The 56112-nt window shown below is 37.6% G+C and overlaps 1 protein-coding gene across 1 annotated transcript; it reads left to right on the top strand.

Annotated features, from left to right (window-relative positions):
• Positions 1-21101: 21101 nt before the first annotated feature.
• COL28A1 (collagen, type XXVIII, alpha 1) lies at positions 21102-53578 on the top strand (the record flags this gene model as incomplete). Its single annotated transcript, XM_009084700.1, has 35 exons — positions 21102-21183; positions 22132-22309; positions 23290-23858; positions 25526-25546; positions 27043-27102; positions 28265-28318; positions 28609-28653; positions 29446-29472; positions 29747-29791; positions 30391-30435; positions 31088-31141; positions 32444-32512; positions 33178-33246; positions 34958-35026; positions 37140-37208; positions 37635-37703; positions 37795-37863; positions 38826-38894; positions 39987-40058; positions 40230-40298; positions 40961-41032; positions 41260-41328; positions 41725-41793; positions 43524-43592; positions 44377-44445; positions 45108-45176; positions 46555-46623; positions 47307-47375; positions 48215-48295; positions 48933-48968; positions 49584-49620; positions 49749-50306; positions 50956-51182; positions 51779-51869; positions 53390-53578. Coding segments are annotated over exons 1-35 (3508 nt in total), but the record flags the coding sequence as incomplete, so codon positions are not given.
• Between the last annotated feature and the right edge of the window lie 2534 nt (positions 53579-56112).

Raw genomic sequence — 56112 nt, 5'->3', positions numbered from 1 at the left:
AGGGGGGGGCTGGGGAGAGAACATGTGGAGCATAGGCTTTTGCAAGGTTGTGATTTATGCAGGTTCAGGGCTGTTTGGTGTAGTGGTACGACACAGCACCGGGGTCAAGCCACAAGAAACACTGGGGGCAGATCAGAATATTCAATTAGCTTCCTGGCACCTCTGAATCACAAAGAGAGGATAAGATCTCTCCATCACAAGATCCAGAGCTGCCGGGGGAGGGGGAGACATGCCCTCTTCAAATCTCCCTCCTCCCTCCCACCCTCTCTCCTTTCACTGTAGGGGAACAGTGCTTGAAACATTCCTTTCTGCACGGAAGGACTTTTCCTATTGTTGTTTTCTTTGTGTTTCAGTGTTGCCAACTTACTGGAATTCTTGTCGTGGTTTCACAGCAAGGATCAGGCTGACCGAACGGAACCAGCTGCGTTTGTGTATGGGGCCGCTGCTGCTTTAATCCCCCAACAAGGCCGATGGGGAGGGAAGGAAGAAATCCTCAGAGGGGAACAAGCAGATGTGCGCTGTACAGATGGGTGCCTGTAAAGCCAACACACATTCTGACCGTACTTAATTAGGAGAGGAATTGTTTAAAGCAATTCACACCCCAGCAATACATAGACTCAGCAAACACTGCTTAGGAGCTGCAATCCAAGATTGGAAGCTACATGCAGTCTTCTGTCACTGTATGTTTGAGGTGACCTGGATACAAGCTTTAGAAAGCACCTACCTATGTTTCACTCCCACACAGCTGGCAGCCAGGTGTGCTACTGCCCCATTCACCATCACCATTTCTACTCTTCCTATAGGGTGGTGGGACAGAGATGGAGATGCTGTTGATAGTGAGGGGAAGCCCTGTACTGAGACAGTGGGTCAAGCCCTCCTCACCCATTATTCCTTGCACTTAGAAGACAAAAATTTTCGTTCAGAGACAAATGAACTCCTCCACCCAGATGCTTCACTGCTGAAGAATGATAGCAGCTAAGGAGCCAGCACAGGACAATGCTGTTCTCTGTCTACTTCATCTAAAATTTTCTCCTCTCACTTTACCATGGCATCTCATCATCCAACTAAAGGGACCCTGTCCTGCTGGTCACTATTAAATGGGACTTAATCGAGACTAGAGCTGAAAGATCAGTATCAAAACACCTCCGAACTTTCCCATAACTACATCCAAAATTGCCTGTGCGGGTGTAATGCATCTGTCAGCTTCCTTCTGACTAAAATGTCAGCTGATTGTGTCTACCTGAACTAAACCTAGGGATTTTTAGTTTATCATTGCATGTTTAAGAAGATGCAGGCTACATCGGTTAGAAGGTTGGGGGAGAAAACATAGGCAATGCAGGTGTCTATTGAACTCTGCCTTTAGTTCGAAATTCAGTTTGGGATGTCTTTGCTTGCCTGGTTTTTGCTGTAAGCAAGCAATCAGAAAAGTTGTTAAAGGAGTAATTTAGAGCTAACAACTATGTTGCTTACATATTAAAGATACATGCTAAGCAAGGAAGTTAAAAATTAAAAGACTTCAGTTTTGACCAAAGTTCAGTCTAAACTGGTGTCCAAACTCATGCAATTCTTAACAGACAGATAGAAGCATGAGTGTTGATGTATGACTAGATACAGATACAATGCTGATGGTTAAAAATTAAAAAAAAAAAAAAAAAAAAGAAGAAAAAAGAAGAAAAAATATACATTCACTAAAAGAAACTGTGGGTCAGACCTGCACCTGCAAATTTGTCTCTTCTGAACTTCCTGGAGCCAGGACAATTTACAGAGGCTGAGGATCTGCTCAGGGCGTTATCCAATAAAGCTGTAATTGCCACTGGCATTCAGTAATCTTGTGGTCAGTCTGTCCTTGGATAAACCCAGGTGTTCCCACACAGGAAACATTTTCAGTTACATGCTGTGTTTCCAATTTCACATTCAAGTTCCATCATTAAATCCTATGCCTTTGTCATTGCAAGCTTTTTTGTTACTTTTGTGTAAACATACTAAAGCAAGGCTACATTTTAAAGACTCTGAAGACTTGCTCAGTTTTTGAGAGAACACTGGTAATGACAAGTCGTACAAATCTAAACTCCAACCTGTCTCACTGCCTGGGTAACAATACAAGTACCCAACAGCAGCAATTAATTCTTCAGATTGCATTCATCTTTGCTGTTCTACAGCATAAAGTGTCCCATTTCTTTAACTGAACCTTAGTTTTGCAGCAAGCAACTATTTGCATGTATGTGTGTTAGAGGCTTCCTTTCTTAACAGTCTATTAGTGGCAGGAGGGTATCTTTAGAGGTGCTACACCTGAGGCATTTCCTTCACCTAAGGCCCACTTCAGTTTGCACCAAAGCAAACAGACCTCAGGGAGAGCAGACTTAGCTGTTTTCATAGGGATCCACAGTAGCAATATGTATTTGGACTTAATCTCTCCAAATACGTGTGCTGTGAGCAGACATTTCTGTAAATAGGAAGGTCATGTTTTAGGGAACTGAGTTGCATCTTGCATAAAGAACCAGCATTGATTTCAACTATGCAACACATGAAAAAGAAAAAGAAAAAATAGTCAATATCACTAAGTTTCTCATATAAGCTGCATCACATTTCACAGTATCTAAAACAATGAAAATTATTTGCCAGGCAGGTATTTTCTTCCAAGGATTGAAAGAGCAAACAAAACCCACCTAATCTCAAACTAAGAAAAAGAGAGTCTAAATTGATATGGTTCCCGAACATCTAATGCATATTCATAACTCGAGCACAGATTTCTTGAAGACTGGATCAAAGGTGGGTCCCTAGACCACATGAATGTGAGAAACATTAAACTGAGGAAATGTGAATTGGTCCAGAACAGAAATCAGAGTCAGGATTGCACAATGCAGCTGGCATTGCCGCAAAAGGTTTCCTCAAGGTCTTCTGGTTAGTGACACATTACAGCTTCTCTCTTTCAACCTGGAATTATATTACTGCATCCTGGAACAAGAAGCAGTGTATGAGAACCATATGTTTTTTTGGTAACTGCCATGGAACAAGTGAGAGACAGTCAGTAAATGAGCTTCCAAACACTGCTGGTGTATTTCACCTGCAGAACTGGCCCTGTGATAGAGCTTAACAGCAACTGCATAGAGATGGGAAAGTTTATTTACCTGAAAGGCAGAAAAGAAAGTGGAGAAAGATTAAACAGCATCCAGTTGTCCTCTCTACCCTTTGATCAGCACTGTCTGGTTCAGCCTGGAAGTCCCTGTGCCCCATCTTGGAGATACAGTGACAAAGTAAGGGCAAGTATGCTTTAACCCGGCTACATCTCTGATTACCAAAGTTCTTGGTACTTGCCTTACTGCAAACAGATTTCTTTGGCACTTTCTCTGTCTCTGAGGAACAAAGTTCCTCATTTTTGCTCCAGTTCACTGTCCCATCAGTGCCTATTAGGTCCTGCAAGGAAGTAACAGATGGAATTTGTACTTGAAAAGAAATGAGAGGTAAAGAGGCATTTTCCAAATAACTTATGTTCTAAAAACATTTTAGGGTACTAATATGGGAAATAGGATAGGCTGGAATGACTCTAAACCCCCTTTACAAAAGCAGATTGAGCTACGCTGAGAAAAATCAAAGACCTGTCTTCTTGGTGCGTTTCCAGACATACTTTGTTACCAAGCCTGGGCAACACTGAAAAACCACAAAGGCACATCCCAAGAGTGCTCACCAGGTAGAAAATAATTACTCTATGAATATCTATCCTGGGTTTCACTGCAGTCCATATCAAGCAAAAACAATAGAAACATTAGCATTTCCACTGTTTATTTAGGTGTACTGCATGATAATATTCTCATTTAAGGTTATGCATCTCAACACAATATTCCATAAAGGAGAGAAACAGATGTCTTTTCAAATATATCTTCACTTCTGAAGCCAGTAACTCTGTAGCAGTATATTTACACAAGGATCCACTGTTTTTCATAGGATGCAAACTCATTCAATATACCAGCAGACTTCTCTTAGGTAATCAATGAAAATAAAATGGTGAAAGCAAGTCCCTGCCTCATGTACTGCAGAAATGTAATAGCAAATAGAACAGGAAAGAAGGAAATACAGTTTACCATGTCAAGGAACACTACTCTAGCTCTGCCTAGGCCATGGCCTTTTTTTAATATGAGAAGTCACACTTAAAACTTCTGACACATTCATTACTTTCTGATTTAGGACACCTGGGCCTCTTTAGCAAAACCTGAAATACTCATTGTTGTAACTAAAGTAGATGAGAGCCATTGATTCTGTTCATCAATTTCCTATGCATAAACTAGATGAATCTCTCAGGCACTTTACAGATAAGAACTAGAAAAAAATCTGAGAGGAATTCAGTAAGCTGATTCTCAGTGAAAAGTAAGTAGTATAAAAGCATGAGGAAACAGTCTATCATCTATCTCAGCTATTGTTATAAATAAACACAAGCATGATGCTATAAGAGATGACACTGAGTGAACATAGTGTGAGGCAAGATTATTAGTCTATTACTAGTCTATTACTATCTATCATTCAAGCTAGAATGTCCCACAACTTTATTTCTCTGACTTCCCACAGTTAGTTAAAAAACTTCAATACCAAACAAGCAAAAGTACCTTCCATGTGTCATATGTTAAATTATCAATTTTCATTGGTGTACATGCCTGTTAATAACAGATGTGAGATCTGTTCAGGACAAACACCTTTGTAAGTGGGACTCTCACATACTAAGAACTGTTAGGTCTCATTCCTGCAACAACCAGGATGAAATGCATGAAAGATCACAAAGGCAGTCACTCAAAGCACCTGAGAAAAGATAAATAATAAGCCTTCAGATCAGCAGTATTAATTAGAATTCCAGACCAAACTCAGGGTAATAACAGTAAACAAATGAGGACATAGTTTAGCAGTAGAGGGATTGCAGATGACAGATTCTCACAGTTTTGATATGTATTACAGAACATCAGCGATAAACCATTGCCCACTTAAAAGAAAATGCTGAAAAGATGGTCTAACTCTGAATTTTGTGAACAAGTCTCCATGATTATTGAAAAAGAGGACTAGATATTGAAACACAATCTTTCTGAGAACAAAGCTACTCAGTCTATGACCAAAGTATAGCTCCCCTGCAACACCCTGTGCATGCCAACCATTGATTCATTTAGAGAGATATCTATAGCATAAATATATTTTTATGTTAAATTAAATGGAAAAATATGAAGAAAATGATAGCTCAAGATAAGCCACATTTTAGCAATCCTTAACTGATTGCTAAGGAGCAATACTCAAAATATTTGCTTTGAAAAGAGCACCTGATTCAGCCAACCTGCAAAACTACTTTGACAAGAAGAGACCAAACTCATGAATGCATGAGGTCAAAAGGATTACAATAATTAAAAAAACCCAACCTCTCTCCTCCTTGGGGGACTTGTTCACAGGAATGAGATATAGGACAGTTCAGTGAGCACAAACTTTAGTAAGTAGGGTGACTGGCTTGAGTAGTCCACCCTTCCCCCTTTATCCACTTTCCCTCTGAGCTGCAGCATTCCCATTCACACTCCCTTTTGTCCCCTCAGTCAAACAGGTCCAGGAGAGTGCTGGCCACAGTGCCCACTTCACAGCACAGTCCCACACACACACAATAGAGCTGCAAATAGCAGTGCAGGCACACCACCCTCAGACTGACTGTACTGCTCATGCCAACATCTCAACAGATTGTACCTTACTACCCAGGAGGAACAGAATAGCACACCTGGAGAAGCTAGATCCACCTGAGCTACCATGAGGAGAGTACATAATGTTCTTTTCATAGTCACTTCACAGAATACAAAATTGAGAGGTGGAAGTTTGCCATCAAAAAACCTCTTGATGGTGTGATTTGTGTTTTGCAATTCAGCTAACTGAATTCTTTCTTGGTCTCAGCAATCACTCTTGTGTTCAGAAGCTATTATTGTATAATCCAGTTCCAAAATTTAAGATTTTTCCTGATTAGGATACTTCTAAAGCCTTTGGCAAAGTAAAGAGTACCTCCTGCTGGTTTACTGTTTTGAATACATGGTGATCAGCATTATGCAGGATGAGATCTTAAATTAAAAGCACCATGAAAGTAATTTCCTGCTAAGAGAAGTAACTTTCAGAAATTTCAGATACTCAACACTTGAGTTTCTAGTCCACATACTATAAGCTGAAGGGCATAGTCAAGGAATTGGAACACATTCTTTACTCATTTTGCTTAAATTTTCCCTGGAACAGTAGCTTGTGAGTTCCAAAAATATGTATGAGGACAGAGTTAAGCAATATCCTCATTGTAATTACTACTGTTTTAAAAGGCTTTGGAGGGCTTGTTAATTGTTTTTTTTATTTTCTTCTTTAAGATAAACAATTGTGTTTAAGTGTCATTGTAAGCCAGAACCACAAGCTATTAAAAGGAAATAGGAAGTTACATACCACATTCCCCCAGATATTTAAACTTCTTTTTTTCCTTAAGATTGATTGTTTAATGCTTAGCCTCCTAGAAAAACTGGAGCTATGTCACTTTGTGTCAGGCACTTTAAGAGATACTAATGAAAATGCCCTAGGTCCCCATAATCCTCTGTGGCTGATTAGGTACAGTAGAATTTGTTTCATTAATTTGAAGACCATTAGCTTGAACCCTCATATTGACCTGAAAGTAATGTTTTATTCATATTGTAGTGTTGTAGTCAAAACTCCAGAAATAATTAAAAGGACAAGCCTCAAACCTTAGACCTTTGATTTATGAAGTTGGATACCCAGTTAATTATTGCATGATGGAAAAACGGGAGTAGGGACTCAGCAGTCCTGACATATTACTATTGCCATCTACCTGTGAAAGGCTGATGGGTGATCAAGTGTATACCAATAAGCATGTCTTCAATTCCCAAAACGTTCAGATTATTTCCACAGGTCATAGTTAAAAAGCTTTCTTCTGAATTTACAAAAAAATAAAAATAAAAATTAGACATTAGATAAAATTCAAGATCCATTAGAATTTGGAGGCAGAAGTCCAAAGTTCAGTATTTTCAGCCAAATTTCATCAGCAGTCAGTGAACAGCTGCCCATAGTCATTGCTAAATGGAATACAAGATGCCTGAATCTACTGCAGGAAGAAAAGGGGATATTCTTCAAGAAAAGATGACAAAAGCCCATGCCTGACCTCAGAAATTAGGTTTCTAGTTGTTCTAGATACAAGCAGGAACTCATTGCAGTCAATAGCCAGTATTTCCAGTCAACCTTTGAGACAATCAGTCCCCTGAATTTTTATTAGCTATTGTTTCTTAGTGGTCTTCAAGGTTTGTTACCTTTCGAGTGTAATGGAGTGATTCAACCTGAAGAGCAAAGGCATATGTATATGAATGGTGAAGTTCTCATTTAAAAAGCTATCATCCCACAGGCAGATAATGATACTAAGAAGTACTGAAGTAAAGACTAATGAATAGAAACTCTGCTGCTCCCTGTTTACGTTTTCCGGCAGAACTGTATCTCTCTCTTAATATCTAGAAATCAAAGAAACCTAGTGACAATTCGAGACAAAGATTTGCATTGTCAGCAATCAACACAGGCATCCCACACCATCCTTGTAATATGATTTAGTCATATCTGTTCCTTTATGTACCTCATTGCCAATAGTCACTGTTGATTCCACCTTGCTTGGGCTTTGACAAATCTCATGAGTGTAACATTACCTTCAGATGAGCTTTTTATTCATATTTTAAATCAAGTCAGATAAGTGTGCTTCAATAAAATTTACAGAACACATTCAAAATACATGAAAATTCTCAAGTTTTACTGTCATCCAACTTTTCCAAATGTTGTCAGACTACAACTGTTCCAAATACTGAAGCACTGACAACAATCAGCAGAGATTCAAATTATATATGATGTTAGTGCCAGCACTCTTTCATGTCTGCACCAAAACCTTCTTGATGAAAGAGAACAGTAAACCCAAATCTTGCAACAGCACCAAGAACCATTTACTGTTCTCTTAATGGGCATTATGCTCTTTCCTTTGCTTATTTCTGTTGCTATACCTGCACTTATCCCAGTATGGACCACATTCTTCTAAATTGCCATTTCCTTTTTCCTTCCTTCCTGATATATTTAAGTCTTCCTAATATTTCCTTGCAGGCATTAATCTGCTTCTTTAAAGATTACGTTACAGAAGACAGCAAAGAGGAATACAAACAAAAAGAATGCAATCAATTTGTGCAGTAGTTCTTACTACTCTTCTTATAGCAAAAAAAATTATTTATGTAAACTGACATATCAATCAAGTTGCAGTATGACATATGAGGTCAGATTCATAACTAGGAAACTGCTGGTTTGAACTAACTTACCAGTATAAAACCCCCTGTACAAACTGAGTATGGCTTAGAGTAACCAGATCAGATGTTTGTCCAGGGCACAACTAGAGTGCGTACCAGGAAGAGATGAAGGTACAACACTATACCCTCTATATTTTCCTAGTTCGGAGTGATCCCTGGACAACTATGCATGAGATAGAGCAGTTCATTGACTACTTACTATGGCTGTGATGTTTAAATCCCCATAAACCAGGATTAGGAAAGGACAAAAGGTACTTTAAAGCCACCTGTCATCATCTCACGCTCATCCTGAGTTAAACACAGTGAAAGACTAGGGATTTGTGGGCAGTTTTCCATTTTAGTTTGACCTTTAGGTTTTAACAGTATAAGGTTACATTAGAAGAAAGCTATTCATAATATCATTCTCTATGGGATTCAGTTAAGGGCTAGAATATAAGAATAAAGGATTTCCCATATTCTAGAATACCAAAAAGAACCAGTATTATTTTTGAAATGACAAAACCTGCCTTCAGTCATATGCTGCAGGAGATGCCTTTCTTTGTCCCATAGCAAAAGGTAGTTTCTGATGGGTCACAATCCCAAAATAAGGCTAAAGAATCTATCATCCCTGCTCATGTTTCACTCTTTCTAAATATAGAAGACATAAGGATATTTCAAATAATGCTTTTCATTAAAACTTACTATGTAGGAGCCTAATCATATTTTCATGTTGTTCCAGCCAATTAAGTATTCAATCTAATTGAACCTTTGGGTGCCACTATCAAATGAGCATGTAAAGTTATTCTCATAATTGTTTTATTACTAAAGCCTGAATAATAGCTGCACTGGAACCCAGTATTGACAGTACTTTTATGTTGTGTAGATACTAATTTAAACTTTGATTTTTATGTATGGACATGCATAGATTCTAAATACAAAATTTAAATGCTATCTCTTGATGTGGAAAGCACAGTAATATATTAACTGATACTTGCAATGTACTTACATGGATTTATGATAAAACCATTCTGCTACCATAGCAATTGCTGGCTAGCTAAGTTCCATCTATTGCTTTCAAAATTTCAAAAGTCAACACTACATTAGCAGTGTCTAAAAATCAAGTATGCATTTATAGGGTAGGAAAATCCAGTCCACACAGTAAGATTTAATTCTTGTATCAAATCAATAACAGAAAACTAGTCTCCAAGATACAAAATATTGATCCGATTTACAGGGGCTCTGGGAGTCAAGGACCCTTTTCCCCTTCTTTCCTCTTGTTGCCTCTCTTCCATGGCATTTCCATACCTGGCTGTTGATCAGGGCTTAACTGTAAGCAGACCTTACTATGTGCATTATGGCTACAGACAACCCAGGAACACAACTATATTTCATGCAGTGTAATTGAAAATACCTTCATTGGGTTCGAGCCATTTTGTATTTGCAAAGAACAAGAGGAGACAAGTATGATATTGACCCCAGCATACAAGTTTAAACATACCAGTAAATTTTAAAGAAAAGTGCATAGAACTAATCCAGTATAATTGTAGATGATTTGGGGAGAGGAGTAAGGAAGAAACAAAGTGAGTGCATCTTCCAGTGTCTCCAACACAGCCCACTCTCCCAGATGTGCTCAGTCTGAACACACTCTATATACCACAGAGACTCTCTTGTCAGATACCCAAACAGAAGCTTTGTGCTTGATTTAAACACCTACAGGAATACTGCATTTGTTAGATTTCTGATATATTGCTGATACACATGCTTGCAATAGCACAAAATCAGTTGAGAGTAGGCACTGAGCCTTCTGTACAAAAGAGTTCAATATTTTTAGGGAATTCATCACACACTATTGCTCTTGTAGCATCCACGTAACTCATTGCTCATTTCAGAATCCAGTCACATAAGGGAGAGGCCAAAAATAAATTCAAATATCTATAAACAATTTGAATAGACTAAATGTTGGTTTGGTGGATTTACCATACAAGATAATAAAATATTTCCTTTTAGTTCTAATGCCGTTTTGATCTTTATGTCTACATTCCCCTATTTGCCAGCCAAAGCAGAGATCTTTGCTACTGTCACTTGTTTTCTTAAAATGAAATAATTATTTTTTAAAAAACACCAATGGTGAGTAGGATAAAAGGTAATGTTTTCTAGGGATCATTATTGTTTACATTTTCAGACTACGTAAGTTTGCATCTCTAATAGCTTGTTGAATTTAGTTTTGATTAATTTAAACTAGCTGGCAGAATCCTCTCTGATTTTGGTTTGCAATTGCTTTAATATTTAGTTTACACAATTTTCCACAGAAGATGAATGACAAAAAGGAATCAACAGAATCTTTTCTATCAGCTCAAGTGCAACATCTAAAAAGAGCTCAGTTTCACATATGCATTTGAAGAAACGAGCCCTATTTTCCTTGAATTTGCGTCTGTGTTGTGACATGCTAGAAGCTGACTCAAGTTCTGCAGCTAGAGTCTGCTCCTTTTCTCAGCAAATTTCTTCAGGTGAAAAAGTGGGAGATAGTTGGAAGGAAGCCTGGTTCTTTTAATCTTATCTAAGCACTCCTGAAAGGAGTTGCAGCTGAAGATAAGAGATGCCGAGTCACATACCTTTTCTGCCTTAGAGTTCTTATTCTGTATGGGGAATGTTCCCATTTCTGTAACACCGATTTTAAGCTACTGCAATTTCAGCATCTTTACAGGAGATACTCCTGATATTTATAAATATGAAGAGAACCAGGCATAGTCATAGCATTTACCTGTGACAGTAAAATTAGGGTTACCATCTACTGCCCCTGCAGTGCCAAGTGAAAAAAAAAAAGGAAGCTATGCCTGGCCTTTGAAGTGATCTTTACTTCAGCTGCCCATGGCTACAAGGGTTTAAGGGGAGGGGGAGAAATTTTTCCTCATCTCTGAGGTGACATTTAACAGACCTACAAAACAGATATCAACTGTGAAGACCTATTCAGGAAGGCCTATGGCATGAATGACATCTAAAAGCAATGCTCTCAGTACACTTCATGTCTCATTCTTTGACAAAGGACTTCTTCCTTCTTGACTTTATCTTCCTCCTGATAGTAATCATTACCAACAGGGTTGAGATGGACCAAATACCTAACACAGTGAAGACCATAGGAAAGAAACACACGATACTCAAATAATCTTACAGCAAAATCCTTGGAAAAAAATCCTCTGCAAATTCCTCCTGCTTGCAGAGGAACTGAGAACTATGCTGCAGCATGTTTCATAATATACAATGATCAGAACCAGGATTAACCACTTATATTTCAGGCAATGTCACTTTTCAAAATTATTTTTAAATCCTTCCACTAGAACTTCATGTGTTTAGAGTGAGGCAAGAAGTTTGACTCCACACCAGAGTTCTCAAGAAGATCTTGAGTCAAGGAGGCAGAACGGTCTAAGGTCCACTGGTTTGCCCCACACTACAAGTAACAGGCAGGTTGTTTGAGTAAGTTGTTGCTGCTTTATCTAGGTCAGTCTTTATGAGCATGCAGAAAAAAAGTACCACTGTTTCCTTCAACTAATCTTACTGCATCGTCCATCCATCTCCCAATTCCCAGTTACAGTTCAGAACCATCATCCCAGAACTCAGTAATCTCTACAGGCATGTGATAGTTGTCATTGTATAACTCATGGAAGTGAGTTTTGAACCATATTTTGAGCAGTTCTGTCCCACAGTGCTCCCAGCATCTCTAATGTCTACAAACCAGAGTAAAGCAATTAAAGATGCCTCACAAAAAAAGCCACTAATCTGTAAAATACATATCTTCAGTTGACATGTCTATGTAAAAAACTGCCTAGTTAGAACATAAAAGATGATGAAGATGCTTCAGGATCCTGCTCACAGACAGTAGGAACATCAGTGTTGTAATATTCAGCTAGCATGTATTTGAAGTTATCTCAATTCAACATACAATCTCAAGAATATAAGAAATACAGCATTAAGAAGTTTCTTAACTTCAACCACGAGGAACATTCCTTCCCAGTTATGTCAGCTTTGACTGCACTACCACCTCATCCTTGAAAAGCAGTTTCATTAGGGAAAAAAACTTCCTGAAAATATAAGCAATAAATACAAGTAATTAAAAGAAGTGGGGGAAGGAGGAGACTGTTAGGCTACCTTTGGATCTCAAAAAAGACAAAAAGATGAGCTTGTAATTTGCTTACTTTGGAAAGCTTGGAATTAATTTTGCTTAACTAGTATTATATCTTTACACATTCTCTTGAATTTGATTAGTCTTTTCTGAAAGTTTTCATACTCTGAGATGATCCAAAACAGAATTTATTTTAGCCATGAAAACATTACTGAATATTTTGAATCTGCATCTTCATTTCAGCTGAATCACTGGTCTGAGCCCCATTCACAAACAGAGCTTGGCAAAACTAGTTTACTACTACTTGATGTTCTCTAAGAAACTTTTTAGTTCCCTGTCTGTCAGGTGAAAATATGGCTAACATAAGGAAATGTAATATAGCCTTGGACATTTATTGTGTATGCAATATCCAAAATTCAATTAAATATACCTTTGTAAAGAGAGTGTAGAAATGCTATCATTAAAAAAACACACTTTATTTTCTGCAGTGCAGAACAACTGAAGCTTTTCAAGTGTTTTTCAGAAGAGAAGGCTGAAGGTCTGTCACATGACAATAACACTGAAAAGGACTAAGTTCTTATGTAAAGGAAAAGTGCATGCAAAGGGCAACAGTACACTAAGCAGGCTAGGTTAACTAAGAAACTCTGTATCTCAGCCATTCCAACAAGCAATGCTATTCATACAAGAGATCTTACACATCCCCCTTTTCCCCTATTTCAAGGACACCTCTCGTAGCCCATGCTACATTACAAGCCAGGAAGGAGGATAAATCAGCTATTCCTATCCTCATATTTCTGATCCATAGGTATCATGCAATGCCCAAACAGACTATTCAACAGAAAAAGAAAACTATGAAACCACCACATTACATGTTTTGATATCTTTTTGAAGCAAAGTGGTTATAATGATAGCACTGTTACTCCTCCATGACATCAATTTCCTGAAGTTTTAAAAAAAGCTGTTAGCTGTAGTACTGATATTAACAGATTTGCCCTATCAGTGATCTCTCAGCAAATCCCTGCAGTCAGCAATGCCCACACAATGTTCATATTCGAGTCAAGGCTGACACCCTGTGGCCCTATCTTTTAACTGAATTTCTTTTTGCATGCCAGCTTGACGTTTTAAGAACTTAGATTCCACAGTAAGATTCTACTTCAGACCTTCAAACTTCTCTTCTGAAAAACACTTGAAAAGCTTCAGTTGTTCAATATAAGACATAATATTAAAAAAAATCAGCTGAAAACTCTCAACTATATATAAACTTACTTGTTTTTAAGAGCTTCTAACAAGTCAGATGTTTTGTAGCACTATGCACAAATATCTAACAAGTTTAGAATACCACAAGCTTTAAAAAATTTAGAGAATCTAGTCCCACCTCTCTAATCATTACAGTTAACAGATGATAATACCAGAAGGAGAAGAGAAAGATGCCTTGATATTAAAGCACTGTGGTAGGTTAACTACTTCAGAAATGGACATCTGTTTTCTGTATCTCTACATAATCCTTTTTACGAGGATTACAAACTGTAAGTGTGGTATTAGATTCAAGAATTAGTGATTATTTAGTAACTGCAGTATTAATACACATATTTTAGCCACTGTACCTAAATCTAACACCAAGGGAAGTAATTTATTTGTGGAAATAGAATACACAACACATGCAAAATTATCATCATACATGAAAAAATAAATTCATTTTCTATATCTCTTGCTTCATTTATTTCAAAAACATCAACACTATAACAGACAAATTTATTTTAATTGGGGGAGTATCATTAAATCTAACTGAGAGATAGGCAACTCATGCGCACATTTGTGAGATACTTAAAAATAAAAAGGCTAATGTTATTCTCCATCAAAGACATCAGCTGTTATAGTTTTGTCAATGCATGGTGCCTTGACAGACATAACTACATTTAAGTTAAGGTTTCAGCTTATCTAAAGACAGGATAGTAGTTTCTTGATACTAGCAACAAATGCCTTCTTTATCATATGCCCCATTTTTGGTAAATGCTTAGCAGAATGACCCATCATATGGCAAAATGATGCAAATGCCACCAGGCTATCATAAGTGGTTATTATTTCACTAACACTACCAGCAGTTTAGCAAATGCATTCCAGCCATAAGGCAGCACATACCAGACTAACAGAACGAAGTTCTCCACTAAAATAATATCTTTATAAATTGTCTGGATGAGGGGATCGAGTGCACCCTCAGTATCTTTGCAATGACACCAAGGTGGGTGGGAGTGTTGATACACAAGAGGGTAGGAAGGCTCTGGAGAGAGATCTGGATAGGCTGGATCAATGGGCCAAGGCCAACATGACAAAGTTCAATAAGGCAAAGTGCTGGATCCTGCACTTCAGTCACAACTACCCCATGCAGCACTACAGGCTGGGGGCAGAGTGGCTGGAAAGCTGCCTGGCAGAAAAGGACATGGGGGTGCTGGTCGACAGTCAACTGAACATGAGCCAGCAGTGTGCACAGATGGCCAAGAAGGCCACCAACATCCTGGCCTGTATCAGAAATAGTGAAGCTGGCAGGACTAGGTGCATGTAACCAGGGATGGGGCATCTACCACCTCTCTGGATGACCTGTTCTCGTGTCTTACCACCCTCACTGTAAAAAAACCCTGCCTTATATATTAGTCCTTGTCCTGTTGCAGCAGGCTCTGCTAAGAAGTGTGTGCCTATCTTTCTCATAGGCCCTCTTCAAGTACTGAAAGGCCACAATGAGGTCTCCCTGTAGCCTCCTCTTCTCCAGGCTGAACAACCCCAACTCTCTCAGCCTTCAAACCTATGGTTAAATATACCTTTTTTTAGTGTCTGAATGCAGTAGAGTTTTCTAGTTTATGAGTGATGACCTACCCCTGGGTCCAGCAATGCAGCATTTAACCATAAGCAAATGCTGTGTAATAGGGCTGATGTTACATGCAGGGACCACTGAGGGGGTTGTGAAGAGCTATAGACACCCACTGACATTCAGATGCCTACCAGCATTCATGCCAAGCTGTAAATAATGGCACCAGTTCTGTCAGAGGCAGCACTGGCTAGCTGCATCCCAAGGGCAGGGGGCACAGAGGCTTCCCAATGGGACAGCAGAGCAGGGACCCTCATCCCACTGCCCCCAGCAAGGGAGATGGGCAGGCTGGGGGCAGCCCCAGCCCAGGGTATCAGGCACCTCTATGGGACAGGACAAGATGGGACGTAAGCCACAGGACAGCATGCCCAGGCAGGGCTGTGGAAGAGCCACTGACAAACATCCCACTGCACCACTATGGCCAAGACTGATGGCCTCAGACTGAGCTGAAACAGAGCCCCCAGGTGCATGGGCATGGGCATGGGTGGGGGTGTCAGAAGAGGCTGATCAGGACGATTAAAGGCTCTGAGATTTAGTTTACTAGTACAATTACTTCTATGAGCTCTGAGTTTAATGCATATTATAAACAGTTATAAAATCCATAGAACAAAAGACACAAATTCTAACATTTATGCAAGTTTAGAGTTATACTGACAACAATGGTTGTAAGATAAATGCTTGTCTCTTTATAACACTATAAGTAATCACCTCTCTGAAGGACAAATCTATTCCCAATATGAAAAATATTACAACTTTAGAAACGTATGGAGCATAACTTTATCTAACAAATCTCTGTCATTTGCAAAATACTGTGTACTACATACAGCAACATGCTTTAACTTGCTAATTATATTCCTCTTCTAGTTATCAGACAATATCTTCTCAAAATGTGCTACGTAAGATTAAAGCATCTGCTCTTTACTGCAACTCCCTCAAAGTGTATGAGCTTCCACTCCTGAAAAATGTAATTACTGTATTTAAATAGTGTGAAAGAGTTTTGTATTGCTAATTAGAGTTATCATCATGAAAATCAGGCAGGTGGAAGAAAATAGTTATGCAAAGTATACTATACAATAAGAAGCAACTGAGATGTAACAGCAAATTCCAAATAACTACTTGTCAAAGTACTTGTCATTGGCACCAATGTAGCAAACCATATCTTTAAAATTTGGTTAGTTTTAATTTTAAGAGTATTTTTCATCTAGTTAAATGTTCAATACCACCAAATATTAAGTTTAATATTTAGTGTGTGCAAACTACAGCTGTACTGTTCATTTATGTGCTTTCATTCCCCTGTTAGGCTCCAAATACTTTTGAAAATAACTGTTATTCATGTATAGATGCATTCACATACTGTAACTGAAAATTAAAGGACAACTATTAGAATAAAAGCCAAAAAAAATAGGAAATAAGTAAACATCTTAAAAACAAAGGCCGATACATTGATATTGCATGCAGACAGATTATGAGTATTTACTTACCACCAAAATGCTCAGACTGAGCTTTTGGCTGTAGTATCTAGAGATAAAATAGGAAAGTACTGAAAACAGCCTCCTCCCTTCTATGTCTTGTTGGTGGGTTTTTTGCTGCATCTCCTGAAAAATATTGCAGAAGAGGGGAAATGCAGAGACAGGTTCATACCAGCGGTAAGAGAAAAAGTCATGTTTAGCACAGTCTCAAAGAAACATTAAAATCTGTTGGGAACTACACAAAGAGTAAATCTTTGCCATAAAAAGCCCTTACAGCATTTTCAGTGACAGTGAAAACACAATAGATCTGATTTGCTTTGACCAGCTCTTTCAGATTACATGCTCAAGACTTGTGCCAAAAAGCAAAGACTAAATTCTGGCTTCACTGGAATCAATAGTTCTGCAACAACTTATGTGTATACCAAGATTTCATTACAGGTTTTCATAAGGCTGTACCATTAAGAGATCAGTTTTCATATTGAAAAATCAGATTTTATCACAGAACATAGGTCCACATTAAAAAAATAACTGTAGCCTCAAGAGTTAAAAAAATGAAGTCAATTTGTCAAGATTTACCATATTTAGCTGACTATTCAGCCTGAATCCTGAGCTGTCAAATTCACTAGAACACATTTTGCAGTCAAAAGGTGAACTACAGGTTTTCATTTTATCCTTCTTCAGATAATCTTCAGTGAAGTTTTGATTTTTTAAATTTTCTTGTTCAATTACTTTGAGTATTTGAACTTTTGAACTGTTTTTCCCAAAATTCACACATGTGATACATTCTTTATAACACTGCTCTTTAATATCAGGACTCAAAATGTTATAAATGGTGTACTTTCATTACTTTATGAGTTCAAGTCAGGTAGGTTTTTGTTTCTTCTGGGCACTTTGGTCATGTCCTGACATGTATAGCATAATGAAATAAATACTCTTGACATACCATAACACCATGATGCAGTCAGGTTAAATGGTCAAAACTATCCTGAGGCCATGAAACACTAGAAGAAGATTGTGTGAAATGTGCATATTTTTAACAGCTCACAGCAGACGTGATATGTGCATTATTCACACTGAGGTGGCAAAAACATGCAAGCACATTTCAGAAGCATCATGTCAAGCTCTTTGGGACCAAAAACTTACAATCAGAGCAGAGGAAAATCAGAAGCATGATCTGTCTGCTTCATGCTGCTCCCACAAACTGGTCTCCCTGCTGGTTCAGTATTCCTGTAGCATACAGAAATATTCAGATGGTAATTTGTGCTATGCTCGCTCGCAATTGCTCCATCTCCAAGTGCTTGTTGGACAGCTGAAGAAGGACTAGTCAGGGCTCTGTCACATTCTAGTGACATGATATCATGCTAGAATACATTAGTATGCATCTTAAGAGAAAGTACTCAAGGTTTCTCACTAATGTACTGAATTTTCTAAAGTGAATGCACTGTTTACAGTTGAGCCAGACCAGGCTGTAAGAGAGGTACCCATACACAGATGAGAGGGACAGATGAAGTAGAGAGCACCAGGAAAGAGGTTTGGAACAGTCAGGCCTGTTGCTGCTTCTGCCCATTGGGAAGTGATAGTGAGGGCTGTTGCTGACACAAAAGGTCATGCCATGCAACAGCAACTGGAATCTCTAAGCCCCAGTTCTTCATTCAGTGTCCTTTCAAAGTGACCTTGCAACCTCATGTATCTCTGAAGCTGTCACTGCACTGACAAAGGGGTGTAAATATCACTTTTGTTTCATTTCTTAATAGTGCTTAAATACACTTGCAAAAAGATCTTGCAGATCTTTCTTCATGATACCGCTTCTCATGGTTCTAAAATGATAAGAAATTCCCTTTGAGTGAGTATAGTCTATTTACCTGTGGTTAGACCTCATTTCTCAGAATGAAATACTGAGATCAGACAGCTGAGAATGCTTGGATTTCAAACAGTGCTGAGAAAAAAATCCACAGATCTGAATATGCAGCACTATCTATGACCTCAGCTTCAGCTGGTGCAATTGTAACATAGCTTATATTCATTTCAGTTTTTGCCTCCTGCAAAGATTATCAGTCTTATTGCCAACTACTGCCATGTTGGAAGCATGGGGTGGGGTACCTGGGCCCAAATTAGCCAACTAAGTACAGAAGTTTGTAGTGTCATCTCCAAGAGATGTCAAAGATACATAAATATATTTAAATATTAGTTGAATATAATTGTAATTAATTGCGTGCTGAAGCATGCAATGTCTACACTCCTCAAGCTAAAACACAAAACTCTTTTATTTCCTTACAAAAAGATTCTTTATAACATTTAAATGACAGCATGAATGTTCCTAATCATAGCTTGTAAGGCATTTATTGTATTTTTAAAATACATATAGTGTAATGCCATTAAAATATTAAATAAGCACTTGGTAAAGTTTGTGGTAAATGAGGCAATAAGTCTTGCTGTTAATTTTTATTGGTAAGAGTTATCTCAGATGCATCAGGGCATAGATATTTCACATTGGTATCACTTAGGTTTTGATAAACTGTCACTATAAGAATAGTGCAGGTATTGAGAACATCACAACTTCAGAAGATGCAAGTCTGGAAGTGTACTGTATGTTATGTCACATACCTGGAATAATACCATGCCTCCCATGCAAACATATAAAAATGTGGAGGCCTCACTAAGCTTTTAAAGTTGCACCTGGCCAAGAAAAAAAGAGAAAAATTTGTCCTGAAGGCAAACATTATTCATTAATAAAAGGAAATATCCTGAAGCCAAGAACTTGCTACTAAACATACAAGCAGAATAGTTACTTAATTAAGAAATTATTTGCCAGCTATGTTTTAAGATAGGAATTAGCAGTGAAAATGAAAGAATAACAATGTTTTTCATATGGGAAGCATACAATCCCAACATTAGGTAACATGCTTTTTCTTGCTAAAATGAGATTTTTTTTTCTCAGTAAGATTTAGGGGCTATGGGAGATTTATTGTATCTATTTCAATTAAACACCATATTATTTGTATTCCCTAAAGGGCAAGAAATAGCCTTTTTGTTCCTCGCCTTAATCAAGATATGAATATGACAGTATAAGCATGGAAAATAGAAGTGGCTGAAGATAAACATCAATTCTTTCTAACCTTGAAAGAAGATTCTTTCTTACTTGTAACTGTAGCACAAATAGCTGTAGCTGAACTAGTTTCAGCTGAGATAAGGATGAGCAGTCAAACAATATGCAGAGTTGCATTCAAGCATCTTTGTTCACCAATTTAGCACTAATTACTGGCAAATATGGATAGAAAATAGAAAACCAGAGCCAATGTCATCAGCATCCAGCTGCATTGTCCCTCTCCTATTTAAACTGGAGCCAAAGCTGGATCTTTTCCCCACAGTCCTCTCAGCCTCCTTGGCTGTGACTGTCATAAGTGGGCTGAGCTGGTGTCCACTTAAGATGGAAAGGAGGACAGCAGTTAGCATCGGGTCCTCTTTGCCTGCCTGTAGGTAAAAAATGATGGGTCTACAGGAAAAAACAAAAAGGTATTTCTGTGAAGAAAGAGCTACTTGTTTAATATATTGATTTGTAATGCAAAGCTTTCTGAGGTTACTGGAGTAATTAGGTGACAAGCTGTAATCACTGGTAAAAGAGATAGCCTTCAGAATTCTTACACACCCAGCTTAGACTTTGAAGGCATTGTACTATGTGTCAGTCTTTGTTTTCTATTACAGTCTTTGAAAGGATAGATGTGACAGGCAAACCTGGAGAAACTGTAGTCTAAAACTGTCTTTACGCCTGTTCTGCCTTTCTTTACCACTTCATGCTACCATTTCACCAGGAACTGAAATTTCAGGTGGCCAAGTCCATGAAACCGCAAATATCTTTTTACTACAGCAGGTAACAGAAATCCCCTCATTATGAGGAGATTCACTTAGGTTTGACAGAGATTCTACAGACATGAACTGCTATGATGATGCTGAAAACATGATGCCCAGTACCAAATGGTGCCTTGCCAAAGCATGACAGATGTGCAGAAGTACAGTGGTAAAAGGTGTGTGGTAGTGATGGGAGAAGGAAGTGAACACAGCTGAGCTGGTGTGTAGGGATGTGTGTTGGGGTGGGAACAGTTCTCTTCCATATGTGTCCAAGTATGGATGAGGATTCACGTGTGGAAATGGCCGTGGGGCACTAAGCCTAGAATGCATATGAATAGCCTGGGGAGGAGGAGAGGAGTGGGTGGGTGCGGAGAAGGGGGAGCCAGGATTGCTGTTCTTTGCTTTTCTCCTTGCCTCTGTTTGCTGGCCCCTCCTGACATATGACACCAATTCTCACAGGAGCTTGCAGCCCAACTTCTCCCTCCTTTCCTCACAGAGCATCCAGCACAGGGAGGACAACGCAGCTGCCAATGAGCCCAGGGCAGCATCCTGCATCTCTGCAGAGCCGTTTTGCTTATGAACATTGAGGTAAGAACCCCCTGTCCTCTCTGTGTCTGTGGGCACAAGAAGTCCTGCCTAAGCTAGCAGGAGCCAAGAAACCCTGCAGACATGGCTGTGTTGGGAACTTCTGTGAGATGCTCCGTCTTGGCACTGGGCTGCCCTTCTGGTATGCATTGTGGCTGCCTGAGGAAAGTTTGCAGGGAGACGACAAGGAAACTGAAAAGGGGCAGGACTGACTTGTCAGTCCCTGAGCATCCTGTGAGCTGCTTCAGGTGTGTCTGTGAGCTCTGTGACAAACAGCTCTGGTCCCTGCAGAAGGAAGAAGTCCCATCAATAGGTAGCTGTCAAGCCTGGGCTCAGCACTCTGGGCCAGTATGTCCCCAGGGTTGCACAGCAGGTATATTCATACCTTGGCAGCACCCTCATGTTGAGACTGTTCCTCTATAGGATTTCTGGTGCCAGGGGGGCTGTGATGGAAAGGAGAAGTATGCATGACCCTCAGCACTTAAGTAAAGAGAACAGGGAAAAATTACGGTTTGCCTCCATATCTCCTTGTCTCCATGTCAGCTCTGAAAAAAGCAGGTTTAAAAAAAAAACAAAAACCCTTGTGAATTACACTTGGGGTTCATAGCACATCCACATAGGTACAGTCATGGTTAAGGTTTATGAGAACTACTGGTTGTATAAACACTACCAGGCAGTGAGAGAGAATTAAAATGTGTTTGCAAAACATCTGTCTCAAGTTTGTCATGTGCTATATATATGCACTAGGCTTGAAAATCACTTCAGTATGCTTCTGTTTGTTATTTATTATGTGTTTTAGAGAAGATTTTACCCAAACAAAATAAAATTAGTTTGTTTTTAGGGACTACAATTTAAAATACAGACTGCTAACCAACCTGTTGAAGCAGAATTGAGTAATATTTTATTGTCCTTGTACTGCTGTATTTCTGTATTATTATTTGTGTTGTTTAGGAAACAGAAACCAAACAAATGATGTTCCTCAGATGCTGGTGGCTTTTTTGGATACTTGAACACCATGAGTTTTTAGCAGAAAATCTCAGGGAAGAAAAAGGATATGGATTGAGAAGATCAAAACCTAAACACATTCTGTTAAATACTGTGGAAAAATATCCCAGCCCAAGTGATCAAGGTGAATATGGTAATTTTAAAACAGGCGTGGAGGTTTTTTACCCTGATTTGTTTGGATTCTGGACTACATGTCCAGGAGGATTATAAGGAATTTATAAGGCTGATTATAAGGAAAGATATTCTTTATAATCAGCCAGGTTTGCATCATTCTACATTTTCACATGCCTGATTTTTGCACTTTTGTCTTTGTCCATCTTGTCCTTTCCCTTTTGCATATGTCAGAAAAGGAGATTATTTCTGTGCTGTACTTATATAGCAGATAGCCTCTTACTGTCACAAGAGAATAATAGCCTATATACCTGTTTTTTTTCTAGAAGTAATGTCAACAGTAGTTTGGAAAATAAATACTCTGCAGATCCTGCTTTTGGACATTTTTATGTCATTGGCTGTGAGTGTCAGTACCAGGGACAAAATCCAGCTCTGTCAAAACACAAATTTAGACAGTGGAATGGACTGCCCAGGGAGGAGTTGGAGTCACTGTCCCTGGAGGTCTTTAAGGAAAGACTGGACATGGCACTTAGTGACATGGTCTAGTAGACATGCTGGTGTTAGGTCACAGGTTGGAGTCAATAATCTCAGTGGTCTTTTCCAACCTTAATGATTCTGTGATTCTGTGATCACATTCCAGTGTCTTACCCAATAAGACTCATTTTCCTGTACATGACTTCCACCTTCCCAGTCCTCATCCTGGTAGAATATGCAGTGAAATACCAATCAAGAGGACAGAACAAAAGTAAAAAAATGCTACAACATTCCTCATTTCATACTACATGACATCAACTCACCTTCAGTTTTTCATTCCTTGGGGCATCTGTTCTGGAGCAAATTCCTCAGCCTCTATATGCTCTGTATTCATGCAGGGCTCACACTTGTGATCACAGATGTTTTCAAAATTTTCCATAATTGCACACCCACTCTTGAAGCCTAAAATACATGTAAGGGTAGAATGAAATCACTCACCTCCATACCTATTTATTCTAGATGAAGACTGCATTCTGGAAATTGCTTTTTTACTGGACAGTTCCAAAAGTGCTACGGACTATAATCATGAATTGCAGAAAAAATTTGTACTGGAAACAGTAGACAGAATGAAAGGTCTGCAGCTTAGTTCTGGACGTACCCTTAGCTGGAGGATGGCTTTACTCCAGTACAGCAATACTGTTTTCATAGAGCAAACTTTCCATGACTGGAAAGGTCCTGAAGCATTCAAATCCCATATTGCTTCCATCACCTACATGGGTCATGACACCTATACAACTTATGCTATAACTAATCTCACACAACTCTACATGACCGAAGGGACTTTGGCTAGTGTGAAAATAGCCATGCTTTTCACCGATGGAGTGGACCATCCAAGAAATCCAGATATTTTTGCAGCTACAGCTGATGCTAAAGACCAAGGAATTGTATTTTTCACCATGGGAATGACCAGAGTGGCTGAGGAGGTTAGCAATGCTGCCAAGCTCCGGCTCCTGGCCAGTGTCCCAGCATCCAAGTTCGTTTTCAACCTCCAGGAGAAAGAAACTCTGGAGAAGGTTGTCAAAGAAATGGTATGTATGAGAAAGAAATTGCAATAGTTATAGGAACAAATGTAAAATTGTATTATTTCCAATATTTTGAAATGCTTCTGCTATTAAAGAAATCTGTAGTTTTTACATGTTAATGTGGCTCACTTACTAATAAGATCACTGTTTCCAAGTAGAGGTTTCCTTTCTCTCCTCACCATTCAGATCTTGTCAGCCAAAATATTTGAAGCTGGCAACTGAATTAGACTTAAAGAGACCTCTGTGAAGTTATTTTTATCTCTGTTTTTCCTCCTACATAAGGTATTTCAAACTTTCTTCCTTAAAAAAACCCAATTTTTGTACATCCTAATGCTTTCTTCCGTAGCGAGTAGGAAACTGACATTGCCTTTTGTACCAGAAAAAGATGCAGCTCTTACAGAAGTGAAAATAAATTTGTAGACCATGGAGATGGTTCAGTTTAGATAAAATCTGAACTTAGTGATAGAGATCTTTAAATTTCCATGGAAAGCCTACCACATAATCAAGAAGAGGTGTGTAAATTGAGCTTGAAGTTTTATTTGGGTCCCATTTTTCTGTATTTAAACTTCATTTATTAAAAAAAAATCCCCTGTCAAGTATGGAGACTAGAGCCATCCTCTAGCCTGTAAATCTAGTGACATAAGCTGTGGATGAAGTCCTGATCTGAGCATGCACAGACATATAAGCTAGAAATATGAATAACAACCAGGAGACTTCTGCAGTGAAATGGACACCTAAGTGATCTCATATAGGCCTGGAGCATGTGCCTAAGTTGGCTTTCCTGTCTGCCTGTCCTTCAGTTAAACAGCCAGCAACTTTGCATTGGTTTCCCCACATATCAACCTTCCCATCTTCTCTGCTACTACCAATACTTTCTTTATCACAGCAGCCACCTCTCAAGTGACTAAACACACTTTTTGTTACCTGTTCCAAACAGGTAGGCACCCTCAGGTGCCTTCTTCTGAGAACACAGCTGCTGTTTGCTTTAAATAATGGGTTTGTCATGTGCATACCTGTAAATTTTAGAGACCTATATTGCACTGCTGCTCATCAACACATTTATGTCCTCTCAAGATACTACATCAGTTGTGAAAAGTGGGAGGAATGCATTGTATGTGGTTGTTTCAACTCTACAGGTCTTCTAAAAAATAACACAGCTAATTCAATGATGATAACTTTATGTGATCACTGTCAAAGTCAAATATTTCCTAAGGTGTTCTTATTGTTGTTCTCATTTTGTGTGTGCCTAACAGTATGAACAGCAGAGCTTCTGATTTTCCCAAGTGTAGTGTAGGTATTGTTCACTACTAGAGAGCTGGTCTGTTCAGCATTTTGGAAACAGTGTCATTTCTGGGTGCACTGTTCCCAGACACCTAACTAACCTTTTTACTGTTATAATTTTAGCAAATTATGGGTGGACAAGGAGAGTCAGTGATTTCTGCAGCCAACAGTCTGTAACAGAAACTGAAAATACTTAAATTATTTTTTAGAATGGAGAGATTATTATAATGTTTGTCAGAAATTAAAATTTAATTAATGTTCATTAATATGTTAATTTCATAATTCAATTAGCTGCTGAAGCAATTTATTTTCACATCTTTCAGTGTCCTTTCTGTAGAGCTGGATTATGATTTTAAGTTTCTAATGTTATTTTCAATATCCATCTTTTACAGAACAATCTGTCTGAGGAAGAAGTAAGTAATTTAAGTACTTTTTTTTTTCCTGTACAGAACTACTGGTTAATACAGACATTTACAATTATATAGAAACATAGTTAAAGAAAACTGATAGCTCAGGAAGTTGGTTAAATATTGAGTCTAATGGGATTGCCTTCAAGTTAAACATGTTTTTGTATTTGCAGGACAGAGCTTTAATTTACTAATGTGCTTACTAATTACTAATGTACAAATTACTAATGTTATTTGCTATCGTAATGTATTTTCAAAACTGAAAAAGAACAATGTGTAACTATTCAGGTTCACAAGAATTTGTTGGTACATCTTGGCATGTCATCCAACAGACTCACTGGAAAAGAAAACATGACACAGAGCTGAATGTAGTGCAGTTCTAGCCCTTAATCCTCTTCCTATGTAATAGAGTTCAAAAGATGGGAAGAACTCGAAGCTGCAACATTGCACTTTTCCAGTTTGTCCACACTGTGTCACCCTGACTGCAGGCATTGGTAGGTCTGCCTGGCATTTTGGGGGGAATAAAATTAATTTTCCTTTTAAAGATGTTAGGGCTATTAAAGGTATAGTTATCTCAGACAAAAACTGTTCTCATGAGCAGCTCAAGCAAACTGTTAAATATTATGAGCATTTGCAAGACTTGAAACATTTTATCTTTCACTCATTTCCACTGACATGTTGATTTTTCTCTGTCAATATAAAAGTAGTAAGACAGTCAATGTTAGCCTTGGAAAACATTGTTAGTAATTGGGGTATTCAGATAAGAATGATATTTAAACCCTTCACTTCTAGACATCTCAAAAATAAGTGGAGGTTTAATAAATAACTAAACCAAAAATAAAACCAACATTCCTTATCCCTCCTACAAAAATAACTCCAGTATCTGTAATAATTCTCTACTATGGAATGGTTTTAAAGTTTCAAAAATATCCTAAAAAATTACATAAATGCAGCCAACATAATGATGTTTAACTGGGACATATGATGGTAGAGGTGATAGAAGATAAAAGAACAATTTAGAAAGTGTTATCATGAATTGCATTAACTAAATAAAAGTACACATCCATATATGTTTTGTTTATACATCAAGCTAGAGCTAAACTATGATCTATCCAACATATACTAGAGTTAAGGGATGTAACATGTTTTCTTACCCCATTGTCTTGGCTATCTCCACAGTGCCTAGTAATCAAAACAAATCTACAATGACAGACACAGCATACCTATCAATTGACGTTGTGAAGAGTTTGGAGGTTAAGCCATTGCCAAGATGATTGGAATTTCAGGAGTAGGAATGATATAAAATGTTGGATGGAGTGTAGGAGGCCACATTCTCGATGAATGGCCAACTTATGGTTAAAAAATTTCTGTAAAACATTTAATATAACTTCTGGTCATTACTGGTGTACTCAGACTAGCCATACACTAACTTAAAGGAAATGTCCCTGTGTTTTCTATCTCTGCTTTTAAAATATGCTGATTTGTAGTGTTATCATTCAAAGTGTCCCCAGGTTGCCACATATAACTGTGAGAAGGGAGACAGAGGCCCTCCTGGCCCTGAGGTAAGTAGCTGTCATTTCTCAAATAACTGATACACAGTATAAGTCAAGATTTAACTAATTGTTGGAATTTTTTAAAGAAATTATTTGAACCAAAATCCTGAGACAACAAAAGTTCAAGGTTCAATACATAGCAGTCCATATTTCCAGACTGCATGAAAATGTTACACCAGTAGGAAATGCACAGAGAGACCTGAGAATTCCATGGGACACTCCCTCTGAGAAAAAAAATGAAGTGTGTTGTGGAGAGGCTCTCCTTTTAGCCACAGGAGTATAAAAGGCAGAAAGGAACAACTTTCCCCTGTGGAACACCTGTTGCAATCAGACAACAATACCAGTTGGATCTAGCTAGCCCCAAATCAAACATTCATATCTGAAAAGCTCTCTGAAAGCAAGAGAGCAAGATACTGAAGCATGAGGAACAACTCAGCCAAGAGACTTGTAAAAAAGGTAAAATGGGCTGGACTTCTTTCAGAGTATTCCTACAAACAGAACCCCTAAATCTAGGGGATTGCTTCATATATGGTTTGGTGATCTAAACTGCAGGATTTGCATTTCAAAAAGAACTCTTGGAGCCGAATGATCTGTTACTATATCCCTAACATTGAACTAGAGCACCATGGTACCTCACAGCCCTTGATCGAAGTGAAGGGACAGTGTCAGAGTTTGAAATGGAACACCTGATCTGTCCATCCTCATCCTATTGACCTGAACATCCTACACATAAATAAACAGAAATGCACAGTACAGCACACTTTAATTGAAAATGTAGCCTCTACTGTGTGCAAACAGTAGTTTTGTTTGGGTTATTATTTGATGTCTTGGAGAATGCAGGTACCTCCTACACAAAAGCATACACCTCACGAGTTCAGAAAAACACTAGCGTAGCAAGCTGAACACTGCAAAACATCTAATCACCTCTCTTCTTCAGAGAAGACCTGAACAATTTTTGCTTACAACAAAGGCAAATAAGACAAATGGCTGCCTACTGATTTGGTCCTGCTGTTCCTAGAAATTCCATTTCAAGGTTATGGTAAATGCAAAGATTATTTATAATAAATCCATAGGAAGCAAATATCCTAAATAGAAAAAAAGAGCAGATATATTGTATAACAAATTTATTTTACTAACCTATATGATAAGAATCTTATTTCATTGCTTCCAGGGTAAAAAGGGTCGCACAGGGGATGATGGAGCTCCCGGCCTGAAAGGAGCAAAGGTGATGTGAGTTTTCAGATTTAGAAGAAAGATTTGGTACTTCATTAATATGGAAAGACTATCCTAATAGTGCCTACGTCCTTTCCACCTGTAAATTCCTTAAACTTCATCTACCCCCTTTTGCTGCAGTAAAGACTCTTTACAAATTAAAAACTTGTATCTAACATACAAAAGCTGATATGCTCTCTGTGTTGCATTTCTGTATCTCAGATATTGAGATAGCTACTCAGATAATTAGGACAATCCTGTTTTATCCTTATTTCACTGATCCTGATGTTGGATTATTCCTAGGGGGAGCCAGGTCTTAATGGAATCCCAGGACGAGATGGAATAGAGGTAAAATAATATTTTTGTCCCTTCTCCAATGAGCAGTGTTCCTTCAAGGCAAAACACCACATTTTTTCTTTTTTTTTTCTAAATTATAAGAGTAATGTTCAATTCTGGTTTACTGACTAATGATTCATTAACACTAGAATAACTTTGTTAATGAAACAATACCATTGTTTAATGAAAAGGAATAATTCCTTCTTGTAAGTGTGATCTAGAAAATACTCTCAAATAATGCATAGTCACTCCTAAAAAGTGTGAAATTCTCTGATATGATAATCTAAGAACATTACAGAAATTGACACTCTGCCTGCATCGTTCTGAGTTAGTTTAAATTTCTCGTTTAGCAAATAAAGGACCCTGTGTATAATAGCAAAGAAGTTGATTGAAATACCTATAGGAAGTAACTGTACGATCAGTCTCATACATGAATCACTCTGCTTTCTGTTTTTTTTATTTATTCAGTATATCCTTTTTAATTAGTGCCTTTTTTCTTGCTTTCTTATTTTTGCATGTTTCTCATTAAAATGGAAATATGAACTTTACTTGATCTGCTTTTACATCACCAAAATTCCATTCTAAAATGACAGTTTCATAAGATTTGTTCAGTCATACAACAGCAGCCACCATGACCAGTAAGCGTGGTAGTTCAAATCACACTGCCATGTTTACCAGAGAACATCTTTTCTACTTGAAATGCTGTTTCTCTGGAGAGGGTAGAATGTTAGTGGAGCCAATACTCACATTCCTACATTTGGGTTATATATCCTCATAACCTGTTTTGCCTTTTTATTTTCCCAGGGAAAATCTGGATATAAAGGAGAGAAGGTACTTCTTTTAGCCAGAACTTATGCTTACATATTTGATGTCACAGTTGTTTATTATGTATAGTGTATACTATACACTATACATAACATACACATACTAACATCATCTGAGCAGCTGCTGCATGAGCTGTAACAGATGTGGCCCTTCCTCAGTGAACTTACAGCACAATTGCTGTAACATGTCATGACTAGGATAACTTTTAGGTTTACAACTAAAAGAATAAGGAAGATATGCTCAATATATGTACTAAACATTTGTTCCTATTCCTTTCCAGGGTGAAAGAGGTGAATGTGGAATCCCAGGAATTAAAGGAGACAGAGTAAGTAGTGACAAAGTTGTTATGCTTCCAGGAAACACAGTTATAAAACAGAAATACTGTAGTTCCCTGAATAACAACCATGGTGATAGATACAAGGGAAATATTAATCCTAAGGCTGAGGGAAATTAACAGCTGACACTTTTAACATATGAAGTGAGCAAGGACACCATTTTCAGTAGCCTTCTCAGCTCTTGCTACATTTTCATGTGATTCCTCTTACAGCCCAAGCCTAACTCTGCTTTAACAGAAGCATAAAGCTTGAAGAAGTAAGCAAAGGGAATGGGAGATGAAAATGAAATCAAGGTTTCTAAATCTATTCTTTAAGATTTGGTGTATAATCACTGTAAATATTTTAAATGCAACCAACAGAGTTTAATCCTGGATTATTGGTCCTTGATAATTAACTCTGTTCATTCTTACTCTATATTCTGACTACCAGTCCATTTAAAAATATTTATTTAATACTGCTGAGTTTGTCTTGAATTTAGTTTGTATTGCAATGTAAAGATATCTAAATAAGACACCTTAGTAAAAAGTTATCTAGAAGTGGTTTGGATGAAATCTAAATATACATACCCCTTTTTTCACTTGTCTGCCAGGGTCCTGAAGGTCCAGTAGGACCCAGAGGAATAAGAGGGCTACAGGTAAAAAAAAGGGGGGTGGGAGGGTGGGAGGGAGGAAATTATAAAAACAACAATACCAGGTTCCCTGGGATTCAAGGCTCTGAAATAATATCATACCACAACTGTCATGGAATCTTTGAGTCACTGAGTTCAAGGCACCCAAAATCTATCTTCTTAAATAGAAAAATTAACAAGAATTTGGAGAAGCAGTCTAGGCGAAAAAATCAACCTTACAGTTCATTCAGTCTCAACGACCATAACAAATACAGTTCCATAAAAACCAATAATCACTCAGTACCCTTTCAGTGTCTTAAACATTTCATTATCTCAAGAAGTACATGGAAACACTTTAGTCAATTGTCGTCCCAATACACTTGGGCTGAAGGCCGAGAAGCTTAGTCTCTGATAGATGTTTCAGTAAATCTTGACTGTAGATTACCTTTAATTGTGTTCAAATAAAGGGAGACCACAATTCTTTCCCCTGATTACCAGACCCAGTTCCAACAGAGTTGAGTAGCTGAATCTATATAACCATCAGAAAGCAAAACTTCAGTTCTGAAATGTTTGAAACTCTTATTTTCATGCAGACTACAGCAACTTATAGATTGTTTTTCAAGCTGCCATTATTCAGAAATCTTGAAAAATCTCATTAAAACCAATCCTGTTTTAATAGGGTCCACAAGGACAATCTGGAGATCATGGGCCTGAAGGCCTGCAAGGATCAAAGGTAATAAATGCATTGTTTCTTCTCTTTATTAACATTAAAAGGTACAAATATATACATATACTACAACAACAATGATTTTACCCTTATACTTTATACCCTTCTCATAGTGGATGCAGTTTAATATGACACTGCTAGCAAATCATATACTTCTTGTATTCTACAATGTTCCTAAGAAAGGCATTAATTTGCACTCTGTATGAATTCAGGTCCAACTCACACTCCCATCTTTATTCATGAACAGTTAAAATATGGTGCTGTCACAGAATATGACTTAGCATTGCATTTCTTCAGTTTTCAATTTTAAATTTTTTTTTGTCTAAGTGCCAAGCAGGCACTTGGTACTTAGAGAAAAAAAGAGTTTGGCATCTTTGGCATTTCAAACCAAGTTTGTTCTTGAAACTCTATATTCTCATGAAAAATTCTATAGCTCAAAATAAGCAGTTTGAGTGTTTACTGATGCTCAGCAGACAATATCTGAAGGTCACAAGGATGAGTACAATTCAGGACACTGTCTTGCAATGGGTCCTCTGAATGTGGGCCAATGAAATCACCCAGTATTTTACTACAAGATCCAGTTCCCTCTGTAAACATAAAATATTTTTTGTTTGTTTAAGAAGTGTATGACTTACATTTATTAAATCATTAAGATTTGCTGGGTTTACTACTCACTTCATCCATTGCAAATTCCAGGTATATCAATGGAGATTACTTAATTCGGTGGTTCTGTGATAACTTGATATCTTTATCATATTAGCTTAATGAAAGACGTAAATATCACTGAATATTATAGACAATTATGGAAAGTGGTTTACCTTCATTAAGAGAGACCACAGTTACACTTTGCTTCTCACAAAAACCTTCAACTGAGTAATTCAGCCAAGGCTAATGAGTTCTTCAGCTACTACTGAAAGGAATGTTGTCATGCAGCAAGCCTGAAAACAAGTGTATAAAGGACATTATTTGACATATATTTAAAATATATCTATTTGATAGATAATCTTTTTTGCACAGTATTTAGAGCACCTGCTGGCCAACAGTGATGCATAAAGCAGTTGGGTGTCAAAACTTTTCTATCCCACATGAATTGAAACAATTTTGGTTTTGTTTAATCTGGTATCACTTTGTACAGGATAAATCTATGCTCTTAATAAAGGGAATTTTGAAGCATTGAAAGGGTGAGTAAGACAATTCCAAATGGCTGAAATTCGTGATATACAACAAATTAACCTACGAACTGAGTTAGACTGATTTCCCTAGACAACTATTTATAAGCACAATTATTTCTTTTTCATTCTTTGAAAGGGTGAAAGAGGTTTCCCTGGGCCACCTGGCTTGCCAGGAGAGACTGGAATAGGACTGCCAGGCCCAAAGGTACATCTTCTCATCTTCTGTATTGCATGTATTGTAGGATAAGAACAAAGACCAAGACAGCTGAGATAATAGACTTTATGATAGATGAGAAACTTCAAACCCTTAAATGCTGTTTTTATGGTACAGAAAAGGTATTTTGTATGTTGATCAAAACTGTTTGGGGGGAAAAAAAGAAAAGCACATTTTAAGTACATACTTTAAAGGACTTTTTTACAGTAGTTCTTACATTTGACATAACTCAGCCCAAGCAGAGTATGGCTGAGTAAAACTGCATGCATAGTCTTGAACAGAAATTATTCTGTGCAAAACAGGCTTGTTGGCATAAAGAGAATACTAACTCTATGATAGAAATACTGGCTTCTTGGGAAAGGACAATAAGTGATACATGACTAGGAATGTGATGGAAATAACGAGCTGTTTAAATTCAACATCATCTTCTCTCAAAGGCAGAATTGAGGCTGCCCCAAATGCTGTGACACTGCATCAATTCAATGTCTGTTGGGTCTTGCATGCTGTATGATTCTGAGGACACTCAGATTTTCTCTGCCATTCCTGTATTCTCCTATGTCTAGTATTTCAAGCACAGAATGTCTGATGAATCATTATATATTGCACACATAAAAATACTTAAATCAGGCATATTCAAAGTACATCTCTGTTTGAAGGGTGACACCGGTTTGACAGGAAGACCGGGCCCTGTTGGCCCACCTGGAGTTGGTGAGCCAGGACTTATGGTATGTCTATTTTTAATTTGGTGAGAGGGAAGCCAGACAGAATTAAAAAATTCTCTGTTCTTCACTGTAAAAATGTGTGTTAAATGATACCATATTTTTTCTTTCTTCTACTAGTTCTCACTCATACATACTAAGCTGTCTGACTCTCATTTTCCTCAATAAACTGGAAATGTTTCCAATTTCTTAACTTTTCTAAATATCTTAGTCTCCAAAATAGGTATGAAAAAAATAACATCTTATGCAAAACCACATAAATATTTAAATAAATCTGTTCCCTGATAAGATTCAAATCCCCATGTGGTAACTTTGAAGTTGACTACATCTCAGTATTACTAGAACATCAACATCAGCATGGCTTTGAGGAAGAGACTTTCAGAATTTATAGTAAGCTTGGCTCTTTCTTCTTTTCCTTCCCTTCCTCCTCTTGGTATTTGTAAACTCAACCTCTTTGAGGTAATTCAGAAAATCAGTGTGTCAATTTTATGGTCCTTTTTATTTCTAAATGCCAGGCAGCACCTTTTACTGAGCTATTTACAATACAGCAGACTCAAATCATTTCTCATCACCTGGATGAAAGACCTCTAGTGCAATCATATGGGAAATTTTGTCCAGTTTTTTCACAGGTAGTTTTTCCCCATTGACAAGGAAAGATTTGTAATAATCATTTCAAAAGAGGTGCTCCCATGAAAAAGAGAAAGACTGTTTGATAACTGACCTGGCTGATCTCAAACCTGATTGAAAACACAGTACTGGAGAGGAGTGCATTCTCACTGAAGACCCCAAAGAAAAGAGCAGAACCAATCAGGCCAGTGGTGACAGTCAGTCAAAGTAATACTTCTGGAATCTCTTCAATAACAGCATAGAGCAAAGAGCCACTTTAGGGGGGAAGAGGTGCCTGTAACGTGAATCTTTGTTAGACACAAAAGCTGTACTGCTGTAACAAAAGATTCTGATTTTCTTAAAAACTAAATACTAAAGATATTACTTTAATTTATTTTAAAGTTTATTTGTTTCAAAAGAATTTTCTTTTTAGGACTGAATGCTGTGTAGTTACATTTACCTAAGAACTAATTCCAAAGCTCTATGCAGAAGAAGAAGCATATCTAGCTTATGCAGAGCCAAACCTATCAGCATTCTGTGATGTGTGTGTAATCTCAAGGAATAACTCCGAGAAAAAAAGGTGCAAAAAACAGATGTGAGAAAACACTGTGAAACAGGCTCAGTATGCACAGGTTTTGGACTTGCATTTACTGAAAGGTTTTGGTTGTCTTATTTGCCTCTTGTTCTCCTACCAGATCTGAAATGGCCATGCTATTATACCCTTCACTAACTACAGTAAAATCTCTCTGCAGCTACATCTTCTTCAGCACTGCTCTGCATGGGCTTTAATCTAGTTTTCCCTGTCTTTTGTGATTACACTGATACATTTATAAGGATTAGTAAGAATTTGTGAAACAGAAGTTTAGGGAGTGAAGATTTCAAAAGCATAAGAAACAGGAATTTCAGCTACATAACCTGTGATTCATTAGTAACCAGAAAAGTATTGTTAACTGCTTCAGGCCAGAATACTGCATTACTGCATGATCTTTAACAGGTTTTAACTGCACCAACATTTGAAGACGTGCTTATAACTGACAATGGCATAGAACACACTGTTGTTCATTTGAGTGATTAATACATATTCTAGGTCATTTTAAACCTATGTTAACAGGGACCTCAAGGACCACAAGGTGTTCAAGGAGAAAGAGGTTCACCAGGAGAAGGGCCTCCAGGAACAAAGGTACAGCAGTCAAAGGGTTTCAAGATCAGAGCAGCGCCATTAAATGAGTGCATGCCAAAACATGTCCACAGAAGGCACAGAAATCTGAGACAGTAACTTGTAAATTACTATTAAAATTAGGCATCAAACAACCCCATATATTTTCATGGAATTCACTTGGCTCAAACATGACTCATAGGCACCGCGAGGCTTTGGGGCCTGTAATGCCAATATTTAATTCACCTGATGCTTGATTTGTGGGATCTAAGCCTTGAAAGAATTCCAGCTATAATTATCAAACAGTCTCGAGCATTTGACTTTAAATAAAATACTATTAAATGGTTTCTAGATAAAAAATTAACATTTTTGGTTGCTTTTTATCTAAATCCTTATGTGAGATGTATTTGCAGGCTTCTAAGCTTCTTACTTACCTCAGTCAATGGCTTATGCATTTTAGCAGAAGTTTGAATTCAGTTTGTGAGAAAAGAAAGCTGCTGTTATTCCTTTTCAGATCCAGTGGAAGCAATGACAGTAGTAGCTGTACCTACACGGATGGACTTACTAGAAGCTACCCACTGCAAACCATCTCCCAGGCTGAATTGTCACTTTGGCCTTTGGTCACAACAACAAGTGACACAGCTTGAACATGAGCTAAATGAGCAACTAAACAGTTCGCTCATGTTTATGAACACACCAAGGCAATTCTGGATGGAAAAATGATAAAAAATTGTTTTGCAGATGCAGGGCCCAACTGTCCCTTTACTAAAAATCTTAGGATTTCTGCTTAGCACAATACTGTAGTCAGCTAGGTTTAAATTTAGCTGCTGCCAGCAACATAAGATCTTCAAACATCCAGTGTGTTTTACAATGAATTATATAAATTACTTAACCTCGTTGTTGGTTACCATTTGCTTAGTTCTCATGAACGAAAAGGAACAAAACTACTTGAAGAAAATGCATTTAGAAATTATTCCATTGCCACTGAAATATCAATTCATGTGGGAAGAAACACAACTAATAAGTAAAGCACAGCAACAAAGCACAGCGAGAACAACTACAAATGCATTAACTAACAAAAACTATTAAGCAATTGAGAAAGATAGGAAGAATAAAGTAAGTAAAGTGGAATTCTACCAGCAGTATTGGAACACTTCGTTCTATAAAAAATGTACAACATTTTACTGCCAAGTCTGACCTAGAGCCAAACATGTATCAACAGAGTCTATACGTATCTCTAATCCTATTCATGCCTGCCAAGAACGTCAGCTTTCTGGTTTTAAACACGTTTTAAACAGGTGATTTGTTAATCTGAGTGAATTTTACAGTTGCTTTCTTCAGAATGTTTTTACAACAAGCTCACATTTCAGTAAAAAGGATAATGATGGCAGGTGCTCTAAAGCATCAGGAGTAAAGAATTTTATTTTAAACAGAAATCCACATAAATGTATTCCAGTCAAAATTATAGAGTTGGTTATTAGGGCTAGAAAAGACCTGTACAGGGCATAACTTTATTGTCTTAAGTGATTCTGTGACAATATAGGTAAGCTAATATCTGCCTCTACATGTTGTATTAACAGAAGTGCAAGAAAGCACAGTATTTGTACCCTTATTAGTATCCTATGCTTTCCCTAAGACCACTGTTTTGTAAATAAACATTCAAAAAGACAATGACATTTACAAATAGACTTCTACAACAATACAGTTGGCCAGATCTTCATTCTGGCAAAATGCTTGGTGAGAGCTAGATCCTCATTGCCACACATTATTGAGATTAACTCATGAGACAAAAAAGTAGAATTCAGCTCTCAGTCTCAATACTCAGCCCTGCTGACATTTAAATCAGTTGTGGTTTTGCCATTGATTTGAAAGGAAGCAGAACAGGACCTTAAGCAATTGAGGTTGGCAGAAAGATAAAAAGAAGCATGTTCAGCTCTTTCGTCAGTGATTTCAAACTGCAGAGCAAGCTCATTTGAAAAGATAACCTCTCTGGTATCCTGGAACACAGACCCAGGAGCTGCTTTCTGTTCCTCCTCATTTTGGTTTTCCAGATGACAGAGCAAACACTGTCTCTAGTTACTTCAGAGAGAACAGCTGTGTGTTTCCACAGTTAACAGCATATTATTTTTTCACATAGGGAGAGCGTGGATTTGATGGACCAAAGGGCCGTCGTGGACTTCCAGGCATCAGCATAAAAGGTGAAAAGGTGAGCAGTAAATACACCAGGTGATTAATGAACTGCCAATAAGTCTACATAATGCAGAGAATGCAGGATTGACATTCACTACAAAAGGTGTAATGAGGCAAGGAACCCACAATAGACCCTGGATAATATGGTATGTTGTTGAAATTTATGCTCAATAAACTCACTCAACCTGTTTTAACATCTCTTCATATTAAAATAGGAGATGTTAAAAATACCCATCTGATTCTGTGGGAAAGTTAAGAAAAAGAGAACTAGCAGTTTCCTGCAATTGAACCAGCAGGGAATAAATGCATCTATGAAAGAAAAAAGGTCAGATCCCCAAGTTCACTGGCTTCAAGAGAGGTTAAGTCAACATGTACTAGCATGGGAGTTGTCCCGCATTGCTTCTGTCTTTACATAACTAACCAATTCTACTTTGTTTGCCAGGGTGAATTTGGTCCTCCTGGTTTACCTGGACCAGTTGGATTACCTGGAATTGGAATTCAAGGAGAGAAGGTGCAATTTTCACTTCCCCCTTACCCCACACTGAAATGTATAGTAACAGAGGCTGGTTTATTTTTAATAATTACATAATTAATCTTCTCAGGGAGTGGAGGGTCCTAAAGGACCACCTGGCTCTAGAGGACTACCAGGACAGGGACTACCTGGACCAAAGGTTAGGGAATTTTCTGAAGTAAAAGCTACTGTGCTGCTTTTAGTGTTATGTTTCATGATTAAGAAATGGTCTATCTCTATCCTTATCTGTGTTAAAGTGCTGAACACCGATCTAAGTATTGATATAAATGCAGGAATTAATTTTATTTCTTAATATTATAAAACTGTACAGCAGATGCTACTCCACTGAGAAGCCTTGATAAACTAATGCCATGGCTGTTTATTTCGGTTTTGGCTTGACTTACCACAGAACCTTTCTCTTTTCATACTAGACAGTGACCTGCACTTTGTCCAATACATTTCCATATTGAGAGTTGTCTGCCTTGAACTTGCAGTTTCATCACATCACATGCAGGTGCAGTGAATCAGTTCCAAGACATAGCTGCACTCAACAGAGTGGAACACCAAAATTTCAATTTGCCAAATACAGAACTGTTAATGAAAGGTATCACCCTTGAGGTGTTTGGAATGAAGATTTAAAGTGATTTTCTGAAATGGGTGACAAATGCTGTTCTGAATGACTGATGGCTATTAAAGCATGGTGTAAAGGAACTAGAGGTGTAAGTGGCTCAAGTGTCCTTGACAAGGTAAAGAATTTTGCAGCATCCGATATCAGCTCTTACATTTTAAGTAATTGTGCAGCTATATTCTTTACCACTGGAAAAGAGAAAGAGGAGAATGAATTGTCTGTGGATGTCAGCTATGTTCCTGAAGTATCAGCTACTTTGGCAGGAAAGATTCCCACGGACATACATGTATAGATTTACAACATTAATAATTTCCACCAACAACTCCTTGGTGACAGCTCAAAACATGCGGCAGATTCCTGATTTTTGTGACCAATGGTTTAACACATCATGCTAAAGACAATATCACATTAATCTTTCTTTAAATATAAGCAACAAAGCATATGCTTTTATAGTTTTCCATGATAACACTGTTAAAAACTAATATCTACTTAAGGGTGAACAAGGCTTGCCAGGAGAGACTGGAGTGCCAGGAGAAAGAGGTATTGGAGAACCTGGTTCTAAGGTACATTGTTAATAGAGGAATTATGTAATATATTTATTTATTCGGATTAGAAATTTGTGTTTCCTGAGTATCCCTTCTGTAGACACTTGGAAACAGGCTTACAAATAAAATTTAGATTCTTAGTTTTCTAAATTTTTAACACATACTTTCAATAACCTCCAGAGATGCGAGCATTTTAAATATACCAGTTGTGTACAAAAGTAGTCAGATTTATGGTGACTGGAATTTTCCACATGCCTAGCTTATGCTCAAGACAGTGCTGCATACAGCTCACCTGCAGCTCTGCCCAGAAAACCATCCAGAATATTAAATAAGTAGCCAGAACTTGCAGTCCCTAATGTAAGCTATGCTATAGACAGAGAGGTGAAAAAAAAGCACTGAATAGTGATTACTGTGCTGCTCCTTCCCCTTTCACATAGAACAGGATGGAAACGAAGCATCAGCTACATTCTCACACCTTCATATAAGAAACAACCTGTGCTACTAGACAGAAAGCACAGCTGCTAAGAGGAGAGGATGCTGTATCCAGATTATCTTAGTACCAAAGTTAGCAAGATAGTAACCAGTCCCTGTGCTGGTAACAGCCACATTAACACAGAATATGGCAATAGATAAAAAAGTACTTTTGTGATAGTGGAAAGGCACAGGGATGTCCTGGTTTTGCTCTTGTTTGTTAGGGATTTGGGACAGGGGTTGGAAAAGAAATTATTAAATTTCCTTTAATTTCACAAAATGCAATAATGCTGATTGAACTAATTTGACCACAAATGACTTCATTTCATCTAAAACTTCAAATGCTGTTACATAATGAAGGGGCAGCATTATTTTTTAAGAATGAACTGAAGCATTAATAGCTAATAATTTTAATTGCATAGATAAAATGCACAGTTCAAATAATCAGATAGTAGCCTAGTACCAGATAATGAGAGCTCTCTTCATTGAAAAAAGGTCAAGATTTGGGTTCATAGGCATAAATGTTTGCTATAAATATATTTACATTTTAGGGGGAAAAAATTAAATAGATTTCCTTAATTCATAGAAAGAATAGTACCAAGTCTGCATTTAACAGGCCTTACTTTTCATTGATGTCAGGGTGAGCCAGGGGCTTCAGGACTGGCAGGTCTGCCTGGTCTTCCAGGAGAAGATGGAGGGCCTGGACAAAAGGTTGGTTCATCTGCAGTCTGTCTGCTTTACTCCCAGTAACTCCCAGTGGAAGTTTTGCCATTGACTCTAAAAGGTCTATGATTTTAATGAACTTATTCAAGGGAACAGATAGTTATCTTGCACCTTGTCTGTGCAGTGCTCTGAAATGCTCCTTTGGTTTTTCTATTCAAGGGTGAACCAGGGTTACCTGGTCTTAGAGGTCCTGAAGGTGCTCCAGGGATTGGAATACAGGGGGAAAAGGTGAGAATTTCTTACTAAAGATGTCACTCAAAATTGTAATGTTCCAGGAATAGGTTTGTCAGTCTTCTTTATTTTGTCTATTATAAGTAACAAAAAAAATATTATTCTGCACTTCTAGTTGTTTCATTTTTGTTGTATTACAGCCTAATAAGTTGCTTAAAAAGCAGCTTTCCCTTTACAAACTACATTATTCTCAGCTTTTTCTCCCTGAAAGTATAAGATGGTCAATCAGACAGGGTATCATGATCAACTGATTGGTCTATTTGCCTCTGAATTAAAAAAAGTACCAGTCAGTGAACTAGATTTTCCTGGTTTGACTATTTCTTTAAAATACGTCTTTTTCATGTAACTACTTAACTTGATTTTTCAGCTGCAAGGATTCAATCTTTAAGACTCCTTTTGGGTTTGTTTTTTTTTACAGTATTCACTGGTAAGTCAGTTAATCTAATTTCAGATGAAATCTACAAAGTTTTAACTTTGCAGATCCAAAACTGGACAACTCCTGAGCAGAATTAACTGACTTTCCAATGAAGCCAATAGGAACAGCTCATATGCTCCAGCTGCGAGATAGAAATTTGCTATCTTTCACTGATATTTAAAATTAGTTTGTCAACACACTCTTAGTATTATTTGGTATGTGTGACATGTCTTCTTTTTTGTAGGGAGATCAAGGTCAGAGAGGAATACGTGGATTAACCGGACCAACAGGAGTGCCTGGACCTGCTGGAGCTAAAGTAAGTTAATTACTACATTATGTGTGTAAAATAGCCTCCCAAAGCTGTGCTTTCTTCCAGATCACAGGAACAACTGTTCCAGAATGAAGTTGTTGATTTAAAAATAGTGTGTAAAAAATGTTCAGCTAAGGCTTCTCTTAGCAGGACAGACCATGAACCCTATAAACATCTAGAAGCATTTTTTAAAAAAACTTTGCATTGTTTTTTCTCTCCTTCCTTCACTGCAGGGAGAGCCTGGTGCACCAGGACGTCTTGGAATGCCAGGCCCTCCTGGAAGAGCTGTGCCTGGACCAAAGGTAACAGCCACACTCCAGCTCCTAGTGCTTACAAACACAGGGTGAAAACTGAAGTAGGCCATTCTAATAATCATGTAAAGAATTTCAGCCTTTTGAGGTCAACTAAAACTTCTTCTCTCCTATGAGCCGAGTTATGGATTTTGTCCAGTCTAGTTACCACAGTGCCCTATATAACAGCTTGAGGTGTGGCCTACCTTTGTTATTTCTTTATTTCACGTAACCTTGGATATCAAAATACTTTTCTTTATTCTGCTTTTGGTGTTTAATGCTTGCAGTAGCAATAAATAAAACTAGCTCTTACATTTGATATATATGAATGTGTATCACAGAAATCCAAAAACACAGTCTGTGATTGGTGTTTAATAAATACATAACTATTTCTTTTCTTCATTGCAGGGTGACATTGGGTTACCTGGTCTTGCTGGACCAATTGGAGAACCTGGTTTTGGGCTTCCTGGGGCAAAGGTAGCTCCTAAACGGTTAAATTAATTTCTGATAGAACTTTAAAATCAGGCAGGAGGATTTCATTGAAGCAACAACAAATCTCCTAGGATGTCCAAGTGTTCCACATTTCTCAACATGTGTGTCATACAACTCTGGCAGAGTATGAGGATTTGCAGAGCTGGAAAACCATGGATGGTCAATCTTCCAGACTCTGTGAACCATTAGCTTTCAGATGGCAGAGAACCATGAGAAGAAAGACTGTTTCTAATTGATGAGCAGTGAATTCAGAGAGAATACCTGATTAACTGTGTTTGCAACAGTCTGTATGTCAAGCACAGTTAACTTTTCTTGGCCAGGCTCCTTTGCTTCATTCCTAATTTTGACACAGTGTACTCCATAGACTTTAAACAGATCCCAGGACATGGGCCAAACTGGAAATGTGAGAAGAGATGCTTTAAGAAGTGGCAGAACATGAATAAGTAGCTAATCTCTAAGGACTTCCCTTTAGCACTTTTGTAGTATTCCCTCAGTGGTACCTAGCTTCAACTTTTGTAAGACACTTCATTCCAGGAATGATTTTGTCTGAACACCAAGAAACTTGGAACGTATAAGCCTGTGTTTCTCAAAATAAACTGGATCCTGTCTGCCCCTCCTCCTTTTTTATTTTTGTAGTGAATTTGGCAGTACTTTTGAGTACAGCCCTTATCTCTTGTTCTTTGAGTGAACTGAATATAACAACATAACCATGAGAAACATGTAAAAATCTCTATCCCATTTTGATCAGTCAGTGATTTTCAAGATCCTTACTCTTATTTTCATCAGGAGGAGATTATCATGATGGAATAATGTACTTTTCTGGTACAATCCAGTTAATTCAGAGAACTGTGTGTTGTCCCATTTCTGGGGATCCAACAGGAATCAGTCAAGAGGAAGCAAGTCCTTTGCTCAGAGTTTCAAGTCTCTCTCATGCACTCTTTCAAGTGCATGCTTCTGTGACTATGTTCTTCCCTCTCCGCCGTCTTTGTCAGCATTAGTGGTTTTGCTGTTGCCTCATTCTCAGACATACATCTGCACTAAGCTGTGAGGATAAAGTTTTTCACAATCTCATTTTTTTAAACTATTTTTACACAGGCCTTTTCTTGCCACTGTTTTGTGTGCTCATATTTTTGGTAGCTACAGAGACACATAATCTTGATCGTCCATTCAGTTGTAACTCTGAGCAACTCACAGCACATCCAGTATGCCTGGAGTGGTCAAAATCCTCTCAGTTTTCTTGGTAAATCTGTTCCTGAGATACTCCAGCTGCCTAGATCCATAAAAGAAGCTTAATTGTACATCTCCCATAGGAAGCTCCTGTTATACTCAAAAGCTTTAATGAGGTTCCACAGCATTATAGGAAAATACAGTTCTAGAACAAATTATGATAAAATCATGATAAAAATATGGGGAATGCAAATAAAGTAATTTCTTCTTATATGTAGGTCACAAATGATGACAGAGCTCTTGAAAAATATTATAGTTTGTGACTTAGAAGTGAAGGGTCCTGTAAATCCTGAGCACTATTAAATGTTACTGTTTTAGTCCAGGATGAAATAAAACTAAAATAATAATTCACATAGTAAAATACATTAGAAGATAAACAGATAAAATCAATTTATAGTACATTTGCCAAAGAAGTTTCACTTTCATGGAAAATTTCCTGCTAGCAATGGTATTGGCATTCACTCAGCTGTTTTTCCTGCCTTCATCAGGGTGAGCGAGGTCTCCCAGGTCCCCCCGGGCCCTTTGGACCAAAAGGAGATGGTTATCCTGGCCCACCAGTAAGTTTACAGACTTTTCTTTATGGGAATTGGTAAATAAGTGCTACACATACACAATTGGCCTGCATGGATAACATGCTAGGAAATATTTGCTGGTCTAAAAACCTAAGGAAATGCATTTCAGCACACAAGGAAAAATAAATCTCAGTCTGAAATAGTGCAAGACCTTCGATGTCCTGCACTTCTCTTGATTACACAATGTAACATATTCCAGATGGTGGGATTTTTCTATAGTATCACTTAAGTTTCTATCAGTTTCCTCAAAACCTTGATGTAGGATCCTGTTTTCTGACCAACCATACAAAACTTATTTCCAAACAGGAGACTATAGTCCACCTAAGCAGCTATGTCTATATACATTCCAGAACCACTAAAAAGCAACTACTGTGCAAAGAGAGAGAACAGCCCTTTGCAGAAGCCTTTACTGGTAAATATAACCATTCCCTTCAAAAAGGATGTGAAGAGTAAAGGCTCATTCCTGTCCCTACCTTGCATATGTGTGCAGCACTGGCCTCACATCACATGATTTATAATAGTTTCTGATATTTTTGTGCAACCCAATGCAGAACTGCTTCTGCAACATGCCCCGTGTATGACGTGCAACACATGCAAATTCCACTGACACCACTTCTGGCTTATCAAGTACAATTTAACCAGTTGTAGACCACCGTGATCCCACTAAGAGACAATATATTCAAGATACTACCGTACAAATGTTAACAAATGCATGGAGTCAGTATAACCATATATTAAATTTATATTCTGTCTGTGCATATAATTTCAGGGCTTGCCAGGCCTCCCTGGGATTCCTGGTGAACAAGGCCCAGATGGAGTTGGACTACCAGGACCTAAGGTACAGACCTCAACTTATAGGAATGCAAATGCATGTATGTACTCTGCTTCAGGCAGATTAATTCCTACCCGTAGGTGACAGTCAAAATACCTATTTAATCCAGCTTTAACTGGATTTAACTGTCAGTATAAAAAAGGTAGATCCCCTAGAAGCTCTTCAAGCTTCACTTCAGAACTCATCCTGATGCTGATTGCAGGATTACTGGAATTATACAGGCAACTGAAGAATTGACTATAACTATTTAAATATGCTTACTGTCGCTCAAAAGGACGTGCATCTTTTTTCCAGTGATCTCAAAGCCCTAACTATATGAAGGCACTGACAGGAGAAAGCTAGAACAATGCCAATGATTCAACTGACAGGCAGGAAGACTTTTTTGGTTCAGGAAATCTGGATTTCATTTTACAATATGGGAATTCTAATTCCTGTGTAGCTATGCATAATTGACTGTACACATCTTGAATATGTTTAGACCACTAGCCACTGTTTATCCCCACTAACTTACATGTCCTGCCTGCAGTATTCTTGGGTTAGCATCGTTTAGACTTGCACTGTGTTGTTCTTTTCTCTCAGTGCCTTTTGAGTACAACAGGTGCTGGGAATTCTAGCGATAAATTAAAGTCTGGTACTCACTACTGATTTCTGAGAGTATTGATTTTCAGGGTGATCCTGGTAGTAGAGGACCAATTGGACTCCCTGGTCCCCCAGGAGAAGGCCTGCCAGGACCAAAGGTAAGAGATTTAAATAATTATGACTCCCTTTGTATATTTTCTAAAAAAGGAAAAAAGTACACTATAAAAATGTGTGATTATACATACACATCTATATGCTTTCCATCTTCACTCTTCACTAGAAACAACTAATCCAACAAATAGTCTTTATTTTCTAGAAAATCAAAAATATTTCTGGTGACTAGCCATAAACCACGGCCTTCTTCCTGTTACATATGATAAAGTGATAACCTTGAAGTGAAGATCAGTGAGAAAACATTTAGCTCCTGCAGACATTAGCTGCAACTGAGTAGCAAAAATTTCTTCAGACCTAGCACTGGTCAGAATCAATGGCCTGGCAAGCAGTTAGTATGTCTTGCCTATGCTACTGTTACACCTGCAGGCATACTGTTGAGTTCTTCTTGAATTAACTCCTCTTTTTACTGTATAAACCTAAAAATCATCTATTGACCAATATGAGAATCAATCCCTGCAAAAAGGATTATTTTTGTCATTACAATATGTACCATGACAAAGGCCTGAAAATATTTGTAACTATAAAAAGCAATCTTCACTATGACACCTCCCAAACTGGAAACTCTTATGCTTTTACAGCTCAGTTTTAGAAGTCTATTAATGGAAAGGAACTGGTTTAGAATGTAAATGTAAAGGAACTCAACAAGGTCAAATGCAAAGATTATGCAATGAAATAATGTGTTACCTGCACAATGTGGCTTTTGGTCTAAAGTTTCAGACCATATTGCCATGAAGGCTAGGTCCAGAGCTAAGCAAGTGGTGAAGCACTTCCTCAGCCAGTACTAGTCCCAAGGACTGGAATGTACACAGGATCCTTACAGATGAGGAAATCGAGAATTTCATGCAGGGATACTGGAACAGCAATATAGGCATAAAATCAATATTGTACTATGTGGGTTTGGATTGCTTCCTGTGAATAATGTATGAAATGGAAACATTTTCTCTCGATTTCTTTTGAAAACTAGCTTATAAATTAGCAACAAGTGTTCATTTGCAAGTCTACATTAGTATGTATGCCTATAGGTTTTACTGTCTAGTAGTAATGAAAGATAACAAAATAATAATAATCCTCTCATAAATCTTAATTCAATGCTCAATGTCCCACCAATACAATTCATTCTTCAAGGCAATGTATATATCTCTATCAGCAAGGTGATTCATGTTCAGTAAGCATTAAGCCAAGTAACTCCTTTGAAGTATAAACTGAATTTTAATAATCTGATAAAGGATAAAAAGTGTCTTTGTCAGCTAGAGCAATCTTATCCTCACTACTTATAAAAAGACATGTTTGGTAGAGGATGAACAACAAATTACATGGTGGTATAACAATTTATTGTGTGTTTTGATTATCAATATTCTCTAGGGAACCACAGGACGACCAGGGCCCCCTGGCCCTGTAGGACCTCCTGGTGAAGGTATTCAAGGAGCTAAGGTAAAAAGACTCAGAGTCTTCAATACTTAACCCATCTTGAGTGGTCAGTCTGACCATCACACTGTTAAGGAGATTTTACATTGTCTTATAAGGAGAAAGCCTCAGGCTAGAAAATGAGAAGGATAACAAGAGCACCTACAAAGTATGTTCTGTCCCTACTGCTGTAAACAACAAGCCCAAGCCTGTGTGTGTTGAGGGAAGGAACTTTTATCAGCTAAAGATACCTTTACAAAATTAAAGACACCATTCCCTCTTCCTCAACTCTCATGCCTACAAAGACAGTCTGAAGTAGTTATATGAACTACTGCGTATGGTGAAGGAGTCTCCACCCCAAACTTATGTGTACTATTACTTTTTCCCTGTAATATACACTTTTACCCAAAGCATCAATCAGATGAGACAGATGCAAAAGATAGAAATAAGAAAGAGGGAATGAGAAGAAATAAAATGGGATAGAAAGAGGGAAGAAATTAAAATTAAACCAAATAATGATCACATGGTTTTTCAATATTATATATCTTTATACTGAAGAAGTATTTGAGAAATATAAGCTACTACATTGTCTCAAGTACCTCAAGATACTTGTTAAAATGCAGTTTGAAACACGTTCTCTTTGAACATTTAAAATTAATGCATGCTGAATGATTACAAAGGGTTAATAACACTACCTCAATTATCCTTAGGGGGAACAAGGAATTCAAGGAATGCCAGGTCCACGAGGGCCACCCGGAGATGGGCTTTTGGGACAGAAGGTATGATTTCTAAATCAGAGATAATGAGATAATGCCCTAGATGGAAGGCCAGATACTGAAAATGCTCATTACAGTCAGCTCTCATTGAAGGCATGTGAGTTCTGTGTAAAGGGAATGGGCACTTGGGAAAACCCCAGACATTAGAAGGTTATATTATCAGAAGAAGCTATATTACTATTATTATTATTATATTATTAGAATGTAGATATCAGATACCATAGAAGTTACCTTATTAGAAGAAAGACAGCTATTAGATTTAATATTACTTCCTTTCTTTTACCCACCTGCTATGCAAAATTTGGGGACTACATCAATGTTAAGAAAAAAAGAACTGTGGGTTGGTATCAGTTTTCAGATATGACCACATTGGCTCAGAAAGGCTGTACAAAGTCAAATAGCCTACTAAAAATCAAACCAGGAGACACTAATTCATCTGTTTGCTATTCCAAACACCTTTCTGAGCCAATTTTACATAGTGATATTCCCATTATTCGTTCCAATGACATCCCTGGATTTCTTTTCAATTTCCCTATTGATACACAGATAATAATTTCCATCATGCAATATCCCATGAAACCCCTCTTTCTGCATGTAGTTGTTTGAGATGGTTCATTGTTCAAACTGCTTCAGCTATTTTTTCCCATAAAAACACTTGGCCAATACTACAAGATAATAATAAAATTCACAAACACCAATTTATTTAAATGACCTATAACAACGATTTCTAATTCATGTCAGAAGCTGGAGATGAATTCAACAAAGGCAACTAGAGAGAAATTTGAAAAGTGTAATAAAAACTGACTTAAACTTTCTGTCTGCTTACCAACATGGTTTTAAAGGGAGATCGAGGAGCCACAGGTGACAAGGGAAAAAAAGGAGAAAAAGGTGATGTGGGTGACCCTGGTTTATCTGGAGAACCTGTGAGTAACTCAGGTTTATCATGGCTGTTTTCTTAATCCACTTGAAAACAAAGCTGGGTTATGTGTTCTTCTTTCTTTTTAACTACATATATATGATCTGAAGTACTTAAGAAACTGAAACTATGGAAAACTTTAAAAGCATAAAGAAGACTTTTCCATTACTAATATCCCACTTCCTACACAGATTTGGTTTCTTTCTTAAGGTAGTTCTCATGGTTTAACCCCACTCAGCACCTAAATACCATGCAGCCACATGATCACTGGGGATGGGGAGAAGAATTGGGGAAAAAAAAGTGGAAAACCCCTAAACAAACAGAAGACTCATGGATAGACATAACACAATTTAATAATTGAACCAAAGTATAACAATAATCATTATGATACAAAATCCAGTGATGCCCAATAAGATTGCTCACCACTCGCTGACCGATGCCCAGCCCAGCCCTGAGCAGCAATCAGCCCCTTAGGCAGGTGCAGATACTGCATGTACGAGGTAGTATCACAACAACACTACTTTTTTCTAGCCAAAGTTCCTACTGGCCAAATATTATTCTAATAATGGTATTGAGAAAGTCATATTCTGAATTACAATGTTACTAACTAATTACAATAGCTTAATTAACAATCACTCTTACAGGGCAAAACTGGACCAAAAGGGGAGCAAGGCCTAACAGTAAGCAAATTCCGTTATTTAAATCCCATTACAGCAAGACACAAACAATACTAGATACTATCGGATGAAATGTTTCCTGTTAATTATTTTGGAAAGAGCTTTTCAACTAGAAATGGTCTCAGTAATAATATAGAAAGAAACCACTCAGAGATTTTTTATTTTTTTCTTATCAACTTTATGCTGAAATGGAATTTGAAGTTCCTGGTGATTTTAGGTATTTTTCTGCTACATGTTCTTTTACAGCGTTAGATGACCCAGGTGTGTACTTGCTGCAGGAAAGTTTCAGTAAAGTATGTCAATGAGTATATAAATACTACTGAGGTTTATGATGGAGGTTGAGCAGCAGTAGCAAAAGATTGAATTTGAAAGACTGACTCAATGCCAATGTTGTCAAGTTGATGATTCTGATATGCATATGAAATAGTTCATGGTAAAATGTGGGTCTCATTCCCAGTTTGGAAGGTCAGGTTTGAAAGTTAAACAGCAAGATTTTCCTAAGTCCCTGCACACACAAATATTAATTATAAATGAAATCTTTGTTAGTGTCAATATTATACCACATTGGAAAGAGGCAAGTTGCAAAATATTTTTATGTGTAATTTTTTTCATATCCAGAGAGAAGATATAATTAAATTAATTAAAGAAATATGTGGTAAGTACTCAGGAAATCTTTATGTTCAGATTCTATACTTTCTTCATTACATCTACATTATTCTCCTTTCCAAAAGGATCCCAAGTCAAATCACTGTGATCTGGTTTTTTTCAATTTTTCCTTTGCAGGTTGTGGTATTAAATGTAAGGAAATTCCTATGGAGCTTGTGTTTGTGATTGACAGCTCTGAGAGTGTGGGACCAGAAAATTTTGAGATTATCAAAGACTTTGTAACTGCTTTAGTAGACAGAGTAACCATAGGCAGAAATGCTACCAGAATTGGCCTTGTGTTATATAATTTAGAAGTTCGTCTAGAATTTGGTCTCAACAAGTACACGACTAGACAGGATGTTAAGCAAGCAATTAGAAAAATGCAGTACATGGGAGGAGGCACTTACACAGGAACTGCTATCCATAAAGCAACCCAGGATGGATTTTTTGGTGCTCGAGCAGGAGTACGAAAAGTAGCTATTGTGCTAACAGATGGCCAAGCAGACAAGAGAGAAGCTGTAAAACTAGAGACTGTTGTTCAAGAGGCTCATGCAGCAAACATCGAAATGTATGCAATAGGAATTGTAAACACTTCAGATCCAACACAGGTTGAGTTTGTGCGTGAGCTAAATCTGATTGCTTCAGATCCAGACAGAGAACACGTGTATCTCATCGATGACTTTAATACCCTTCCAGGTGCGTTCAATGAAGTTTTGTTCTGGATTGTATCTGATCCTTCTCAGAATGGGGTGGGGAGGAAGCATTGTCTTTGTGGATATGTTTTATTTTGTTGCTGATCAGGATTAATTACAAGGTGCAAAGTAATAGGAACCTGGAGATCAAGATTCCCTTCTTTTAAGGAGTCACATTGTAGAGCAATGATCAATCATGCCAATGGGGGGATGTCACCTGGTATAGGGAAACAGTTGCTTAAACTAGTTTTCCAAGCTAAGTGCTCATGCACTGCAAACCTGCTGGACCGTAAATCAGAATGAAACCCATTGTTGTAAATTCTACTTGTTTGCTTTCATTGGGAAGGAACCCATTTTCACTGGGTTATTCACATAAGCAAGGTAAGCAGCTATTTTCCCATTAGCAACTAGTAGTTATTACTAAGCTTAGACAAACACCTTTCTGTAAGTAAGTTCATTGTATTTCATACAATTTAGAGGACTTACATGCTGGCAAATCTGTGACAAAAAAATAACAATCTTCTTAGATGTATATAAATAATCCAAAGGAGTACAAGATCACCTGTGTATTACTGATTTATATAAATAATCCAAATTTTAAAAATACATTGAATTTCTCAGTGTGATATGTTTTTTACTTTTTTTTTAAACAGCACTGGAGTTCAAATTAGTCAACCAATTATGTGAAGATGAACAAAGTACCTTAATATACAACCGCAATGGAAATGGTGCAAGTATAAGTGGACCATCTTTCCATTCAGTATCTTCAAGTTCTTTACATTACATACTTCAGAACATTAACAGACAATCGCTTTCAGCACAGACACCTGGAGTATCTATAGCAGAAAGTCCTCTGAGTCTTCCTCATCCAATAGCTCCGGTATGAAAATTCAGGAGACTTTAATGAGCAGCAGCTTAAAATATATATTGCTCTGTGCTGTCTGATGTAATATGTAACTTTCCCCTGACTTTTCTATAGGACAGGTACTGTAATTGCTCCTTTACCCTGGTATGCTTGGCACTGGTTATTCTGAGTAAGAGTTCTGATGCTGCATGCAGGCAGTTATCTAATGGCTATAATTAATTCCTGATAATGTTACAAGGATTATTATTCCTTTGTTTAATACAGTAGTATATGTGCCACAGTGTGAAACACAGCATTATTAAGAAGCAGTTACACTGTTACAATTAAGTCCAGGAATAATAATGGAATTCAGTTGTAGACTCTAATTTTAAGTTTATAAACAAAATTCCATAAAGGTCAACAAAAAAAAAAAAGAACATATATCCCAGGTATAGGTATGACAACTTTCCTGGTAAACCAAGCAGGTGAAGTAAAAGCCCTGATTCTTAACATTGAAGTCAGGGTAAATGGAAAGGAAAAACATTAGAAAATCTCTAAGTGATGGAGGGCTTGTTCATTTTGAAACACTTCACAATATCCGGAAAGCAAAGAAAATCAAATGCTTATTGCAGACCAAAGTACCTCCTGTGGTAGTATATGAAGCCTATGAAGACGAACAAGAGGAAGAGAAACAGTCAGCCTCCCAAACAGCAAAAACTAGAGGTATTTTATCACCATTCATTTCTTCATTTTTCGCTGATCAAAAATCAATGTCTCATTCTGTTTCTTTTCACCTGCAGCTGTGGTACCATTATTGCCATCCAAACAATCACCGTCTGATAAAGTGATGACATCATCTCTTTCAATTGCAGGACTCGCAGCAAGACCAGGTTATAGACCATAACTAAGTTTTTGTTTTCTTCCCTCATACCCTGATACTAATAAGGCTTTAATAAGTCTTTAAATCAGAGTAATTTTGTTCCACTCCAGATTTTGTGAGCTCATGATGTGGTAGAGAATCCATTTCAAGATTTTATATCAGATTTAGTGCAGTTCTTGTCTTCCCAAGTTCCAAATACCACTGCTTCACTTATGGTAAGAGCATGGTTAGCTATAACCTGAGAGATAACTCATAAATAGCATCAAAAAGAACACAATGCTAGCTGAGGGTGCCAGTGAGCAGGTAATTCATCAGCCAAGAAGAGGCGGTCTGTGAAGATGGGAGGCTTCATTAAAGACAAAATTGTTTCAGAATTGGACAGAAAGAATAGAGAAAAATAGGAAAAAAAATCACATTTAGTCATTTTTAAAAAAAAAAGGATGATAATTAGCTGACTGCTCAAAGCATTGATTCTTTTAGTATGAAATGTCCAAATGTATTTTGTTCATCACTGGGGGGATCTTCTGTTCTAGTAATAGTATATTGTGATGGGAGCAACTGAAGAGAGCAATAAAAATATGTCCTTGGAAAACTGGCATGACTTATTCTGTCTCTGGCAACAACTTTTTTTTTTTTTAAATGGCAAGATACCAGTTGCCAAAGACAAAATGTTGGTATAACAACATTAAACTTGAAGGAAAATTATTTTCTATCTCATGGTATTATTAAAGTGAGTGAGACTAGATTAGTATGTCACAGTCCTCTAATGCATATCTGTAGGAGTCATTAGGCCAACAGGCTTTGCATTGAAACTTACCAACATAATTACTATCATTGTATTAGATAAGTAGCACAGATATCTTACAAAAGCAAGACTAAAGTTTTATATTCTTCTCGCTATTGTAATGTCTCTTTCCCCACATCACAGAGAGAACTGAAACAATATACAGCAGAAGGATAATGGTCATGCTTGTGATTCAAAAACAGATGCAAGTAGCTTACAGCTCTTTGGCTTAGAGTTTCAGGTTGATCACGAGACTGGTTGCACTTAACTAGATTTCAAAAAATAAATTTCAAATTTATCATATTCATATTGTTCGCTTTTTTTGTATGTGAAGCCATAATACTATTAGTTCTGGAATTACTAGAAGCACGTCAGTAAAGGAACACTTTACTGGACCTACTGTCTTCAATGCTAACATCTTTAGAACTACAAGAAAATCTTTAACTGCTGTATAATAGCAGGAAAAAAACTAAAAACAAACCCAAAAAAAAACCCAAACCAAAGTTTAAAATACTAAATCTACGTAATACAATTGAGTTTTACCAACTGAACTGTTTCTATCCCTCTTTTTTATTTTAGAAAGCCTCCTGGACTCCCGGTGCAAGTTAAGGCTGGACCAAGGGCCATGCCGTGTTTATGTAATAAAATGGTATTATGATAGACAAGCCAATGGTTGTGCTCAGTTCTGGTATGGTGGCTGCAATGGAAATGGAAACCGCTTTGAGAGTGAAGAGGAATGTAGAGAGGCCTGTGTATTTTTTTCTGGAGGTAGGTGTTTATAGCTACATTGAAAATAAGCAGGTTGAAGCTATTGATTGTTTGGGTTTGTTGTCAAGTATCCAGAATGGTATGTAAAATCAAACCAACTAATTTACAGAATGTTAACATTATGAAGTCATGTGCTCACTACCTAAAAAATATCTACCTATGCCAGCACACTTTAATTCTTTTTGCATATATTCCATGAAGCAGTGCTTTTGTAACAACAGGGCAAATTTTCAGAAGTATCAGGAGTAAAAAATTTCCTTTTTATCAACTTACAGTAAGACAAGTATAGCATTTGCCATAGCAATTGCCCTTCCTTCACCTAGATCTTTAAATACTACCATTATACAATCAGTAATCATATCTCATTATGAATTACATATATGGCTTTGGAAAGCAATCCTTTGTGATTAAAATAATGTAATTTCTTTTCTGTCTGTTACAGAAATCTGATATTTGGGATGGAGTCTGCAATGAAGACATCACTTCTTTTAAGCAAAATTATTCTCACAAATTCAAACATTTCAAGTATATGATATCAATTTCCAATCTACATGTAGAGTACTCAGTACAGATAAACACAGCAAATGCATCAACTTGTGGCCTGTGTGCTCTCTGGGTCACAAGACAGCGATGTGGCCCAGTTACCCTTCCTAAGCATACCACAGTTACATTTAGTCCCTTTTTTTCAGTAAACTCTCCTCAGTTTTCATTAGCTAGCCAAGATACATGACAATTATAGTTGAAAGACATCCACTGCTTTCTGTGAGTGACTGTACCATTGCCTGGCATCACTAAAGTAAGTTAGTTCATGTCTAAAGTGGTCCTTGTTACATGTTTCTGTTCTGAAAGCCAAGTCCAATTTTAAGATGCATTTTAATATTTTCATCTTCCTTAATTAACTATTTAAACTTATGTTCAAAACATCAAATGCAGCATAGATGATTGCTTGCCACTGAGATATTGCCTTTTACATTTATGTCTGCTTGTATATGTTGCATTTCCTATGACTTGACTTTGTATACATAAAAGCTTATTTCTAGTAAATAAGTAAAACATTTCTAGTAAATGTTTTTCTAGTAAAACATTTCCGGTTGTATTAACAGGACAGAAAATGGATAACGGTACCTTTATAGGATGAAAAACTTACAGCTAAATTACACTTACTGTGTCATGTGCTTCTGAGGATGTAACTGGATTTGTGCCACAGCCCTTAACAAGGCAGAACATCTCAGACTAAACACTCACTCCTGCATATGAAACCCAATGATCATTTTTGGTTGGGTTTGTGGGTTTTTTCCTCAATAAGTGGTGACTTCAAGCATATCAACAAAAAATGGAGTTTGACCAGAAGTCAAAGATCCTCTGCCCTTTCTGCCTCAAAAGCCCCAAGCCCACTCTCCTGTTGGGGCCACAGCACAGGCATGTTGTGCTTCCAGCCTTCCACCTTGTCACTTCATCCAGGTTGTGTAAACTTCCAGATGGGTGCAACACCTCCTCACCAACCCAGGGATCAGCTCCAAGGAAAGAATTGTAAAAGGACAAGTCTCCTATGATCTACACTTATTTAGAGTATTTTTTTATTTGACAGTGGTTGGGCACTGCAACTAAAATTTGGCTAGATACAACTTTCAAGTCATTCCAAATTAAAACCATTACATCCCATCTAGTTTAAAATAAAACCAAACCCACCAAACACATACATCAAAACCAAAAAAGTTACAGGACTGAAGGCTGTAATTTACCAAGTACGCGAGGGTTGCACAGATTTGTTTACCAATTGCACATGGGTCTGGTTTCGATACCAGAAAATCTAAGAGCACAGCTCCCTGTTTCTAGGTTAACCCTTTGGAATCACACATTTAACTCCTTCTGTGGCTTTGCAGGCCTAGAATGCACAGAAAGAAAAATAAACATGCCTCAGGTTACATTGCTTACAGCTTTGTACCATTTGCACCCTCCTCCTCACATATGACTTTCAAGTAGTTCTGTTGCTTTCAAAGTTCTTCATTATGTTACAAAATTAATAGTGTTAATTGGTGATGGAAACTTTTCTAAGACTGTCTGAGTAAGTCTCAAAGGGGGAGTTGTTGCGAGGGCCTCAGACAGGACATAAATTCTCACACCTGTGACAGCTCATCCTGGAGCAGTGCAGATGAGCCAACAGAGTCAACCAAGACCAAGATAACTTTATAATCTGCAGACGAGGAAGCGAGCAAAGCCAAGACCATATATGGAAAGATGACTCAAAATTCATGGAAAGAACACTAATGGACATCTTTTCAACAACCACAAGGGACCACCAGAGACCCTCGCGGTATACCCCCAAGACGTCCCCTACTCAACAGCGAACTAATCAGCGTAAGAAGGGAGTGAATCACTGACCAATAGATGATAGAATACTAATTAATGAGACTTAGGTAACTTGTGGCCAATGAGCACTAACTTCTTTGGTTTCCGAAGTGTACGAAGAGTAAAACGTTTGGCTGGTTGGTGCGGGTGTGGGGAGGAGCGATGGCCAGGGCGGGGGGCGCGGA

The sequence above is a fragment of the Acanthisitta chloris genome, unplaced genomic scaffold (genome assembly GCF_000695815.1).
Source record: "Acanthisitta chloris isolate BGI_N310 unplaced genomic scaffold, ASM69581v1 scaffold2721, whole genome shotgun sequence".
Classification (NCBI taxonomy): domain Eukaryota; kingdom Metazoa; phylum Chordata; class Aves; order Passeriformes; family Acanthisittidae; genus Acanthisitta; species Acanthisitta chloris.
Note: the sequence above shows the minus strand (reverse complement) of the source record. Positions and strands in the feature narration are given on the sequence as shown.